Below are 72,089 nucleotides of genomic sequence, written 5' to 3'. Positions count from 1 at the left end.
CGACCCGAGACGGGTTCTTTTTGCGCAGCGTCAAGAGTCAGCGCGGAAGGACGTCGAAAGAGCCTTCGGGGTCCTTCAAGCTCGATTCAACATTGTGAAGGCCCCGGCTCGGCTGTGGTACGTGAATAATATCGCCGACATCATGTTCACGTGTATTATATTACACAACATGATTATAGTCGACGAAGGGCCGAGGGCGGCTAGCTTCTACGACGAGGACGAAGCCGGAAGCTCAACAGCGAGGTCTCCCCCACGCCGAGGCGAGCATACGACGGTTGGCCAGAGGATCGAGACAAGACACACAATGCGCGATACTCGAATCCACAATCAACTACAAGAAGACCTAATCAACCACATGTGGGCGAAATTCGGCAACGAGTAGTGGTTTTTTTAATTTTTAGTATTTTAATTATGTAATTTTTAATTTTTAGGATTTTAATTATGTAATTTTTCATTTTTAGGATTTTAATTATGTAATGTTTAATTTTATTTGTCATTTGTAATATTTATTGTGGTTTTTAAATGAATTTTAATATTATGGAAATGTTATTGTTTAATTGAATTTTAAATTAATTGTGCTCGTCCTTGCGGAAGAGCACAGTTGTGGGTGTTGTGCTCTTGCCAGAGAGCAGGCATGAATAGTACCGCTCGGGCCCACAACCGTGCCGCTGGCAAGAGCACGGTTGTGGATGCTCTAATGGAGAAATTTTTTTTTCCTAAAATAGAAATTTTCCAATTTTAAGGGTCAGACCAAAATGGAAATATTTTCTATTTTTAAAGGATAAAGAGAGTACAATTGTATAAATATTCTCTCTCGTCCGATCCTTATTTTTCCCTCTTTCTACAAATATGATTGGATAAACAAATCACGTGGCAATATGTCTGAACCACTGAAATTTCACTTAAAAAATTGGGCAACGGAATGAAGAATGGCATTCCACTCTTTAAGAAAGTTTAGAAATAAATGAAAACAATAAAACTTCTTCATTCCGCACAGCAAATAAATGATATTTTGAGTGTGTTTTTTGTTTAAAAGAGATTGAAGAAATATGTTCTTCGGCCGAGTTGCAAAATGTTATGGTTAGATTTTCACTTTTAATCCTTTAAGTTCAGAAATTAGTAAATTGAATGAGTTCGCTAGTAAGAACACAAACTTTGAAACTACCACTAACACTAAAAGATCAGTGTCCCAGGTTAAGTTAGTATACTATTTAATTATATATGTCGGAATATCAAAAGGATGATATATAAATATATAATATATACTCTCTAATCACTCCAAGAATGGAGCATATAATTAAGGGAGTTGTTGTGGAGAATTTTGTCCCTAAATATTATACTGCTACTATGCAAATTTCAGCCCCACTCGTGCGACTATTTGGGGACTAAAAACGAAAAACTAATACTCCATCACATAAGGGTCCTAGACTCTAGTTGGTTATTGATGAAGATTAAAATAACCTAGTTATATAAATTTCAATATACAAATTAAATCTAACTCACCTCAGACAAATTAAAGAACTGAAAATGTTTTGGTTAGAATGCGAAAATAAAAGTTTTAATTTGGACTTAATGAAGAAGGAAGTGAAACAAGGTTACTTGATTTGGTAAGTATGTATGTTAGGTTAGGTGTCGTTGAGTAATGGAAGTAATCTACACTTTTCCACCTGAAAATGATTTGTCAAAAAAGGTGTGGCGTCTGTCGTCCTTTGTTGTTAAGGGAAGCCCATATATCAAAATCGCTAATTTTATTTAATCGTCACTGCTCATCGACATCATTTCACAAAGTTGCACTTATTCATCATGGAAATCTCATCTTGCGCTACTAATTTCCCACAATTGCGTCTTACCCTTCAAATGTTTTTCAAAAAAAAATTAAATCACTGTTTTGCTAAAATGTCCAATTAAGATGGGAGTGTATATATTGGAATTTTAATGAGGATATATTAAAATATATGCGTGCAGTGTTTTTATACATGCCCCATATATATACCAATTAACAAGTTTAATTTGGTTTAAAAGAAATATATAGTACTATTATATAATTTGTTTTTGTGAGTTTTAAGTGAGCATGTAATTTGTAACAAAGAAGATTATTTGTCTTATTTGCTTTGAAACGCAGTTTTCTAGCTTTGATTATATAATAGACTTAGCATGGTTCTCCGACAAGAAACGAAACAATGGGCTTTGTTGCTTTTTCTTTGTCTTTCCCATGCATATATATTTGCTTTTAACCTTAATTAAATACACATTTCTCTAAATACAAGTATATGTGATTACAATTTACAATGGAAGCGTCTAGGAAATATTCTATATACTCACAGAAAATATTAACGTGCTTTACTTGACAATTAGAGCCGTGACTTCATCATATTTCGTATAGCTAAGTTTCCACTCCATTATTTATATTAAAATCTAAATTTGATTCCCTCAATAAATTGACATTTCAAACTTTCCTCTTTTTCCTGGACCAAAAACGAATCTAATTTATATGTATATATGATCAGTCCTATCCTATCCAATTACAACGTCACCACTTGCACAAAGCAGATAGAAATGCAAAAGGAAAAAGGGAGAAATCAATGTTTTCCTAATAGCTCGCCTCCCTTTCAAAACATAATAATAAAAATAAATTAGATTTCTAAATACAATAAAAATTGCTCGTTTCTATTTAAGAGATCAGAAAAAAGAGAGGTATAACAGCTGTGGCCTGTGGTGGAGCACTACCGTTAAATTCAGTGACGAAGCCAAAAATTTTATATTGGGGGGCCCAAAATTTAGGTATTTTTTAATGTCGGCATCGTTAAAAATTTTTGTAGCATGAGCAATGAGAACTTGCAAAAGAGATAGTAGATGAACAACGAGAGAAAGAAAAAATAGAAAATGTATAAAAGAAACTAGAATATATATATATATTTATGTAAACTATTGGACATAAAAGTGTAATAAAAAAAATCTTTTTTGATTTATAGGCCGAAGGATTTGAACTTGGAAACATAGAAATATAAGAAAATACTAGCATAAAACAAATTCTTAGAAGTAAAAGTGTAAGAAAAAAAGTTATTTGTAGGTTGAATGAATTGAACTGTGGAAAAATAACATAAACTCTTGGACATAAAAGAGTAAGAAAATAAAGCAAAAAAAAATTAGATTTTTAGGCTCAAAGGGAGATAAACTTGGGATTTGGGAACATAAAAATATAAGAAAATTAAACAAAAGAGTAAGAGAATTAAGCAAGAAAAAAAAATGATTTTTAGGCTCAAGGGGAGTGGAACTTGGGATTTGGGAGCATAAAAATGTAAGAAAAATAAACAAAGGATGAAAAATGGGATTTGGGAGCATAAAAATGTAAGAAAAATAAACAAAGGATGGAATAAAAATAAACAAAGGATGGAATAAAAATAAACAAAGGATGAAAAATGGGATTTGGGAGCATAAAAATGTAAGAAAAATAAACAAAGGAAGGGAAAAAAAGGGATTGGGGGCTGTTGGATTCGAACTCGAGTAAGCAAGGCACTAACCTAGGCTGAAACCAACTGAGCTACTCACAAAGTTTGTCTTAGTATTATCATATATATGCTAATAATTTCAATAGCTGGGGGGCCCAGTGGCCCCCCAGGCCCCATAGTGGCTTCGTCCCTGGTTAAATTGATAACATACCTAATTGAAAGTGTGCTAAATTAAATATTCAATCATCGACTACAATCTCAACATAGATCATCTCTCAAGGAAAACCGTGTGTAAAAAGTGACTTCATCCTCTTTTTTCTTACAATAACAAAAATTGATAAATAATTGAGGCATAAATTAACCCACCAATCAAATCAACATAAAATCAAAAATAGGGTTGAAATACTACACATCCTAAGGCAATGACCTAAGACCCCAACCAAAATAAAGGGATATGTATAACTGCCTTTTTTGGTAGATTAACAAATTTATATCGGAATTTAGTAATATATATATATAAATAAAAAAAATCCCATAATGCTCTAGCAAGAGTCATATTGTAAGAAAAATTAAAGATGGTATCAATAATTTTTAAGAAGTGAAGTGACAATTATCCGAATTAAAATATGGATAATTGTGATGTATTCCAGAAAAAGAAACGAAAGTGGTTGTTCACGCAATGGTGCATGCATGCATGGTGATTGAGGATGACCACCAAATCAAATCCAACCACTAACCAATAAGTGGTCTATACATTATCACTCGTTTCTTGTGATATAAAAATGAGCACCAATTACATTATGTATACCCCCAATCAATTTTCTATTTTTTTTTTGTTTTTGATGGACAAAACGACAACCCACTACGAAAGGCAAATGTCTCAAATTATTTATTAAATTAATTTTGTAAAACATTATAGATATTAAATACACTACATGTGTGGAAAACAATATACTATTTGGGTTGGTGTATGCATACGTTTCTTTCTATCTATTTTTTTCGTTTCTTTCTATCTTTTTTTTATATAATCTTGGTTGTTCTCTTTATAAATATGGATAAATTTGAAGGCATATATATTTATTAAAAAGTAAAAACTAATTTTTTGATTTTATCTACGGCCAGTTGGTCTAACTATGCAGAGATTAGGCTAGAGGTATAAATTATAAATACTACCACCGTTCCAGAAACATAGACAAAACGGGTTTTAATGTGCAATTGGTAAAATAAAAGAGAGATGCAAAAAGTAAGAAAGAGAAAGGAAAAAAGGTAGAGGAAGTAGTGTTAGTGGATTTTTGGGTACATATTATTAGTGGTGTGTAATTAATTGGTTAAAAACTTTTCATATTTAGACTTTGTCTAATTTTGGGGGACGGCCCGAATGGTAAAGCTAGTCTATTTTTTTTTAGTGCGGAGTAAGTACTTAATTTTAAATTTTGCTCACTAATAGGAAAAAAATTATGAGAAGGTTGAACATAGGATTCTTCAAACATAGGGTGCCTTTCAACAAAGTCTATGTAGCTTTTGCCTTTGATTAAATACCATCAACACAGAAAATCAACCCAAAAAAGATTATGATAGAGATAGAGAGAATGAAAGGAGGAAAAGACAGAATATGGTGAGTGAATTTAGAAGATGAGCGTGTGTTGTGTGTATTTCTAGCTAGTGGAATTGTCCATTGTTTCTGCGCCAAACAGTACTCGTCCACTCCCCCCAACTTCGGATTCAAGTAATCATTCTTTAGAAAATATAAAAATCTGAAATATACTTATAAATTAATCTACACGTATAAACCACACAAATTGAATATGAGGAATACGGCGGCACATCAACAATGAAAAATGAAGAGGAAAAAACTATGGTTACCCAAATAAGGTTATTTGATCATGTGTGTTTTGGGACAAAAAAAGCAGATAAATAAAAATACTATAGTTAATCACCTTTATTAAGCTTTGGTATCAATTAAAAAAGAAAATACATGGGGTTGAATATATAACTGGATTTGTAATTTATTGGGGTTATCATCAGAATCTTTTCAGTTTTAACATTTAAAAGCAGTCGCGCGAGACGATTCACAATAATTAAAACTAAATGGGCGTTCAATTTGTATGTTTGAATCGCCAAACCCTAAAATGTGGAGTTTGTATATTATATCATCAATCCACAACAGTACTACAAAATGGAATTAGTGTATATAATATGTACATGGGAATCTAAGATTGTGAAAAATAGATTCGATGGCAAGAAGAAATGCAGCTTTTATGTATATTTATAATAATTAAACGCAGATTTTGACGAGTAAATATATATACATAATTGAAGGAGAAAGAATAGAGGCAAATTTTGGTGGGAACGAAGACGGAATCAGATTCCGGAGACACATGTTATAGTAATATAATTCGATCAATTTCTTCCACTTTAATGCAATTATATATACACTGTATCCCTTTTTCTATATTTTTTATAAGAAGAAACGTTGTAAAAGTTATAAAGCTCCAAATCTTCAATCTACACAAAATCAGTGCAAGGATATTCTGGGATTCAATCTCCAGCTGGAAGAGATGAATACCCCAATTTTAATAATACTATAACTAATTACTCTTGCATTAATTTAATTAGTCGATCGGGATTTGATACAATTACTTATTAACGACATATATCATTATTACTTAATTAATCTCTCCATCAATCTACATATTACTACGCGAGAAAAAGAGAGAGAGAGAGAGAGCAATATTATATCTACTATATTTGATTAATATAGAGGTTGAGGTGAGTGGGGTTGAGAGATAGTATGAGATTAGTAACTTTATTCGAAAATGGTATAGGCAGCAGCGGGCTTGCCTTGATTCTTACAAAAGTGAAATACTACCAAAGATTCCTTGCCTCCAACTCCTTGTACTACAACCCTCACTCATCACTTTACCTACACCTATTCAATTTCAACACTCATAAGTTTAAACTTTAATATATCTCTAGCTTAATTACTATATGTATAATATCAACAATCAAACTATATTTTATAATTTAACTTAGTAGTATTTCCTTAAGAACTGCTTTAGTACTCTAAACTACACAACGTTGCATGATTGTATATCTCTCAAAATTTATCAGTCAATAAAGGATAGTGGAGAGTAAGAAATAGTTAAGACATTGGGAATTATCCCCTAGCTTTCCAGCTACACAAACAATTTCATTTCAATTTAGCCGCCAAATTTTTAAGATACTAGTATAAAAGTATATAATTGTGCCTCATTTCACTTTCTGAAAAGCTGAGATTGGTTGTGAATCTGTGGCAATTACACTGCGAAAATATTTTGAAACTTAAATTTGTGACTATTCTTAAGTAGACAAAAGGATGTTAACAAAAAGTTTAGAAATACACTTTTCTACCAAAATATAGAAATTATAGTCACTCTCTTATCACATTTGAAAGATGTCATCTCATGATTATCTTATTATATAAAATTTATATATTGTCAGCTTAAATTTTGTGATAAATGTGTAAGTTTTGATGTCATATGCAAATTTCTTTATTAAAGTAAAACAATTTATGTCGAGGCCTATTTGTTAAGTTGTCATATGGAGTACAATTTTGACATTGAACTTGTTAATCATATGTTGTCTCTAATCAATAATTATCTGCCATGTGTTGTAATGAAGTTTGTATGTATTTGATGCCATGCTAAAAGACAGAATGTCCAATTTGCTGAATATATTCAGCAAATTGTATATCCAATAGTTATTGCTTCTTTATTTGAAATATATGGCTAATGCAAAAGTAAGTTTGATTAATTTTTCCTTATCAAGAATTAATAAATGACACTATGGAGTATTATGTACCCGTGTAAAGCCTAAAATATGTGACATAATTTATGTATCTATTAACTTCTTAGGAGTATTTAATAATCTATCCATATATATTACTCCCTCCGCCCCACAATAAAAGTCATATTTTGTCATCTCGGTATGTTCCACAATAAGAGTTCTAATTTCACTTTTACCATAAATGGTAAGTAGACCCCACATTCCACCAACTTATTTTGCTCACATTTTATTATAAAACTAATACGAATATATATAAGTGAGACTCATATTCCACTAACTTATTCAACCCACTTTTCTTTATATTTCTTAGAACTCGTGCTATAGTCAAATATGACTCATATTGCGGGACGAAGAAAGTATTTCTTAATGTATTAATTACACAATGAAATAGTACTACTTATCCATATACACATTATTAAATTATTATGTTTGTTTTATGAAACACTTTATTCACTAAAGTTCATTTAATCTGTTTTACATCCCTTGAGAAACAGCAAAAGAAACGTCATTAATAAAGAAAAACCTAGGTAAGAGAGATATTGTTTTGGTATAAAAGGAAACTAATTGGAATAGGTGCTAATATTATGATATGGCGTGCATGAAAATTGTTCGAGTTGTTGTGTTCATCTTTGGCTCCCGCTAATGGTGTGCAGTCTTTACGTGATTCTTGGGGACCGACTTTCGAGATTTCTTTACTCTCTCTCTCTCTTATTAGAAACTTTGATTTCTGCAATTGTTGAACGCTTTTTTGGGGTTTGGGAATTGGAAGGAATGATGACGATATCCTGTATCAAATTACTACTACTTCAAATTTGGTCATGTCTTTTGAGACTTGTGCCCAATCTCTTCACTCCACTACCTTAATCATCTTACATAGTAATTCAAACTCATGAAATAGTATTAGTACAGTAATAAAAAGCATTCCCCTATATCACCATTATTGAGAAATCATTGTGTAAACTCGAGGGATTTTTATCCATCTATATATGCAATGCGTGTGTAAGTAAATAAGTAATAATATATGTTTCCCATTCAAGAAAAGGAATGCAAGTACAATAATAACCATGTTCCATTAGTGTTGGCACATTATTTTTTCTGCACTCGTTTTGAAAAAGAAATATGATACAGTAATAAATAGTTAAAGTGGAGAAATAGTATAATAAGAGAATAATGTAGTAAAATAAGGAGTATTTTTTTCAAAAACGAATGCGAAAAAGAAATGTGTGAACACTAATGGAACGAAGGGAGTACTACTTAGTACTTACATTTTGAGCTATGAGAATTTTCTTGGTGACATGAAGAACTAACCTCTAGGTAGATATACTGATACTCTTTAGGAATCAATCAAAAGCCAATAGTTGGGAATATTATAGAGGTGACCACTAGGATATACAGCATCGGAGATTGAGATTTCTTACCAAACTTATACTATTATTTTGTTTATTTAGTTATTTAGTAGTAGGAGAAATGGGGCCTGTAAATATTGAACTTTTGATTGTATTCTTAATACACAAGTCTCACTATTTAGATATCTCAATAAAGATATTTTTGAATCTTAACCTGTACTCAATTTTGATGCAAGTGTGAGGTCTCTTGTGATGAAGATCAAGACTTACAATAAGAGCTTATCTTTTGGTTGTATTCTAATTTTGGATTTAATATCAGTAATTTTGTTTGTGCCGAATTCTATCCTTTCAAGGGATTAAATTTATTTGCAGCCGTTTTCAATTAGGGTTAGAAGTTGAGTTTGGATATAATTGTATTCCCTTAAGAATTCCAATTAGTAATAGAATTTTTGTTCCTATTATATAGACTTTACAAACTTTACGAGAGTTAGAAACTTAAGTTTCTGCATTTAGTTGGCTTCGTTTCCCTCAAAGCAACTCAACATCAAATTATATACTGTAATTCATATGTATGTAGCCTAAACTCCTTTTATAATTTTTAATTATAAATTAATTAATTGGTGAGAAAAAAATAAGAAACCTATATTAGTGTGATCAATTTATCTCTTGTAACAATTATTCATAAAGTATTAATATTCTTAATTAATTAGGTATTCCATATTCTAATTTACCACGTGCAGTATATATACTATTTATTCACTCACATAAAAAGTGTGATGTCTAGTTTTCTTAAAACTAATAAAAATGAAATTTACCACGATTGAAATGAATATTTTCCTTGGCCACCTTCAAGCAATTCTCAAAGATCTTATTACACAAAACGAAACCCTTCTTAAAACATTATTAACAGACCATTTATTACTAACTCTTATTAACTTTTAAGAACGTCAAATGAAGCAAAGTAAAAACCAACGGAATTAAATTGTTGAAAGAACATACTGCATATAAGAAGATAAGAAAATCCTTGTTTCAGAAACATTAGATCTAGCTAGCTAGGGATACAAATCACAATTTACAATACACATACGCGCTTGATAAAGGCACCAATAAATAGGGAGGCTGGCAAATTAATATACTAGTGTTTATGCATTAATCAAGATATTAGAAAGAGATCATAAAATATTTTATAATTCCCATGTGAACAATATATATAAAAAATTTGCATGGGTAAAATAAGGTCACCTAACAAATCTGGTGGAAATGTGAAACATGTCATATATTAATTACATCAACCCGAAATTAGATCAGATTTCACATCCTGAAAAACATTACATCTCCAAATGTAACACAAGCTACAATAAATCTCACATATTAATTCTCCATCAGTTTGTCTAAACCATTCTCAGGCAGCACACACTTATAGAGAAAAGAGAAAGTAGATACACATATAGATATATTTTAGGCTGGAAATTGAGTTGAAGAGAACAAACAAACCTACCAATTCTAGGGTTTTCATCATTGTCATCATCATCGGCTCCCATATAATTTGCAGATGTGTCTTTCTACAAGGGATTTCTTGTAGAAGAAGAGCTGAAGTTGGAAAGGTCCGTCCAATTAGCCGCCGCTGGCGCCGCATTCCACTGCTCATTTCCGCCCAATATTTGCCTATTTAGGTTATGCTCTGAGCTGTCCTCCATTTTCACCGGCGGCTGCCGCTGACTTAGCATTGGGCTAGACAGTTTCGGCCGCTCCTCGCCGCCTCCAAGAAACCCCGGTTCGCCACCGTGGAACTGGTAGAACCCTTGGGATGACGCATCCAGACCCCCCAAAAAGGGAAATTGCTGCATCCGCCACGGCTCAATGCCACCGCCGCCGCCTTCACCTGATAAAATCGAGGCTGCTCCACCGCCGCCGCCGTGGAAATTCATCTCACTTGTTCCGGCTGTGGAAGCTGCTATTCCGCTGTAATTGTTTATCCCCATATCGGCGGTGAAGTTGTCTGTGAACTGGCCCAGAGGGGACATGAAGCGGAGCGGCGGCGTTAGGCCTAACATGTTAGAGGTGGCGCTGTTGGTGGAGGCGGTGCTTGTGGTGCTGGGGTTGTTGGCCTGCCTCTCACTGCTGGCTGGGGATTTGGAGCTGGAGGACTTGCTGCGTTTGTTTCTCCGGCAGCCGCCGCCGACGGGGACGTTGCGAAGAGCGCCGCCACGGGTCCAGTAGCGGCGGCAGGTCTTGCAGAAGTGGCGCGGCTGAGAGAGGCTGTAGTTGTTGAAGTAGCAGAACTTTGTATTTGTGGATTCGCACCGAGGGCATTTCAGGGATGTTTCCGGCATCGGTATGTTCGCCATTCGAGCTCGCTCCGCCATCGAGCCCGGCCGGATCGAGCCGCCTCCCCCATGCGGCTGAGGCGGAGGAGGAGGCGGTGGTGGGACCAGAGGGTTGCCGCTGCTGCTGCTTCCAATTATTTGATGATTGTGTTGCTGCAAAAAATTGTATGGAAATTACTAAATGAAAAGAGAAAGAGGGAGAGAGAAAGCAAAATGAAAAAAAAACACAGTGGTAGTATATTCAAAATAAAATTAAAGAGGAAGGAAAAAAGGGGGATGGGAATATGTCTTTTGATTTGTTGCTTTTTGAGCAAATTAAAGAAGCTCAACCATGGAAGCATATGATATCAAAGAGGGAAGAAATTAAAAAAAAACACCTTACCTGATTCCAGTGGGAAGGATCAAGATAAGCAGGAATTGAAGAAAAAACCATGGTTCTTGATCTTTCTTTCTCTTTTGTAAAGGTTGTTTGGTTTTGGAGGTGTAGTGGAGAATCACATCAACTGGAGGGTTAGGCCAAAGGGGGAGAGAGAGAGGAAAGGGAAAGAGAGAAAGAAAGAATAATAAAGGAAGAATGAGAATATAGATGCTAAAATAAAGCCAGGGGCTTTATGCATGTATATATATATATATGTATATATATACACACAGACACACACACAGAGAGGAGGGAGAGAGGTACTAATTTGTTTTCACTCTGTCTAGTTTTGTTTTATTGCTTTTTAGGGTTTCAGTTTCTTAATTACTTAGCCTTTAAGCTTCTTTTGTGTGGAGACATTGCTGTGATTGCATGGAAAAAAGTGGACATTTCTTTTATGCTAAATAATTAAATAATTTAGGGAGGGGGGGGGGGGGGGGGGGAGAATGTATTGATTGAGAGTGTGGGTTCCCAGCATTAACACACTAATTAAGACTATATTTAGTTTGACACAAGCATTAAGCAAACCATTCTTTGTGGCTTAATTCTAGTGTTACTTTCTCTCGGAATTTATTTAACATATCTCTAGGTAAAAGTAATGCATATAAAAATTTGAAAATAGAATTAAAAAGGAGAAAAGGTCAGTCTTGGGGGTTTGAAATAAACAGTGTTATTTCCGACCAAGATAAACTTTTTTCAAGGCTGGGGTTTCTGTTATGCTTCCCCAATCCCACTCTATTTCCCATCTCTACCCCCTTTCTTTTCTTGCATGAGACTACTAATCACATGATACACATACAATGTAAGTTGTAATGTATCTATATAGTAATGTGTGTGAGCACAAATTCTCACATTAATTCTTGTTGGAAAAAGAGAGCTAGATTCAATTTCAAGTTTGTACTAGTGCAAATGTTGAAATTATGTTCTCACTTCTCCACACGAATTTTATACTCCATCCGTCCCAAGATAAGTGATGCACTTCTTTTGGGCACATGATTTAAGAAATTGATATTTAAATAGTTAAAGTGGAGAGAGTAAAGTATGAGAGAGAGAAAAGTAAATGAGTGAAGAGAAAATAAAGTAGGTGGGGAATAAAGTAAGAGAGATAATTTTTTGCTAAAAAGAGAAATGGCTCACTTATAGTGGGGCATCCCAAAAAGGAATAATAGTCGCTTATCTTGGGACGGAGGGAGTACATATATTCCTGCAGATTTAGCTTTATTTTTCCTGGTTAGCGGTTAGAGCATCTCCAATGGCGGACGTCCGGTCGGACATCCGATCGGACGTCGCGACGGGCGACCGGGACGTCCGCCATTGTGGCGTTTAGGACGGATACGGACGTCCCGTGAGGACGTCGAGTGTCCTCGGACGTCCCGGCGACGGGCGGGCGGACGTCCGCCACTGTGGCAAGGGTCGGACGTCCCGGTCGGAAGTCCGGAATTTTTTTTTTTTTTTTTAAAAAAACTCTATATATACGGCTCGTTGAACTTCATTTCAACGCGGAGTGAGCCGGGGATGTTGGATTATGTATTTTTCTTTTTTCGAATGACTATGTATTTTGCTTTTTTCTAACTATGTTTTTTTTATGTTTTATGAATATGTATTTTTGCCCGTATTTTGCTTTCCCGTATTCCGTGTCAAAATTATATTTCCGTTTTTTTTATTGCCTGATGTCCTAGTGGGAAGGGCGGATTGTGCAGGGGATGTCCTAGTGACGTGGCAGTGGGATGGGAAGTCCTAGTGACGTGGCAGGAGGTGTTTTTGAGATGTCCTAGTGGATGTCCTAGTGGGATATCCGCCCACTGGAGATGCTCTTAGGTTGGACAAATTAAAACACATAATTTTACAAATAAATAAAAGAATTTAGCGGACAGTGGATGGATTTTAAAAAGTGAATTCCGTTAAACAGTGGATTATAAGCTTTTATAGGAGAGAATCGGATTCATTCTCGAAATTTGAAAAAGATTTTAACTAGAAAAGGCTCGCTTTCCGAGAATGAGAATGTTTTTACAATATTATATTTCCCTAAACGATCATCATGATTATGTTGAAACCGTGTTTGGTCAAACGACTTTGACTAATAATAAATGTTACAAGACATTTAATTTTGTGAAATTAAATGCAATAGCGTCGATCTACGTTCCGAGTAGATGACCGTAGTATATTCATTTTCTCAGATCCGATTCCCTGTGAGTGAGAAATAATATATTAAATGTGGTCACAATAAAGCTAGAAATGAGTTATGGGAAAAACTAAGGGATTAATTAACTAAGGGTTAATTATCCCACATCGGGGATGATAAACTTCTTTGATGAAGTATTTAATAAGATGAATTATTATGTGTAATAATTATCGTGTAATAAGACGGGTGACAGAGCCCACATGCGCGCACGCGCGTGCCGCCACCGCCCGCCCGCGAGCCGTGCACCGCGACCCGGGCGCTGAGTGCCGTGTGCCTTGGATCTTGGCAATTGGTCTTTGGGTGGTCTTTGGAGCTGGTCGTTGAGCGTGGTTCAAGCCCACTTGTTCTTTTTAGACCACCCCAAACTCCACGCTATCCCCGACGGGTCCTGGTCCACGTCATGTTCCTGCTGGACCCCGACGCATAACGGGAGACAAAAGGTCCCCGATGGACCCCGACGGTCCATGGTGTATCCCGTCGTGTAGCATGTCCAGGTGCGTCGTGTCTCTTCAGCTCCCAATGGCTAGTGCACCAGTCAATAACCCCTGGCGGTTACATTCAAGTCATCATGGCACACATAATGGCTGTTGACTCCATCAATGCACCTACGGGTGGACTTGGCCTATAAATAGGCATGCATCCATTGCATTCTACACAAAACATACACAAGCATTCTTGCATACACGGTCTCTCCCTCTCTGCATAATCTTCCCATCGAAGCTCTGCCCCCGCCTTACTCCCGTTCGCCGGAGCTCTGCTGCTAGCGGTGCTGCTACTTCAGAGACGAAGCCATTTTATCTTTGGGGATGACATGCCAAACCGAGAGCACTACCGGGGCGTATCTCGTCTTGCGAAAAGAGGACTACTCGACTCGGCTTACAAATTATATCCACGGTTTATAGTTTCTAATTTGTTATTTCAATTCAGTTTATTTCCGTTTAGTTTCTCCATTCTTCATTGGATTGTATTATGCCCGGTTAGTGTATCTTTGTATCATAGTCAATTTTTTGAACCAACAGTTTATCATTCTTCTATTTATTTTCACAAGCAACGAATTTATCCCTTTCACATATAGTCCCAAAAATGTAAATTAAGTTAAGACTTAAGCGACACATCACCATTGTTGTATTTGGATGGAAAATATTTATTCGGTCCAGTTTATTTCTATATCTATCTATTAAGATTACTAATAGTAAGATGATAAGAAGGGCGTGGTGTTGGAATATTTTACCCTAATTGTAGTATCACTCTTAGAAAGGGAAAATATATACCACTACGGTTTGGTAAATTTGAGTAGACAAAAAGTAGAAAAGAGTGCATTCGTAAAAAAATAATAATAAATAAAAGGACAATGAATTGCGAAACTTCATTCTTGGTTTCAATTATAGTTCCATTATTGGTATTCGCAAGTACTACAAAATATAATGCAAAACTTTTTTACAAGAAAAATGATGATACGCATGTCATTTTCTTTCCTTCTTTTTTTGTTTTTTTAGGTGTCAAAAATAATTTCAGTAAGCGTCAAGATATAAAGTGAATTCTATAAGTTGCCACCCTACCTCGAAATATATCGAAAGGAGATTGTATGTTGCCAAATATATTCAACTTTGAAAATAATTACTAGTAATGCATATGATATGATTAAAAGCAGCATTTTAATTAGTGTAACTATGCAATATAGCATTTTTGTCGAACTAGTTAAACGATTGCTGATTCATTCTGAAAAAATTTCAAATTAATGCAACAATCTAATCAGCTTGATCAATTTTGTCCAAATTTTACTTATTTCGCAAGACTGAAGAATTGAGGATGACGTCCTGCTAAAGGGGAGTAATTTTAGTGGTATACTCGTAATAATATTCTTTTTAACACCAACGCTTGGATTAAATTGATTATCAGTTTTCCAATTTTACTATACAAGAACTTTCCGTCATAAAATATATAATCTCCTCAAACCCAAAATTTTAAATGTTGCACCCCCCCCCCCCCCAACAATATAAAAAAAAGTGCGAATCGTGTGTGTGAGTTGAGACAGTAGAGTAGTAATGTCCGGGGCCAAATTAAGGTCTTAGATTTGAGTTCACCGTAACGTGACCTATAAATTTATATGCATTGACGACCCATAAAAAAAGTATGAACCAAAGTAGATAATGTTGTACTCCCTCCGTCCCCAAAGAATATGCACTTTGGGATCGGCACAGGTTTTAATGTAAAATTGAAGTAAGAGAGATGGTGAGAGAAAAAGTAAATAAAGTATTCTTAGTGGAGAATGAGTCTCACCTCATTAGAGAGAAAAGACTTTCCAAAATTAGAAAGTGTATATTCTTGAGGGACGGAGGGAGTATATTTTTCTTGGGTTATCATTGTGTAGAGTACTCCCATAAAGCAAATATAGCAACGGCAACATTTCTTTGCAAAGGCATTCTATTGGAGTAAAAGTTTAGTTGTCCGAGTAAGATTGGTTTATCACTTGATTGAATTGGTGCTCTTGCACTACAAATGATTGAATTGGTGCTCTTGCACTACAAAATAAACATTGTTTACCGAGCACCAAAGTGCTCTGTATAAGGCCAAAAATGCTCGGAATATTGGGAAATACCGAGCACTTTCCGAGCAATTCAAGTGCTCGGTATTTGCTTCGTCGGAATTTTTATCCGAGCAACGATAGTGCCCGCCAAACTGGTCAACACACAATCATTCCAAGCACCTTGTTGTGCTCGGAATACCGGAATACAGGGCTGAATAATGCGAGCACCTACTTGTGTCCGGATGTTGCTAGCACTTTGCGTGTGCTCGGAAATTCGGGGTACCTCCATGTGCTCAGAAATTTGCAAGTACATGCATATGCTCGGAATTTTCGAGCTGATAGTTCTGAAATATTTCCAAGCGCATATAAGTGCTCAACAGGACATTTTTGTTTTTTCTGAATATATTATTTATTTATTTTTTATTTTAAAATTAATAAAAAAATCAAAATTATTTAATGAATAGATAAAGAAAACAAAATTCAAATAACATTAAATTAAATAAAATAGTTTTACAATTGCTTTATTATACTATTCCTCCTACACCATTACAATTTGTTTACCCGAATCCATCTACACTTATGTTAAGCTAATTTGAGTCCGCTCGCACTTCTCCAATCTGCAAGTTGTATGAGTTTGGGGCCCCCGTTCACCCCCCGTAGGTACATCTTCAGTTGCCTCACTCTTCAATGTTATTCGTTGTTGTCTCTCGTCCAACATCTCTAAAATACCATGTATTCGAGAATCATCGGAGGGTGGAGTAGAGCGTCCCATTGATGCTCCTTAAGAAATCTACACAATAGACAAAACATTAACATAGGTATGAAAAAAGGTATATATTCTTGTTGGAATTGAATGCAAACACAGATGGCATACTAAACAGATGAAGGCAACAGTCACCTATTATCTCCATGCATCATCAACTTGGAGAAACATATGATTTGACACAAACTTATCATCAAAATCAAGAAATTTCCACTAGAAGATAGAAAAAGGAAAAGAAATTAAACTGAAAATCAGTTTAGACTATACCTGACAACATAAAAGCCAGAAGAACTAGCTCGGCCAACCAGATTTCAACACACTTGGCAACCTAAACAAGCAAGGGAAGAGGGATCAGGCACAATGGTTTGAGAAATGGAAAGGGAAAGCTAGCTTCTAGAAGAGATCTTGGCATATGCAAAAATGCTGGTTCAAGAGCTTCTTGGTTAGTTCGAGACATGAAACGGGGACTAGCTCCATATCTAGGACCTAAAGGTGCATTAGCTCTGTAAGAAATGAGAAAAACACATTTGGAATAGGAGGAAGTGAATACCCGAATGAGTTTTGTTTGATAGTCAGCAACTCAACGTCCAGCTGCATAAAATTCATAAGTAATAAAGATACAGAACACCTCACCTCAACTCAATGGTTGTTGCATTGGGAGGAATTTCCATGTGCTACCTCAAGAGGTACAATCAGCAGTCTCTGCATACAACACAAGCTAGCATTGAGTAATCAAATTTAAAGCATTTGGAAGATTATTGATCTGAGTCTCACCTGGCCCCAGCACGCATGCCATCAACTCCAAGTCTAATTCTCTAAGAACTGCTCCTCTCTGAAATTAACCAACATCAAATCCACACAGCTACAACGCAACATTAATACTATATCCTCATTCACACACATGCACCAACTCCACTCAACAAAATGATCGGATAGATCCCGAAACTATGTTCAAATCATAGAAATTTCATTCTACATGTCTTCTAAAAGTAGAGATACTTGCATTTCAGTTAATGGAATTATATTGTGATCTACTAAATATTTTCTCAAATGAGATGCAATCAAATCAATCTCCTTATGAATACTTGCAAGCTCGCCATCTATCTTTACGATTCTGTCATCTTGGAGGGAAAAAACTTGCAGTCTTCTGCAACGATTTTGCAGCAGCAAATATATGAGTAATTGATATTGATATAGGCATGGTGAATATTAGAATATATTAACAGACATCATAAACTATTATCTGATAAGCTTCTGAGTTTACATCCGCCGTTAGACTTTACAAGCACTTAAATCTTTTGAAATGTATTATCAGGGTAATAATAGCTAACTTTACTCCAATGGAGTCTGTAAAAAAATACATTAAATTCAGTGATAATTGACTCTGTAAACATTGAGTTTAAGCATGTTATATACATCACCATAGACCATACTTCCATCTGTGCATAGCCAAAAGTAGGAAAGATGATAAATCATTGAGTGCACATTTATGCTTCTCTTTAGTAGTAGAGTACATAGGAAAATAACTCCAAGAATAAGCTTATGGACAGCCTCATGTGAATAAAGTATACACTCGAATGAATACTACTACTACTACATACATAAGTGTTACCAACAAGAAGAGGATATATCACAACTGTAGCTGCAACTTTTGCCAAAGCTCCTACCAAAAATATTTAGCTTAATACTTTTTAAGAACCAATAGCACAATACTGTATGAAAATCTGGAGAAACGACTTGGATGTGCAAGAGAAGCTACATATTTATACAATAAACAGCTAAAATCATACACAAAACAGTAGGACAACAAAATAGAAAAAAAATTGCATCAATTGTACAAATTATGTATGAATTGCATCAATTGTACATATTTGTTAGTAATGTTTACGTACTATACCCTAGCCCCTAAGCTTATTAAACCCTTAGGGGAAACAAGAAACGTGTGTCAAACATCATAACATGGTACATCTTATTCGTATGCATTGCAGTTCACATATTGTGCATTATATAGTTAATAACATCCATTACTCGTGACAATTTGGTGAATTATTCGTATCGTTTTATAATTTGTTATTAATGTGTACGTACTATACCCTAGCCCCTAAGCTTATTAAAGCCTTATGGGAAACAAGAAACGTGTGTCAAACATCATAACACAGCACATCTTGTTCGTATGCATTGCAGTTCACAAATTGTGCATTATATAGTCAATTATATCCATTACTCGTTACCATGCGAAGATTACATACATGTCTAAGTACTATACCCTAGCCCCTAAGCTTATTAAACCCTTAGGGGAAACAAGAAACGTGTGTCAAACATCATAACACAACACATCTTGTTCGTATGCATTGCAGTTCACATATTGTGCATTATATAGGCAATTATATGCATTACTCGTGACCATGTGGTGCATTATTCGTAGCGGTTTCCAGCCATTATTAGATTACTATTGTACCCTCATAATGCACAAAATAGGACAAATAATGCAACACGAGATTAATTACCCAATGTTGATCTTGACCGTCCATTTCTCTAATCTAATGGCTGATATTAAGAAGGAAAAAAGAGGAAATATAGGAAAAGGAAATGAATACATCCCTATGTACATATATATTTCGCGGTTTTAACTGGCATTCCAAGCACCCTAATGATGCTCGGGAAATTAACTAATTGCAATATGCATCGAATTTCTATTTCAAGATCAATTTTAAACGACCACTTATTCGGTACTCGGAATTTTCCAAGCATACATCAGGTGCTCGGAACTATTGTTTAAAAATATTGATATTTTATGTATTAATAAAAAATATTATTGATATATTTTAAATTATTGTTATTATTGAATAATTATTAATTATATTTTTTATAATTTCCAAGCACTTATACTGTGCTCGGCATTTTCCTAGCACTTATATGGTGCTCGGAACTATTGCTTAAAAATATTTATATATGTTCAAAATAAATTTTAATATTTTCATACACATTCATAGTGAAGGGTTCCATATGCAAATTTTACAAGATATTGTATTGTTTCAAAATATTGATATGTAATATTTATAATGTTTTAAATTGTTGTTGTTGTTGAATAATTATAATTATTTTTTTTATATTTTCCGAGCACGTATAAGGTGGTCGGCGTTTTTCAAGCACATTTATGGTGCTCGGCATCCTTAAGAAATATTGATATTATATGTTCGAATTTTAATATTTCCGAACACATTTACGGTGCTAAAAATGATGAATGATCCGTAAATTTTTATTTATGAAGATTTTCTAAGATATTGCTTCAAAATATTGACATGTTTTAAATTCTTCTTGTTGTTGACTAATTCTAATAATTTTTTTATATTTTCCGAGCACGTATAAGGTGGTCGGCGTTTTTCAAGCACATTTATGGTGCTCGGCATCCTTAAGAAATATTGATATTATATGTTCGAAATGAATTTTAATATTTTTGAACACATTTACGGTGCTAAAAATGATGAATGATCGCAATTTTTTTTATTTATGAAGATTTTCTAAGATATTGCTTCAAAATATTGGCATGTTTTAAATTCTTCTTGTTGTTAACTAATTATAATAGTTTTTTTATATTGTCCGAGCACGTTTACGGTGGTCGGCATTTTCCAAGCACATTTATGGTGCTCGGTATTCCTTAAGAAATATTGATATTATATGTTCAAAATGAATTTAATATTTCTTGCTAGTTTTATGTAATTTATAATTTTCTAGCCTAGCTATATGGTAGATTATTGGAAATTAATTTATTTAATACTCTATTTTTTATCCCGAACACATACATCGTTATTGGTTATATCAGCGAAACACGTATATATTACATGAATAATTTCATAAGTCTTTATTTTAATATATGCCGAGCACTTGTTTGGTGCTTGCCATTCTCCGATCATATAAATGATGCTTGCCATTGTTGATAGGATTGTCGGGCCGAGCACGATGACCTGCTCGAAATTGCTCGCAATAAACACTCCCGTTTCTGATATTGGCTAGCACCTTCAGTTTTGCTCTGTATGTTGCCGAGCACAGTTGAAGGTGCTCGCTATTTTCCGAGCACATTTACGTGTGCTTGGCATTGGTGCTTGGTAAAATAGCTTTTTTTGTAGTGTTGCAAGTATAGAATGAATTTACTAAAAGTGTTGAGTACAAACCATCTCAAGTTAGAGTCGGGCCCGTAATGTCTCAATGCGTCGATTGTGTCTGTGTTCACGATATGATCTGGTTGGGGGGGGGGGGAGGAGGGGTTGTTGAGTGCAAACTCATCCCACATCGGGAGTCTGAAGGAAGTTAGAAGGTGTATATAATCCTATCCAACTCCAATTAGTTTGAGACCTTTTGGGAGTGAATCAAAAATAAATCTGTGCGGGTTTGATCCAAAGATGACAATATCGAACTATGAAAAAAGACGAGAGATGATTAATTGAATAATAATTTGTTTACATTCAATGAAAAGTCAAACCCTCTTCACTAATGTTTCTAATTAAAGCATTTGAAAAGTTTTCAAGATACAAATACTCATCGAAATCAGATGTCGCGATCAAAAGAGAGTTGCTACTTCAATTGAAATTATACTACTAGTAGTATTCTTTATTTTATTGCCAAAAAATATATTGAAATATTTCATTTATATTTTTATAAATGAGCATGTGAATTGACGGCGAAAGGGAAAATTAAATTGCTTGGAGCCTGGATAGAATATGACGTTCTCTATTTGTACATTTACAATTGACACGATGAAAATAGACCTGTATTTCGTAATTATTCACCATTAATCAGTTTTGCCGCAGCGTTCACTTCTCTATCTAGATTTTGAGAGATCCCTCGTATTGAATAAATTTAACTTCATATTAAAGTCTCAACTGGAAATTTCCTCTCATATAATGTGTAGGTTAGTATACATGATAATGTGCAATTTAATCTCACTTTTTTACTAATTGATAGCTTTGTTTCTCGTAAGATGCACACTAATACTTCTAATGTTAAGTAAAACGGAGTGGTATTGTAAAAAGTACTATTGATTATATACTTATAAATTAAGTAGGGAAGATTTGTCTCTATAGAATTGTAAAATATGGAATTAATAATAAACATCAACATATTTTAATCCAATGACTAGTATTAGGTAGTTTGAATTTCTACAAAATTATCAAAGTATTTATATTCGATATTTCTAAATACTTTGGGCTTCTTCCATTTTTTATTCACATTCCCAACAACTTGGTCTTTCATCAAAACATATTTTATTGTATCAGATTTTCAATCATTTTAATTTATGAAATTGCCCCCAAAACGAAAATTTGGCGTTATTTTTAATATTAAAAATACTTCTGCAACTAAATAATTTGTATATTAAATATTAAAAATTAAGTGAAAATATATAAACTCATGCTTAATTTATAATGGTGTTAGTAAATAGGTTGATACTTTAGCCAAAAAAATTGATGATTTAATCCTTTTTAATGCTAGTATAAACTACTAATACTAGTAGGCCCAAAGCATACATATCCCAGTATTTCCTTTTAAATCCAGCCCAATAAAACCCTTCTTACTTTCAGCCCAATCTTTTCTCAATTAAATAAAAATAGACGCTCTTCAATACCAACGTGATTGGACTGGGCCGTTCATTTTTCACACGCTTTATGGAATATTAAATGAATTCCATACATTTCTAGTACAAGTAGAAAAGAGAAAATATGTATCACAGTTAGAGAAAAGAAAAAAACAAAGCAAGAACCTGACATGCACTTGCTCAAAAAATGCACTCTACAAGCTACCAAATCCCGACACTCTATCAATCGCGGGCGGCAAACTTGCACTAGGAAGCGGTGGATGAACCGCAGTGGCTCGACACAACGGGCAATTTGCATGGTGCTCGAGCCATATATTAATGCACGCCATGTGAAATATATGGGTGCATTCAGCCAGCACGCGGATACATTCATCCTGTCTGAATTCACCTAAACAAATAGAGCACGAATCTTGTATGTGCTCTGCGGAATATTTGGATTCCACAATCACCTGGACCGTCGGATGATCGGACATAATACTATTAGCCATCGATGTAGAATTAGTATTAAACCTTTGCGGTTGAGCGTCGTTACAAAACACTATTATACAATGGCAAAGAGCGACGATTATGCTTCCCGCCAATACACCCATCAAGCCTACTAATATAGGGCTCATATCTATCCTGTGGTGACTATCCATTGAAGCTGAGCTTTGAGCATCTAATGTGATTGCATATATATTTATAAATGCTTCTTAATAGTATTAAATTTGCTTGCAATCTCAATATTGTGTAACGTTGCTGGCACGATTAGTCATGGCGTGATTTAATGGTAAATGCGACAGAATAGGTGATTACTATTTTGGAGTTGATCGGCCTTAATTTTGTATTTTTGTGTGATTATTAATGTTACCCTAAAATTATTCGTTTTGGTATTGTATTAGGAGGGATTAGTTGTAAAAAAATTCATTTAACTTAAATAAAATCACTCTTAAAAAATTGGGCTATTGAAAATGAAGTGAGGAGGTGTAGCTTTTGCATACTACACTAAGTTTATTCCTTCGCGGTCCCCTATAGCTGTGATGCAGAATCTTGCCACAGAATTTTCTAGATTATAAAATTTTGGACATATTACTTTGCTCCAGATCAGAAAACAAGACCATGATTAAAATATTTTGTGAATCGTATTAAAACTAGATTCAATGTTTTGGCAATGATATAGAGTAGTAAAAGGCCAAATTAAAAGCAGGAGGTCGGGAAAATGGAAACCTATATACGTTGCTCGAATTTTCACATATTTTTATAGAAAAGTATTTTTAAACTATACTACTCCGTCCGTCCCATTCAAAAGTGCTACGTTTTTCTTTCATGAATGCCTTGTTCAAAGTGACATCTTTTTAGAAATAAAAAAACTTCATACTCTCTACTTTATTTAGTACTCCATATCTATAAGGTTATACGAGTCTAATAAAACCCCTAAAATTATACTCTCTCCGTCTCACGCTCCTTGAGTCACTTCTTTTTGGCAATCGTTTTGAAAAAATTATACTCCATAATGGCAGTTTAATAAACTAATCTATATTTAATCATTCCTAAGACACATTAGACTCTATAATGGCAGCTTAATCAATGACGTTATAAAAGAATATGTGTCTCTAATGACCATAATTATTATTAGTATAAAGAGAATTATTACGAAGCTTTGGGTGTTAATCCTAATAAGACTGCACTTTTATTTACTAGTTTACTGTTGGGTCCCCGGTGATGCATACCCGAACTCCACATTATTATGATATTGTCCGCTTTGGGCAAAGCCCTCACGGTTTTGCTCTTGGGGTACTCCTCAAAAGGCCTCATACTAATAGAGTTGGGGTAGCCCATTTATATGCTTGCAACTCTTGTCCATTCTCCGATGTGGGATATGGTTTGCTTCACCACAATCCTCCCCTCAAACCAAGACCACCAGACCAAGACCAGGATCTCACACAGGTCACACAGGTCACCCCAGGTCTTGGTCGAGCTCACACACCACATCGGAGAACTTGCTAGCGCAACCCACCGAACCCCGAGCCACACAGGCCCAGCCCCTGAACCAGGGCTCTGATACCACTGTTGGGTTCCCGGTGGTGCACACCCGAACTCCACATTAGTATGATATTGTCCGCTTTGGGCAAAGCCCTCACGGTTTTACTCTTGGGGTACTCCCCAAAAGGCCTCATACTAATGGAGTTGGGGTAGCCCATTTATATGCTTGCAACTCTTGTCCATTCTCCGATGTGGGATATGGTTTGCTTCACCACAATTCACCACAATCCTCCCCTCAAACCAAGACCACCAGACCAAGACCACATGTCTGTGCCCCATGTTACAGGTCACCACAGGTCTTGGTCGAGCTCACGCAGAGACATCGGAGAACTTGCAAGCGCAACCCACCGAACCCCGAGCCACACAGGCCCAGCCCCTGAACCAGGGCTCTGATACCACTGTTGGGTTCCCGGTGGTGCACACCCGAACTCCACATTAGTATGATATTGTCCTCTTTGGGCAAAGCCCTCACGGTTTTACTCTTGGGGTACTCCCCAAAAGGCCTCATACTAATGGAGTTGGGGTAGCCCATTTATATGCTTGCAACTCTTGTCCATTCTTCGATGTGGGATATGGTTTGCTTCACCACAATTCACCACAATCCTCCCCTCAAACCAAGACCACCAGACCAAGACCACATATCTGTGCCCCATGTTACAGGTCACCACAGGTCTTGGTCGAGCTCACGCAGAGACATCGGAGAACTTGCAAGCGCAACCCAACGAACCCCGAGCCACACAGGCCCAGCCCATGAACCAGGGCTCTGATACAACTGTTGGATCCTCGGTGGTGCACACCCGAACTCCACGTTAGTATGATATTGTCGCTTTGGGCAAAGCCCTCACGGTTTTGCTCTTGGGGTACTCCCCGAAAGGCCTCATAGCTTTGCCCAAAGCGGACAATATCATACTAATGTGGAGTTCGGGTGTGCACCACCGATACCCAATAGTGGTATCAGAGCCCTGGTTCAGGGCTGGGCCTGTGTGGCTCAGTGTTCGGTGGTTGCGCTTGCAAGTTCTCCGATGTCTCTACGTGAGCTCGACTAAGACCTGTGGTGACCTGTGGACATGTAACATGGGGTAGGCATGTGGTCTTGGTCTGGTGGTCTTGGTTTGAGGGGAGGATTGTGGTAGAGCAAACCATATCCCACATCGGATAATAGACAAGAGTTGCAAGCATATAAATGGGTTTCACCAACTCCATTAGTATAAGGCCTTTTGGGGAGTTCCCCAAGAGTAAAACCGTGAGGACTTTGCCTAAAGCGGACAATATCATACTAATGTAGAGTTCGGGTGTGCACCATCGGGAATCCAACATTTACCATATTTATTAGCCTTTTGGCCTCTCTAGAGGGGGAAAGTGAGAAAGTGCTCTAAAGCACGCGTATTTTTATATCCTTTTTTTCAAGGGGGCTTATTTTTATATTTGTAATCAATATATATAGAGATCATAAAGAAATGAGTCTATGACTTTAATCTTTTAGGTGTATACTTGTGTTAGGTGAGACAATACTCTTAATGCAGCCATTACATATAAACTAGAGGATTACAAATTTTGCATAATACTCCTATACCCGCTGACATTCTATTTTGAACTAAAAGTAATTTTGAATTATTTTTTTTCTCGATCCCTACAAATTTAATTGAATAGACGATGCTTATGTAATCTTCATCCGAAACCCTTGCACCATATATACGATCAGGTAAGATCAGATGATTTTGTTTAGGTTTGGATCTCACGATATAAATCTCTAATCATCACATATAGTATCATTTTCTAAGTTGTTGAATTATGGTTGGTTGGTGACAGTCATTTTGTTTCAATCAAGAAATGGTCTAATAAGTAATATCCTTTTATTTTGCTAACATGATCCAGAAAGAGTCACCCAAGGGAGATGTGGATAGGGGTGGCACGGTACGGTATACCGCACCGAAAATGTCATATCGCATATCGTACCGCAAATTGCCGTATGAGAAAATGTCATACATATACCTTACCGAATTTTTCGGTATACCGAAAATTCGGTATGTCAATGTGTTAAGGATGAAGTTCCTTAACTCGTAGATTTTGCGTCGAACGTCGCGGGAGCTTTTGCCCGTCGATCAATCCGGCGTCAAAATTATTATTTTGTGCGTTTTGCACGTTTGAAAGGAAAGAGAGTAAGAAAAAATAAAATAGAAGGATAATTGATATTTATTGAATGATCGAACTAAAGAACAATGTCCACTATTTATAATAGTGGATACTAACTTAATGAGCAAGACAAAAGATATGAAAAAGATATGCAAATCCATAATTAACTAACTAAATAATAATAATAATAATCGTATCAACTCCCCCACGGTTGAAATCCACCTTGTCCTCAAGGTGGGCACCATGAAGCAACGATGAGTGTCGAGGAATCCTCCTGGGTCAAACATATACCGAATAGTTGAGCGTCTCCCTGCATCAATGCGTCCATGAATACTCAAGCAAAGAGTGTCATTATGCGGAGGAATCAACCGGGCATCGGCGTCGAGCGATGTTGATCGATGATTCATACTTACATGAGATGAATCACTCAATAATTTCAGCGATGCGTTGTCCATAATGGAACCACCCAAACCAATCTGAACTTGGGGAATCTCGATGCAACCGTGAACCGGTTTCTCTTTACGTGCGGAATCTGGACTGGACTTCTCTATCTTCTCAACCTTTTCAAGTCTACCAAAACCAACAGAAGAAACAGGAATCATCTTGGCAGAATCAGCAAAGTCTTCCTCAACTCGATCACAATCAGAAATCAACGCCGACGGTGGCGGCGGCTGATCGCGAGCGGTATCGGGAATTAGCGCAAAGGGTGGTGGTGTTGTACTCGACTGCTGCGGCGGAGCCAATGAGTCATAGGGGACTAAACCCGACTGCCCCGGTGAAGCCTTGCTATTTCCTGATGGAGGAAGGTGCTGAACGAGGTCCCCAAACCCGAAAATTTGGGAGTCGTAGGGCTGCGCAGGTTCAGGCAGCTCGGGAGGAAGCATGTTGTCAATGCGTCGGTCGGCTGCAACAAGGTGAGACTCCATCCTATAGCAAGCTTCCAACAATTGTTGAAGTTGTGCGAGAGTCGGATGTGCCGTGGTGGTGGCTGGACAAGGTGGATGCGGCGCGGGCTGATTCCATCTTGAGTTATGGTTGGGGGGCAGCGGATGATCGTATGCCGAGACCTCGTGGAAGGGGCGTTGTCCCGGTGTCTCCCAGTAGGCAGGTGGATCCCAGCTAGTGGGTTGTCTGAGCGCGGTGTGGTGTGGCTGCTTAGGCGGTTGATAAGGCTGAGAGTATCTCTGCTGCGTGCACAACCTTGGCGGGTCCCAACAAGAGGGCGGTGGTGGCGAGTACAAATCTGGCTCGTAGGACGGTGGTTGCCGATACGCAGTTTCCTGACGCAGCCATGGCGGGTCCCAGGAAGTGGGTTGACGGGCTTGGTAGGGATGGTGTTGTGGGTGGAGTCTCCCATCATGTGGATATGGATATGATGGTTGTTGATCTAACGCTCTGATCGGATGGAGCAGAGGTTGAGATACGGGCTGCCATGGGTGGTAATCCGTCTGCCGGAGTTGATATCCGGTGTAGCTGTACGACATGTAGACAGCGATTCGGAGGAAGAGATCACGATGAAAGCACCAATTGTTAAGGATGAAGTTCCTTAACTCGTAGATTTTGCGTCGAACGTCGCGGGAGCTTTTGCCCGTCGATCAATCCGGCGTCAAAATTATTATTTTGTGCGTTTTGCACGTTTGAAAGGAAAGAGAGTAAGAGAAAATAAAATAGAAGGATAATTGATATTTATTGAATGATCGAACTAAAGAACAATGTCCACTATTTATAATAGTGGATACTAACTTAATGAGCAAGACAAAAGATATGAAAAAGATATGCAAATCCATAATTAACTAACTAAATAATAATAATAATAATAATCGTATCACAATGTTTGAAAACCTTTACCTTACCGACATTGCGGTATACCGTAACCTGTTGCGGTATACCGCGGTATACCGCAAAGCATACTTGTTTGATTTATAAATAATAAATATGTTAAATATTATAATTTTATAAATAATAAATATATTAAATATATATAATTATTAACGATATATACCGCAAAATTATGGTATATTTATTAAATATATATAATTATTAACGGTATATACCGCAAAATTACGGTATATACCGTAATTGCGGTATGATGCGGTATACCGCGGTATATGCAAAATTCATACCTTTGCCGTACCTTAATCTAACGGTAAGGTATCATACCATACCGAAAAATGCGGTATACCGAAAATGCGGTATTTTTGGTATTTTTTCGGTACGGTAAGTGCGGTATATCGATATTTCGGTATATTTTGCCAGCCCTAGATGTGGATATTAAGGATGATACTGGAAGCAAATGGAGTGAAACTTGGCCCGACCATATATTCTAACATATGTCATCCACAAATTAGACTAATTTATATAAATGAGAAGAATGTATAAAAGGATTACTCATATTTCATTAACTTTTTCATCTAAATTTTTTTTTTGTATTTTTTAAAACTCGCATAAAGTCAAAGTGGGACATTTAATCATAGACGGAGGGTTAGTAAGTTATTGTGATCATAAGTGACTAGGTGAGATTTATTAGAAAAATCACTTTTGTCATGGTTGAGGATTACTCATATTTCATTAACTTTTTCATCTAATTTTTTTTTTGTATTTTTTAAAACTCGTATAAAGTCAAAGTGGGACATTTAATCATGGATGGAGGGTTAGTAAGTTATTGTGATAATAAGTGACTAGGTGAGATTTATTAGAAAAATCACTTTTGTCATGGTTGAGGGTTTCCTCGATGACAGGTTAAATAATTAAGACAAACACCCATCAACACGCGACCCATATTATTATTAATTATGAACTATTATAATTACCTTTTGCAAAAAATTAATTATATTAAAGAATAATGGTTATTGTTTTCATTTAAAAAATTAAAAATAAAAAATTGAATTAGTTTGGGTCGGAACTACCCTGAATAACTAATGGTGGTACGTAATTGTTGTTTTCTTTCAAAGCAGGATCGCACTTAATCGAAAAGCGTATATAAGTTGATACTTAATCAAAAAGCATATGTTGATAAGCCAATAAATAAGCAGCACAACATGTAAAGCTCCAATTAACTTTTGATTTGATAAAGAAATGGGATTATCTGTTTCAGTTTCAATTTCAATTTCAATTTCAATTTCAATTTCAATTTCAATGGTCGGTGGAAAGACAATTGCTAGAGGCCAAAAATTAACCAGTGATATATGAGAGAGGCGTACACTACTTGGCTACCAATTATTATTGGTAGTGAAATTTTGCAGTTCGTTTTTACTTCAGCGTCGTCACAATGATGAGAAAATATCGAATGATTGATGGTTTTTATTTGTTTTGTCATTTCTGTGATATTTTAGTCAAGATAGTAATAAAATAAATATTGGTTTCCTTTATTTAGATTAGATTTGTGTAATTGATCTGTTTGTAGATATACGTATGTTTATTCGTTTAATTTATCAAATTACTTTCTTTGGGTTTCGACCATTCAGTTGTTTAATTACTTAATTATTTATTTGTGTTGAAGGAGGACATATATTCAATTATTCAAACACAAGGATTACTCTTTTATTTTTATACTCTTCATATCTCACTTGTATTGTTCTATATTAAATAAAAATTAGACTATTTAATTAATGTATTAAATATATTAAGAATTTTTTTATTGAGTAATTTCTCATTACATTTAAAATACTAATTCTATTATATTAAAAAATCAATCCTAAATTTACAATCTAAAATGAATAGTACAAAAAATATGGGACATAGTGAATACCATACAACAATTTAATTTTAATGTTAAATTAATAGATTATGATTGTAATTTAATGGGAATTATTGACAAGTAATAAATGTTATAATAATATTATTGAATACTATTCAATTTGATTTCGATTATGTGCACAGTGTGAACAATTGCAAATTAGTTTCTTCGTTCAAATATTGCGATGAGTTTCCTTCCAGGTGGGCCAATCGTAGGTGAACACACGGCAAGAATTTCAATCCCCAAATAATTTTTTGATTGAATTATAGATGATGATGATGATGATGATGATGATGATGATGATGATGATTTCAACCTATCAAATCAAATGAGTATTTACAATAAGTTTTTCCTCCTCACCCAAACATCATCTTTTTCAGATACAAATATTTCAATCACATTTAATATAGTATTTTGTTTTCTCGAGCATTATTGCAAATCATGTGTCATGCTTTTATGGAATTGTATCAATATAAGTACATAAGCCGGTATATTGACAAAATTAAATATTAAAAATATACTGAGGTTTATGGCTATTATATTCTCACCTCTCCAATGAAAATTCCTTGAACACTTCTTTCATTCCTTAAACTAATTCCACTAATTATATTGACCAAACATATTGTCAATACTAAATATTAATCAAATTTAGATGCATTACTACTTTTATAAACAAACTAACCTATCTAATATTCGTATTAGGTAGTTCCTCTCATAATTATCAGCCCCATCATGAAGATTGTATGAATGTGTAATAAAATAATAACCAACTTAATGATGATTATGATAACTCGTCGACTCAATATATAAAAAATATTAACATAATAAAATGAATGGTGGTGTGATCAATTGCTAATTCAACCATTAATTACTAACTACAATTAATTTAAAACCATAATATTAATAGAGATCTAGTGGTCTACAAATTGTCACGTGTAATTTCGTTTTATTATTACTTAAATTTAAAAATATAAAAAAAAACTACCAAAATTAGGGTTTTGATCAAAATGTCAATGTAGTATATTAAACATATTAATACATTTCATTGAATATGTCAACCCAATTTAGCATTGACATTTTATATGTATTATATTGACATATTATGATAGTTATATTGACATTGAACTGCTACCCAAAAAATACGAAAATTCAAATTTTTTTTTTCAAATTTCGACATCGGAACATATGCAAGTGAGATCTCGTTAGAATCCTTATAAAATTATCTTTAATTTGATATAAGTTGTGTAAAAAAATAATTTAAATTGAGATAGTTATAATCATTTAAAGTTTTTTAATATTTTTTTTAAGTTGGTTATAACTAACTTTTGGTTAATTGACATTTTATGTGAATTATATTGATATTCATGGATGGATGATGTTGTGCATTGATTTCATAATCTAATGTATATAATTTAGTTGGAGTTAGCAATTTAGGGGTAAGTTAGCAATATAACACACCCCATAACATGAATATATTAATTATTTCATTGTATTAATATTTATATATTTATATTTATAGGGTTGTGATCAATTGAGATTTTTTAGCCTAATTGAGAATTGAGATGCATTAAGCCACTCATTTTTATTAAATGAGTGGTCCAGAATTTGCCACATGGAAAATATTTTTAGATTAATTAATTATGAAAGGGCAGAATGGTAATTTCATGGTACATTTTATTCAATAAATACTTTTTTTATTTTCATTTTTAAAATTTTTTTGACTCCCTCCGTCCCAAGATAAGCGAGTCATATTCATTTTTGGGATGTCCCACTATAAGTGAGTCATTTCGTAAAAAAATTCTCTCACTTACTTTATTTTTCACCTACTTTATTCTCTCTTCACTACTCTACTTTTCTCTCTCATACTTTGCTCTCTTCACTTTAACTATTTAAATATCAGTTCCTTAAATCTCGTGCCCAAAAGAAGCGTTTCGCTTATCTTGGGACGAAGACAGTATTTTTTTTAAATTTTTTAAAAAAAATTTTTGTCATCTACATATACAATTCATGTCAACTACACACATATAATATCAACTACATATACAATTCATGTCAACTACACACATATAATGTCAACTACATATACAATTCATGTCAACTATACACATATACTGTCAACTATAAGTTATTGACATTTGATGTGCCGACTATTGACGATAATACCCCCAAGTTGACATAATCTACTTACAGTTAACATTTCGAAAATGCTATGGATGAGTGGCTAAAAATGCATCTCAATTCTCAATTAAGCCAAAAAATCTCAACCTAACATAACCCTATATTTATATATAAATATCACTACAAAGACATTATTTTTATCTTCTCAAACGTTACTTTTATGTTCGTAGTGGATTTGGAATTATTAAATATATTTTGTCTTTTTTGTTTTATTAGTTGGACAAATAAAATGCCTACCCAATAACTTCTTGAGCAAAAAATGACCATTGATTGAGTTCAAGATCAATGTTAGTAGAAACTTGCACGTACGAAAAAATGGATGGTGTGACTAAAAACATTTTCGATATAAATTAAGTAAAAAATGTCACAAAAAAATCTCAGCTATAAAAAACAATTTTTTTAATCCAGCTCATGCCTGTGATGACAGACATTGATAATTTACATTTTTCTTCATTTGCTCCCGTCCAAAATCTAATTACACGCTGACATTGATATATAAAAAACTAATCGTCCAATCGTTGTATAAAAAAAGGAAGAAGAAGTAAGTCTCCAAATCATACTGGGGTAAATGTGAATTAATTGACCTTCGCTCAAGTCTAAACACCAATTCAAAATAGTACTAGTACTTAACTAAATACGGGCTACATCTTTTATTTAAATTAGTATTTTTAATATGATGTAATCGCAACTAACTGCTGAAAAAAAAACAAAAAATTCATTGATTATTTTTCAATGCAGAAAGTATTTGAGAAATTATCCAAAGAGTATTGAAAATTGAAAGTGTATTATTCAGCTTTCTGATACGAGGGTACTCGTATCGGTTCCGGCAGCGCGAAGTCACCGGAGAAGGGTTAGGTTCGTTCGCGGGATCCTCCCGTCGAGCAGCCTAGGGTTCTCGGCTCCTCCCGTCGAGCAGCCTAGGGTTCTCGGTCAATTAGGGTTTGACGAGATGAACTTGCGGAAAATAAAGTACAATAAAAGATAAAGTAACGATAAAGGATAAACTGGATTGATATTTCTTGAATGAATAATATGAAGGTCTCCTACACATATTTATAATGTGTGGGGATACTATAATATACTACCAAAATCTAGTAAATCAAATATAATAATATCCTAAGCAAAAGATATGGAGAATCAATAACTAACTAAGGAAAAGATAAGATAAATCAATGATAAATGAATAATAAGATATGGAGATAATTTAGGAATATGCTCGTATCAACTCTCCCACGGTTAAAATTCACCTTGTCCTCAAGGTGGAAACCACGACAAAATGAAGAGTGTCGCGACCAGAAGCTTTGGCGAGGTATTCCCACCTGGATCAAATGTATACATACGCTCACGAACTCTCTCATTCCTCGGCACATCAAGCAAAGCATCAACAAAAAACTCCAAAAACTCATCAATATCTAGTAACTCCCCTAACTCTCCCACTCATCTTAAGCTCGACAATTCCAATCAGCTTTAGAGTGACTGATTTGGCAGCTAATTGCTTAGCCATTTCCTCTAGAATGCAAGATTTTGCATTGGCAGCACCTATGATGGTCACTCCAAAAAACTCCTTCCAGACCTTGAGCAAAGTAGCATTCTCCCCTTCCTTCCCCTCATGAGAACATACTATATAAATTCGTTGGTGAGCAACATTTGTAAGAAGGGATACAAGTACTCTTGCCATCTTCAATATTATTCCCATGCTTCTTTTACCGCCGAGATATGAGAAGTCATCCATTAGCTGACTAGATTTATGCCTCGCCCGAAGATAGTGCGTGTAACTATTTACCGTTAATATAGGGAGCTTGTCAACGCATCCATGCATGCCCAAACATTGCACGTCATTGCACGGAGGAATCAACTGTGCATCAGAGTCGAGGAAAGTTGATCGATGATTAATACTTGTAACATCACCAACATGCCAAACCACATATACACAGGCAATTACCTTCTTCATATCCTCAATGGAACCATCTCCATCCTCTTTCAACAAAAAAGAATCAATCTTGTTGCTCAACATTGTAATATCCAACCTGTTATGCTCCACCACATGTATAGGTTCTCGGCAAGTAAAAACAACATTACATGGATCATCTATGCCATCTTTACTACCATAAATTGGTCCACTAACATCAACACTATAATGAATAGCATCTTTTTCCTCTTCATCATTATCAACGATAATTAATTCCATCGAGTCATACCCGAAATTGGAGTCACACGACAGAGATATTGTGGCTGGTGGAGGCGGGATAGCAATGACAACAGGCAGTGAGCTTCTAGATGGATCATGATGGAGATCAGCTGGGGCAGCGGCGGTCATCTGTGGTAGGGGACACGGTACCGGCTCCGTGTACATGACACTGGTTGTAGGGTCTGGTGGAGGTCGTGTCCCGGCGTGTGGATCGCCTAGGCAGCGTTTGTTTGCATCCATCAGAGACGTCAATTGCTTGACAGTAGCAGTCAAACGCTCGAGCTGTGAAGCCAAGGCAGCCACCGTTAGGTTCAGTTCAGACTCTGGCGTCACTGGATCACGTGGCATGTTGAGAGGCTCCATATGGCCGACATCGTTGGTCGTTGGGAGACATTGCCAATTCGGTTGATCGGGAGGTTGCGGATATAACAACGGCGGCTGGTAGTAGTGGATTTGTTGTGGGTGGGTCTGGCATGGCGGCAGCCACTGTACATGGTCGGGCGGCTGCCCCTGTACATGGCGGTACAGATCCTGACTAGCGAACGTGGATTGCGGCGGTGCGGTGGTCTTTGCTGTGTATGGTGGCTGCTTGTCTCGAGAGCCAAACCATGACAGCCCGTAGGATGGGTCTGGTCTGTCGGAGAAGGGCGGTGGTTCTGGCTGTCCATATTCAGTAGTTGAGGCAGCGTACAGTGATGGCCACTGATATGGGTCTATTTCGGGGCGCGGATGAGGTTGGCCGAATTGGTGATGGTGGTAGGCGGTGTAGGTGTATGACATGATGGCAGAAATACGGAGGATGAGCTCTCAATGAAAGCACCAAATGATACAAGGGTACTCGTATCGGTTCCGGCAGCGCGAAGTCACCGGAGAAGGGTTAGGTTCGTTCACGGGGTCCTCCCATCGAGCAGCCTAGGGTTCTCGGTCAATTAGGGTTTGACAAGATGAACTTGCAGAAAATAAAGTACAATAAAAGATAAAGTAACGATAAAGGATAAACTGGATTGATATTTCTTGAATGAATAATATGGAGGTCTCCTACACATATTTATAATATGTGGGGATACAATAATATACTACCAAAATCTAGTAAATCAAATATAATAATATCCTAAGCAAAAGATATGGAGAATCAATAACTAACTATGGAAAAGATAAGATAAATCAATGCTTAATGAATAATAAGATATGGAGATAATTTAGGAATATGCTCGTATCACTTTCACTCAACGCCTCTCTCTCTATAAATATCGAACTCATTTTCCAAGTTTCCTAGTTCATTCCATCTCTCTATAAACAAACATCAACACGCGTTTTCCTTCTCTCACTCATCATGCCTCACTATTCCCACACACAACACCCCAAACAAATGCATTTACCACTCTTACTACTCCATATGTGCTGACAATTTCTACAGCGTTACAAACTTGAGGGCTCTGTTAAAGATTGTGCCTTTTCTGATGGGTTTTCATAGATTGTGTATAAGAAACTAGAACAGCGATATGAGGATCCTCAAGTCTATAGATTGTTCAAAGTGCCCATTTTTCTGTGGATTCTTGGTTGTGGAAGCTTATCCCAAAAGGTATTCTTCCAAGATCCCCTCTAATTTGGTACTTTTTTTAGGCCTCGGCTTCATAGATTGGTAATACTCATCTCATCTTCAACCAATAATTGTGTTAATCATACATTTGTATATGAAAAGGGGGAGTGGGGTGTGCTTTTATTTTCATATTTAACAAATTACAAGACGCAGGATCAGATTTCGTGTATCTTTTCTTTTTTGGTTGTTTCCAATTGGTAGAATCTTGGACTTGATTTGTGTGCTGCAATGTATCATTGGAGGGTTCAAGGAGATTCATGGTTTGAGATTGGATATGGTCTTTTTTCATATAGCTTAGTTTTGCTTCTTGTAATCTAGTTTATGATCAAGATCTTGTTTGCTTTTGAGGGTTTGTTAATCTTCTTTCACTTTTTTCTTCTTGTTAATCTTTTGGGGGGATTTGGGTTTTGGGTATAGTTTCATGAGATTAGGTTTTGGGGAAGCTGTGTTTCAAATGTGTAATTTAAGGGTTTGGATGGAGATGGGTGATGGTGGTTCGTAGCTGGGACAAAGTAGTTTTAGGGTTGAATCATTACTTGAAATATTCCCTCAGCAGAAGAGAGGTTCTGCAATGGGAGATGCTCTTCTCACAACTATGTCAATGGAGAATCATCATCCTTCCACCCTTGTGTCCATGGATTCAAGTGCCTTGTCAACTCACGGCGAGTTAAACCTTGAGATGAGCCTCCAGATCATCTTAACCCGCCCACCCGACATCAATCTACCTCTTGCTGAGAGAAGCCCGCCTCCGCTGCATTGGAACCCCGAACAACAGTATAACATTCCTGATGTTGGACTTGGTAGTCAGATGTATGAGACGGAGACTTTCTTGAACGTTGCCAAAGTAGGGAGGAAGATTGCGAAAAGGGTTGATAGCATCTGGGGCGCGTGGTTCTTCTTCAGCTTTTACTTCAAGCCTGTCCTGAATGAGAAATTAAAGGCCAATGTTGTCACGACCGCCCTTTAGGGTTAATAAATACGGGCGATCGTGATTAAAAGAACTTAATAAACAAACGTAGAAAACTAGGGTTTCAATAAAGAGTTTGACCAATAATTAATATTTTTTAAAAATGACCAAGGGTTTGACATTATCCAAAAGATATCAAGTTTTCAAATATCCAAATAATTATGTTCAAAGCTAAATAAATGCTGAGAAAAAAAAAACAATGTCTCAGCGGAAGCGTTCAAGAGAAAGAGTGATGTCATGTGTGGAGACACAACGACACTCGTAGTTCAAAGATAAAACACATGCAGGGCTGAGTACTATAATAATACTTCAATTTTAATTGCTCAACACCACCAATTGCTCGTCGCCACTCAACCTGCACATAAGAAAAACACATGTAGGGCTGAGTACTATAAAAATAGTCAGTGGACTTATGCCGAAAACATGTTATCAAAATAAGTTTTATCATGTCATCCATAAGTAACTATCGGGGTTTAGCTTTAGAAAGGCCCAAGGCAATCAAAATCATTCACATTGTAAAAATTCGACTGACGTTAACCATATCTGCACATACATGACATGGAATGTGGACACAAACCAAGTCACTAGACCGGCCAACTCATACGCTAGCACACGGTCTACCATAGGTGTACACTAATCCAAGTAGGGTTTGCGGCCCTACGAGGACCCGAATTCGATTTAAATAATAATGGCAAAAGCCACATCAGATAGGCACGTTAAAATCAAATCACGACATGATAAACATAGTTTCATTCCCATCGATAAAATATTTAGGACATTGTCCTTATTTAAAAGAAAGTCCACCTCGAGTGCTTAATCCACAAATATATTCCTTCCCTTGCTATCACGATTCACTTGCGAATAAATAAATAAAATACATGCATCCTATGTCTCGAATGATTTTTCTCGATCAAGATTTCAAATTTCTCAAAAAGTACTAGACTCACAATGATTTAATCAATTCCACTCCAACCTACAAGAAATAAAGAATATAGGCCTCCTAGCCCAACCAACAAATTCATTCAGCCAATTTTAATTTAAAACAAGAGCCCAATAGTTAAATAAAAAGTGAAGCTCCTGACTTCAATGAAAGACAAGAAAAAGAGTACACTTCCATTTTTATTATTTTTAAAAAAAACACACATACACATACTCCCTTCCCAAAGTAATACAGTCACTTTCCACCTCCTCTTTGAACTAGTAACACAATTCAAGTAAAAACAATTTAATAAGAATTCAAAAACTCTCATTTGTTTACACGTACCCTCACATCTCGTTTTCTTTTAAAGAAACTACGAACTAAAAATACTTATAAAGAAATCAGTACAAATAAACAATGAAGAACAAAACTCCCCATTCCATATTGTCGGCTTTCTCTCAAATTCACAACAAAAATTGAACAGCAAATTAGAGCTTTGACGCCCTCACCCACAGCCGTCGCTCGGCGCCGCAGCAGCCGCTGCGTCGCCACTTCGACGGCCCCGAAGATAAGTTATTAATTTGGTTTCACGAATTAAAGTTCGGTTCCTTGTTTTATATTGTTCGAATTATTGATTTGCTTCGGTTACTGGTTTCATGAGATGCACAAGTATGGAATTGGATTTGGATGGGGAAAGTGTATACCTTCAATTTGCAGACAGATTGTGAAAGAATAGATGATGACACTTTCCCTAATTTTAGTTCTCGGTTCCTGCCAGAGAAGGGGATTTGTACGTCATTGTGTGAAAAATATTTGTGAGGAAGGAGATGGTAGATTTCTGAAATTACCAAGCGAAAGGATTGAATCGTGTGTGGCTTGAACAAAAGCATGTCTAACTCTCTGCTTCCTCTCTGTTAAAAGATATTCCATGAGTTTGATTTGAATAGGGTGGCATTAGTGAGATAGAACAAAGATGGATGGTTACCTCGGTGGAATTAGGATTGAGAGGGGGAGAATGATGAACTCTCTCTTCTCTGCCGCCTTGAGAAATTTTTGTGATTCAAAAGTGAATTGAGGGTGACTGCAGAATTGGTGTTAGGCGGAGAGATGGGGTATGGAGATTTATACTGCATAACGTGGGAGTATAATTGGGAGGTAGTTGTGGTTTAGATTTGGAAGAGATTTACGGAGTGGGATACGTTTTTTTGTAACGTGGGAAAGGGGGTGGAATATGGGTAATTAATTTCACAAAAATTAATTAGGATTGACTAATTTTATTTCTTTGGAATTTTATTTGCAGATCACGGAGGAGGAGAGGAAAATCGCGTAAGAGGAGGAGAGGAAAAAATCTCTGCAGAATATTTATTTAAAATTTGAACTAAGGAAAGTCTTGGTGACCAAGTCAAGGAGGAAAAGATTTAATTAAATTAGTTTGATTCACGGTCCTTTGTATTTTATTTAAATTGTGCCGACCACAATTTATTTTCCATAAGACTGGATTTTTGTATTATTTATTCAATTTATCGGATCCAACACGAAATTGAGTCCAATAAATATTCCTCATGCAAAGGAATTATTAAATTCGCATTGTGATTTACTTCACAAATTTCTAGCTCTCATAACAAATTATCAATTATTCAAAAACAATTAAATTCACCTCACATCAATTATTCAAAGCAGCCACGTCACATATTCAACAAAGTTGACCCGGTCAAAATTCCACTCAAAATTAGGTCACGGAAACTATCCAACAGCAATTCCACTCGACAATTAACCCACGGACTTCGCAACATTAAAAGCATTAAATGTAAGTACTTTAAGGTTCGAAAATTAGGGTTCAAAAAGTGGGGCGTTACAAAAGTAGTACTCGATGGTAATGGTATTTCTGGATTCGATAAATCTGATCTACAGCTCGATACTTTCATGGTTCAGCATGATATGGAGAATATGTACATGTGGGTTTTCAAGGAAAGGCCCGAGAATGCTCTGGGTAAAATGCAGCTCCGGAGTTACATGAATGGCTATTCTCGCCAAGGAGAGCGCCCCTTTCCATTTTGCGTTGATAGAGGATTTGTCCGCTCTCATAGAATGCAGCGGAAACACTATAGGGGGCTCTCAAATCCACAGTGTGTCCATGGTGTTGAGGTTGTGTCCCGTCCCCCACACTCAAGATTCTTGATGAAAATGATCGGAAGAGATGGAAATATCTAACTGGAAGGGAACTGAACTTCACCATTCCCCTCGAGGCCAGTGACTATGGTACGTGGAGAAACCTCCCAAACACTGAATTCGAACTTGACAGAACGCTTGCTCCGGTCAAGGCTAATCCACACTCTCAGTCGAAGAAGCTGCTAAATGGCTCTGTTCTAAACCTATCCGCTCAGCTGTCTAGCCACGTCAATGGGGAGACCATGGATGCTTCACCTGTCTGTAACAAAAGAAAGAGGGATTTCTTCCCCCACACGAACAATGATGACTGTTATGTTGCAGTGAACTCTCCCAGTAAAATTCCTGACTTGGAAGTTCACGGCTGAGGAATGTTTACGGCCCTGTCACGGCTGCCAAGACGACATACGAGGACGAAGGAGGCTATCTTATTTTAATCAGCTTGCCATTTGTAGATCTCCAGAGGGTGAAAGTTTCTTGGAGGAACACTCTCACTCATGGGATCATCAAGGTGTCTTGTACAAGTACATCTCCTACTCCATTTATTACGAGACACAACAGGACCTTCAAGCTTACAGATATTTCCTCGGAGCACTGCCCACCAGGTGAATTTGTTCGAGACTTTCCACTCTCCACCCGTATTCCTGAAGATGCTAAGATAGAAGCATATTACGATGGACCAGGTACAGTGCTCGAGATACTGGTGCCTAAACTCCGGGAGTGGCCAGAGGAACATGAAGTTCATGTATGTCTCCGACCTCTCCATGACTATTATAATGTATGAAACATAAAAATCTTTCTGAGTTGTGTTTGCGGCCTCATTGGTCACATCTTCTCAAAGGCAACACCTGCTTTTGTCTTGTAAGTTGTATTTGTACTATTAGAGATTTGCACTTTTCATTGGGTCTTGTTATCTAATTATCTCTACTTGAATAATACTGTAATTTCTTAGTTTCAATTTGTGTGTTTCATATTCCATTGGATACAATTTGCAACAGTTTGTCAACTATGTTAATATTTTATCTTGATCGTTTGTTTGTGATTTGAAGCATGATAGGTCATGAGATTTATCTTGAATGGTTTAGTTTGACCATAAAAGATTTTTTTAGATAAGATAGCGTAGCTCGCTTTGTATTTGGCTTATGGTTTCATTAACGGACAACTTAATATAGAGGCCATTTTAATTAGATGTGTGAGCTTTGAAAATAATAATAATAATAATAATAATAATAATAATAATAATAATAATAATAATAATAATAATAATAATAATAATGATTTTAATTAAGTTGACGTTATCTTTTCGATCCATCCTAGGGAAGGCGAGGCGATGATAAGAAAATATACTTTTCAGGGAGGCGGCAACTGGAAGAAAATATAGAAATACAATTAATAGCTGAAAATGTCAACTTTAAGTCTTAACATTATGCCATTGAAATTTGACATGGATGGTGGATACTGGATAGATATTGTATTGCTCGTATTGCTGATGGCCCACCTATATAAACAGTTGGAGAACCATCCACTTATCAACAATAATTGCCACTTTCTTGTATATTATTCAAGTTTGTGGACTAACTGTTGGATGTAATAACACCCTTCCCACTTCCCAGTTTGTGGAGTAGTCAGTCTCCCAGAATTATAATATTTCATGTGACCAACAGTAGATCTTCATTCAAAAATCAATAATTGGAGCTCAGCATCAGTAGTGCTACTTACTACTTAGGAAGAAATTTCAGGCAAAAACATAGTTGTGCATAATAAGCAATAGAAGGAAATATTAATGGAGTAGTACCATAGAAGTACTAGAAAATGAAAATATTGTATCATTATGAACCCCAATGCATCATAATAAGGAGTTTAGTCGACCTCCTCGATCTTGGGACCAGCTCCATTTTCTCCACTGGGAGCAGGAGGAGCATCCTCATCCATGGCAGCCTCACCACCTGCTCCCTGGTACATCTTTGCAATGATTGGGTTGCAGATGCTCTCCAGTTCCTTCATCTTGTCTTCGAATTCATCTGAATCGGCAAGCTGGTTACCATCTAGCCACTGGATGCTCGACTCAATAGCATCCTCAATTTTCTTCTTGTCTGCTGCAGACAGCTTCGAGGCAATCTTCTCATCCTTGACAGTGTTTCTCATGTTGTATGCATAGTTCTCCAATGCATTCTTCGACTCCACCTTCTTCTTGTGCTCTTCATCCTCAGACTTGTACTTCTCTGCCTCCTGGACCATTTTCTCGATTTCCTCCTTTGACAGCCTGCCCTTGTCATTGGTAATTGTGATCTTGTTCTTCTGCCCTGTAGTCTTGTCTTCAGCAGACACGTTCAGTATTCCGTTGGCGTCTATGTCAAAGCACACTGTGATCTGTGGAACACCTCTTGGAGCAGGAGGAATTCCTGAGAGCTCAAATTTCCCGAGCAAGTTGTTATCTCTGGTCCTCGTTCTCTCCCCTTCATATACCTGGATCAGGACACCAGGCTGGTTGTCCGAGTAAGTAGAGAAAACCTGCTCCTTCTTGGTGGGAATCGTGGTGTTCCTTTGAATCAACACAGTCATGACACCACCAGCTGTTTCCAAACCAAGAGATAGAGGAGTGACATCAAGAAGCAGAAGATCCTGGACCTTCTCATTACCCTCACCACTCAAAATAGCTGCTTGGACAGCAGCGCCATATGCTACAGCCTCATCAGGGTTTATACTCTTGCAGAGTTCTTTCCCGTTGAAGAAATCTTGCAAAAGTTGCTGAACCTTGGGAATTCTAGTGGAGCCGCCAACAAGAACAGCATCATGAACAGTGCTCTTGTCCATTTTGGCATCCCTCAAACACTTCTCCACTGGTTCCATGCACTTCCTGAACAGGTCCATGTTTAGCTCCTCAAATCTGGCCCGGGTGATGGTGGAGTAAAAATCAACACCCTCATAGAGAGAGTCGATCTCGATGGTGGTCTGAGCAGTGGATGAGAGAGTCCTCTTTGCTCTCTCACAAGCAGTTCTCAATCGCCTCAAAGCCCTTGGGTTACCATTGATGTCTTTCTTGTGCTTCCTCTTAAATTCCTGAACAAAATGGTTAACCATTCTGTTGTCGAAATCTTCACCTCCAAGGTGAGTGTCACCAGCAGTGGCCTTCACCTCAAAAATACCTTCCTCGATGGTCAGAAGAGAAACATCAAAAGTTCCACCACCAAGATCGAAAATCAAGACATTTTTTTCTCCAACACTTGTCGCCTTCTTGTCAAGACCATAGGCAATTGCTGCTGCAGTAGGCTCATTGATAATACGCATCACATTAAGGCCAGAGATTACACCAGCATCCTTGGTAGCTTGACGCTGAGAATCATTGAAGTAAGCTGGGACAGTGACCACAGCATTCTTCACTGTAGATCCAAGATATGCCTCAGCAATCTCCTTCATCTTCATCAAAACCATGGAAGAGATCTCTTCAGCAGAAAATTGCTTGTCCTCACCCTTGTAGCTAACTATAATCATAGGTTTCTCAGCAGGTCCGGGAATAACCCTGAAAGGCCACAGCTTAATATCACTCTGCACGGAGGCATCACTGAATCTCCTTCCGATCAACCTCTTAGCATCTAAATGAAGTAAACACAATATTATGATTAATTTTCCAAAAATTGGAAGACAAACACCATACATACAATTGTTGTTTTCCGTAATTGGAAAATATATGTAGGCAAAAGCTAGCCACATTACAAGCACATATAGCTATGTCGAAAGGGCAATAAATAGTTAGACTATTGATCAAATTGCTGCACATCCTTCACCCTTTTACCTTTCTACATGAAAAAAAAACTCAGAACCTAATAAAAAGATAGTAAGAAAATGGAAAGGACCACATAACACAACAAACACTAGCACATAGAAACTATGTCACTATTATGACACTTACAACAACAATGAAGCAAAACAATGATATATTACGTTGAAATCTGAATTTGCAATAAAGTGAACATATATTGAATTTTATTAAAGGAGTTACAGAAATAATAATGCTAAGACATCTACTAACAATAATAAGATACACCTATTGCCTCGGACTCAAACAAAAGAAAAATAACTAATCAAATTGATCTCCTAAACCTAAAATTGGAATGAAAGTAGTTTCTATATCAGATTAAGATTCAAATACTTCTTCACAAACTCAAATAAATCTCACATACAAAAATACAGATCTTTGGCTTCAAATTCGACATAACGCTACACCACATCTGGAATATTTAAGCGTAATAATACAACCAGATCAGCAATATACGATCCAGTGCTGTTACAAAAGAAACGCGTCATTTTACCATAAAGAGATTTCTAGAATACTCACAAATATCACGTCAAAGCTAGATGTTAAAACATTCTTACCGAAAACGGTGTTAGTAGGGTTCATGGCGACCTGATTCTTAGCTGCATCACCAATTAGCCGCTCGGTGTCAGTGAAACCGACGTAAGACGGCGTGGTCCTGTTGCCCTGGTCATTGGCGATGATCTCTACGCGGTCGTGCTGCCAGACGCCGACGCACGAGTACGTGGTGCCGAGATCGATCCCGATAGCTGGACCCTCTCCTTTTCCGGCCATGGCGTTCTAACGGAAAAATACAGTGTACAGAGAGGCGAAGAACAAAATTGGGGTTTTACGATTAAGATGGTACAAGTTGGGAGAATATATAGTGCATGGCAGTCCCCAAGCTTGGCGTTCCAGAATGTTCGAATTACTTGGTAGCCGTTGGATTTGCTACGGAGAAGTTATCAACCGTGATGGAATCATTCAACTTTTCCAGCGGGTAAAGGGTTTTTTGACGGACCACACCACACTTTTTCCTTTTTACCGCACGCATTTTTTGTGGTGACTATTGCTGTTTGGTAAAATACTCTATTTAAATTATTTTATGCGACTTTTTCCATATGGACTACAAATATAACTAAATACTCCAACCAAAAGATATATATCTAAAATAATACTAGTACTTATATCCTTTATTAATATTCTTATTATTGGACATCACAATTAATTAAAAAATTGGTTGTAGCATTGTTAGAGTATGTGCATGGCGTGCTTTAAACGGTTGCCCAAACCATGTATAGCTTAGTGGTGTGTATTTTTAGAGCTTTAAAGTCAATGGAAATTGGACACTCAAGTTTAACATAATAACTTTAAAACTATAACTTAACTGCAAGAATATAACTGAAGTTGTAATACTTAGGGTGTCGAACCACAAGGAGACGTACGGTTATCTAATTCGCAGCAAGTAAATTTTGGAATTTTTGAATTGAGAAACTAAATTGAAACAAAAATAAGTGAAGAAATAAAATAACTACATGCACAAAATATAACCAAGGGATTAAGAACATTGCTCCTAATATGCTCCAGATGTGAATTAACTTAATGAACCAATTAACCTATGGATTAAATATTAATCTAATGAAAGTTGTAATAATCTCGTTCATTCTACTTACACTGAACATGTTCATAGATGCTTGAATTTAACCTTGTTGAACACTAAGATCAAATTTGTACTCATCGAATTATCACTCCTACAGACGCATAGTAAGCTCTAACCCAACTTATAATTTCCAACGTACATGATTCATTTACAAAATCAATTGAACATTCCTACGGAAGCGTTGTAAATATCCAACAATCATTGTAACGATGTGTAAATTAACTTATCCAAGATTCATATGCTGAACACGATACAAATCTCAAACTCTTTATCTACGTTTCCACCTTTTAACCAAGTTAAAGAGAGATTGGCTAAAAGGCATGATTGAATAATAACTCAGGTCGGAATTATAATTCAATGTAAAAATCACCGTAGAAAAAGATCATAAAATAATATTAATCCATAGAATCCAAAAGTAATTCACATCTTTCACAAATTAAGAGCAACGTAAGAGTTAAGTTACACATCCACAAACAATAAAGAAGAACCATAGAACTCATAAAATGATGTGTAGATGGTAGCAAATCTCCTCGGGATGATGGAAGTTGAGTGATTGGACCTCAAATCTTCTTCCCCACTTCCTCCTCTTTCTCCGATAATTTTTGTGTATGAGAATCTCTGAATATCTTCCCCAAAGCTGCTCCGGAAACCTATTTGAAAACTGAAATTCTGCAGCTTCAGAGAGAATGCCCGACCCGGGCGAAATGGTTGTCAATCCGGGCGTTTCTACTGAACCCGGGCGTTTTGTTGATCAAAAACGCTTGACCCGGGCGTTTTCGCCTGGTTCGCACTGCTTCGTGCAGCCTTCATCAAATAGCTATAACTTCTTCATCCGAGCTCCGATTGAGGCGTACAAGGTACCCACGCGAAGCTATTTCAAAGAAGAAAATAATGATGGTAAGATAAAAGAATTTGGACATAGTCTTGATAGGCAAAGAACAGTTTGAATCAGACCCCAGATCCGGCTTGGCTATGCCTTCCCTCCATATGTACATCTATCAACTAATATATAATAATCAAACTTTAATGATTAATTGATAGATAATTTTAACATAAAACCTTGGAGTAGAATTAGCATTATTTGATTTACATCACTTAGCCCTTAAGTACGGCGGTGTGGTTGCCCTAAGCAGGCTCTTTTCTATGCATATGCATGCAGAAACGTGTGAAATTTTCAACTAATGAGTGACGGCAATCCATTAATATTTATTTATTTTGCATTCAGAAATTAATTTTGATTTTTTATTTTATTTCTAAATTCATGGATTCTTGCTCAATAAAATATTTTGTTTGTCATGTTTGTTAATTTTGAGATTTAGATTATGAAAGCATTTTAATGGATTTAGTCAATTCAGATTATTCTCGCTATGTCGAGGATCAATGTCCCTTGTTTTCGTTGAAAATCTAACTATTTTTTTTTTAATTACTAAGGTATTCACCGGCGGACCCAGTGACTATTCCCTGCGCTAATTTGTAGTCACCTCAAAGAGTGGAACAGCTGGCCCAAGGATTTAAAGATGCTCCATAGTTGAAAATGTAACTATTGATTTATAAATAATTAGTGTAACACTTGTGCTATGCACGGGATCTTTAATTTATTTTTTTATTCATTTATGTTTATAAGGATCTTTAATTTATTTTTTTATTCATTTATGTTTATAAAAATTAATTAACATCTACATTGCATGCATGTTGTCTGATGCCCGTTTATTGAAAAAATACATTTTCATTTAATCAATGTAACGATGGAAAAAAGTTATTTGTGGTTGTTGTGCTGTTTTAATATAAGAACTGTACTGTTTTGACTGATATTTTTTTTTGCATTTTTTTACATGATAAAATCACAGGTCCTTCATTATTTTCGAAAATCTCAAGTTGTGAGATTCAATTTTTTTTTTCTCTTCTTTAAGAGAAGTTTTGTCTTGTTTCTAGTCTAGTTCTTTCTTATTTATAAGTTTGGCCACACAAAATGTCAAACTTTGAGTTTGGGAAACAGTTAAAATATCCATGGTTGAGTATCTAAAGATCATCAGGTGGAGAAGTCGCAATCAATCTTCGATTCTTTGACAAACCAGTTCGATATATTCTAAACCTTGGAATTCAAGATTTAGGATTTAATTTCTTGTGCATGAATTGTTTGCTTTCTAATATGTAATTATTTGTTTAGCATGAGAATTCGATTAATCTCATAATCCGTCAAATGGATCCATTGTCTGATTGATTTATTTATGCAAGTCTTCCGTGGTGCATAGTTCACCAAAACCCCAATAATTTCATTGGCATATAAAGAAACAACGTTATTTTTGTACTTAGAAATCACCCTATTCAGTTCATAGAACAAACATCACATGGACAATATATTTTCTTTATTATTCCTTGTGTGGAATTACAGAATGTGTATGTCAAAAACCTAAGAAAATCCAGGTTGACAAGACGTCAAGATTGGTTGCCTTGTCCATGGCAACACCTAAGGACTCCAGAACTCTTCAAACCACCTACTCATCCAATCTGAAGAAACGTCGAAAATGGCTGACCATCGCTGCAGTCTCCAACCTCGTTGATGCTGGAGTACACCATGCCCAAAACTTGGCTGTTCAAATCTTCAACCAACCAGTAAAAATTATCTATAAAGGAACTGACTAATCAAGCATAAATATAAACATTTGAAACGGCACCGAGTTTTAATGCACAATTGGTAAAATAAGTGAGAAAAATTGGTAAAGTAAGAGAGAGGAAAAGAAAAATGAGTAAAGTAAGAAAGATGAAGAGAAAAAGTAGTGAAAGTAGAGTTAGTGGATTGTGGAGTCCATGTCTTAAAATAGAAAGATTCTAAAGTTTTTATTTTTAAGAAACGGCCCAAAATGAAAATAGTTGCTATTTTAAAAAAAACGGAGGGAGTATAACTCAAGCCCTGAATGACTCAATCTTTTTGTACTCCCTCTGTTTCATTTTAATAGTCATGTGTAGGGATGTCAATCGGGCCAGCCCTATTCGGGTTGCGGGTCAATCGGGTAAATTTTAATGTTTGATGTGTGATGATGATGTTCCTGATGAGTGCTGTTTTGGAATTGAGTTGCGGTCCTGCAGATTTGAGAGAATGTGCATCTTCAAAATGAAGCAAATAAAACGAATAAATCACATTTTGATTCGGGGTGTACCTTTGTGTATGAATGTGCTTCAATTGTATCAGGGCATGTTCTGTTGATCAGATGGAAATGTAAATCACAATATAGCTTGTTTACTGGAATATAGCGCTTTTGGCTTCACATTTAATGCACACGTCTTGTAGGGGGCTTGATTACATTGGGATAGAGTAGATTAGCATTTCTCAGATTTGAGTGAAGCAAAAAAATGTAAACTCTGATTTGAATGCATTACCAAATATGTGTTCAAGTGTAGTATGAGAGGTTAATTAAATGAGCACGAAAGAGCTATGAGGTGTGACTAACTTTGCATTTAAAACATAACTGTTCCTGCTTGACAGATAGATCCATCACTGTTATATTGAATGTCTGGTGTATAGGGTGATGTAATGTTTCCTGCCGATGCAGCGACCTACTGCAGATGTTCTTTCACACTCAAAGAGGACCTCACCATGCACTTCCTGACGAACTATTGACTGTCCCATGAGCAGCAGATTAAACAAATAAATACTTCAACAGAAGTTCCTGGGGACAATATGTTGAAGGATTGTGCCCATTTTTTGTTCACCAACTATGTAGTCTATATTTTTTTATGGACTGCAAGTATTGGCCGCCATCAGAGCATCAATAAATATCAAATTACTACAGAGTTCCCAAAAATCATATGATAAAACTCATCTAAATATGAGGTATTATTGAAGCTGGAAAGTGAAATAAACTGGACCTTTATAAGCCTCATTTGAATTAAAGAAATAATTACTTCTTCTTCCAAGCTGATAACAGTATATATTACTTGTACTAATGATTCCTCTTCGCCACAGCTCTTTCAGTTTTTAAATAAGTTGTATGATGAACTGGCTTTGTTAAAGCCCAATAGAAAAGGTAAATATACCGTTTTAAAATTAAAAGGTATAATATATTAATACCTTCTCAAATATTATTTCTATTGGAAATGAATTCTCATTATAAAAAGATAAATATATTACTCTTGACTTTCTCATTTACCTCTTCTTTTAGAGATGTTCTTATACGTGTTTAGAGAACACCTAAGGAAATACTCTTTGTCTATGAGTAAACGTCTTACTTTTTAGTATTTCGGGTGTTAAGAAATTTGAAGTATGGTGGAAAAAGTTCATACAAGTGGATGAAACAAATCAATGGAATACAAGATTTATTTACTATATATTGTACAAGTGAAATGTGATCTGTAGTAGTAACAAATAGGGTGTGGATCCTCTCCTGTGCAAAAATGCACAGCCTCCCGTGCTGTTCCTCATAAATTAATAAAATAATATTTTAATTTTATTTTATTTTACTCCCTTCCCATTTAAGATGACTCATTTTCCTTTTTTGTTTGTCTCAATCAAGATGACTCATTACTAAAATTAAAAGCACATTTATCTCTACTTTATTCTCTCTCCCTTACTTTCCTCTCTCCACTTAACACACAAAATAAAGATGCATAAAATCTCGTGCCGCCCAAGGAATGGGTCATCTTCCTTGGGACAGAGGGAGTACTATTTTACTCTTTTGTGGGGAACAGCAAGGGCTGTTGTGCATTTTTGCACAGCAGAGGATCCCAATCCGTAGCAAATATTATGAAATGCAAAATCAAAAATATTTAACGAAAGATAGAATATTAATTAAAGGTTAATTGTCTATAAAATCAAAAGCTGCGATCGAATTGTGGTTATATTACTTTAAACTTTTGAATGATAAATCATGAAATTTCAAAATTTTCTTAATTGTCCTATAATAACTTGTTCTAAATTGATACACATATATAAAATTCGCATGTAAAATATATTCGCATGTAAAATTTTGGTATTTTCCATGAATAGTGACGTAAATATGTATTGATAAGATGACGTGGATGGCTAAATGAGATCGTTCGAACTTAATAAACAATATAAAAAATTAAAATTTTGGTTAAATGGAAAACTAGGGAAATATTAAAATTTCATAACCTGTCTATTATATTTTGGAAGGTTTGAGATAACTCGAAATTCGATCAAATGTCGAAATTTTATTGGCAATTAAATAATAGTATTGGATTAACTATCATCAAATTAGTTATAACTACACTATCTAAATAATCATAAACAATCTTAAATAAACACTAACGAAAATCAAAAAGTTAAAAAAATTTAAAAGTCTACTCACGACATCAACAACACAAACTATAGTTATTCTTTTTTATCGAGATTGAGCCGAAGCATTGTCACGAACACAACTCCCTAGTACTAGTGAGTGTAGCTATTTTGCAACTATAATTACATCTTTAATCATAACTCATCGCAAAAGGAATAGTTAACTCGAGGGAATAGTCTCGAAGGCGAATGGTTACAAATCAAGTCATAATCAGAGTATTGAAATCAGATTACATAATTTTTCCTAGAACAACATTTAAATGCAGCGGAAGATTCCAAGACAAAATAGCATGTATGGAGACATACTATTTTAGCTACCTAACTACTTATTATCGATTTCTTCCCAACACCTTCATCACCTCGATCCCGTTCAACCTGCACGTTAGAAAAATAAACAATGCAGGGCTGAGTATTTGATATACCCAGTGGACTTAGTGCCAAAAACAATTCTATTTAATTGTCAGCCATCGTTGAGTGATCGCGGGGTTTTTATTTTAAAGGGTGCCCCGAGTCACTAAATTCTTTTCATTTCATAAATTTGATTGCGTAATCACATAAACATAATACCATATCTAAACTTATGTGAACCGGGAATGTGGCCACATTCCATGACGGTCACTGGACCGGCCAACTCGAAAGCTAGCACACAGTCCCCATATGTGTACACTAGTCCGAGTAGGGTTTGCTGCCCTACTGGGACCTGAATTTGATTTAACATGTTTGGCATAGCCAAGCAGATAGGTAATTGTAAAACAAAACGTGGCATGGCAACATATTTAAAATATATTCATATTTTCACACAAAGTCACATTTCGAAAGGAAAGCCCACCGTGTTCGCTCAATTCCTTAATGGCAGTCCCTTGATTTGGCCTCACTTGACGTGCGACGACGCCCCTTTATAAACAATAAGTATACTTGAATTAGACTTACGTAACTATTTATTTAGCGTGCATGCATTCCCCAAGCGTGTGATTATTTTAATTTTCTTTTTCCTAAATCCATGAAATCCTTAAGTATTGATTAAATCAAGCGATTTAATCTATTTGGGAATTTGCCGAATTATTCGAGCATTAGTGAAATTCTGGAAATTTTATCTTTATTGCCGTGAAATTAAATAACGACTACCCATCATTTACTTTGGCAAAATATTAGGAGAGTCTATAATTTAATTCGATGTTCTTGTCATACTAGTATTTTAATTAGTGGCCCATTCTATGATTTAATTTATCATTAGTCCATCCTCAATTTATTTCTCCCGGATTAAATACATAATTGGTTTAGATCGACGAGGCCCAATCTAATTTACTGTTGGTCCATGTCCTAAAATGGCCACATGTATCATAGCCCAAAATTTAAAATCCAGTGGCCCAAACTAAAATTAACTGGCCCCAATTTCAAAAAGCTGGCCCAAATTAAAATGATTTACCTAGCAGGCCCAATTTAATTAGAAACAAACAGTGGCCCAATTCATTATTTTTTTTAAAGGAAGGGTGGCCTAAGAGCAACCATAATGGTTAGGCGCGGCTAGCTCGGGGCGGTCTATAGTGGCGGAGGTGTCCGCCCACGGGGCGGACGACGAATTTCGGGGCGGTGGGCGGCGGACGACGGATAGGCGACGGGGGGCGAGGACGCGGCTGCTCCCATGTGCGCCGCGGCTATAGCGGCCGGCGATCGGCGCGGCGGTTGATTTTTTTTATTTGTCGATTTTTTTTTATTTACCTCTATAAATACCACTCATCATCCCTTATTTTTTCACAATTTTCACACAATCCCTACATTCACTATCTACACTTTCACTCTCTAAAAATGCACGGTCGAGACGACGAATCACCCGGCTCACAGGAATCGGGTTATGGAAGCAATCCTTCACAGCCGTCGACGGGCTATCCTTCCCAGCCTTGGATTTGGAATCAATCTCCCCCGCCGTGGGCATCGAGTCCAAACCTTCCTCCATCTCAGTCGTGGAGGTTTTCTCCAACGCCCCCACCTATACAGCGGAATCTGAGTCGCTCCGCATTTGGAGATTACAAACCCAACCTCGACGCGCTTAACCAGCCGCGTCCGGAGTTCCCATTCCAATCCAGCCAATCTCCGTTCACTGACGCATATCAATACGCACTGGATACTATGATGGGTCTGCTCACTTCCAACACACCAGATACGCCGGCGGCACGGGTGGAAACGCCCATTCCGACCCGAGGCTCTGGCGACAGTCGGGGCGCGGGTGGCGGTAGGGGCGGAGGCGGCTGTCGTGGAGCGGGCAGCGTCAGTGGCGGATCGGGCAGCGGCGGTAGAGACGGCTCTGGCTCCAACCGGGGCAAGCCCTACACCAAACATGAGAGCATTGTCGTGGCGAGGGTGTGGGATGCCATCACATCGGACCCCGAGGTGGGCACCGATCAGCCCGAGGGGAGCTTTTGGAGGGGCGTCATGATGGCATACGAGGAGTTAAAACCCGACGGCGCCGAGAAGCGCGACCCAGAACAGCTCCGAAAAAAATGGGGTAGGATTCTGCGGGCAACCAAGCGGTTTGCTTCCATATACCAGAACAACATTCTCCACGCTGAGAGTGGCCGAAGCGAAACAGACGTGAATGCCCTGTCGATGGGCCAATACAACACGGAGGGTTGGCCGAAGTTCACACTGTGGGAGGAGTATCTGGTCCTCGCTGATTGTCCGAAATTCAAGTCTATCGTGGCGCAAGAGGTCAACAAAGGTCCTGGGCCGAAGCATACAAGGCACAACCTTGCCAGGGACTACAGCAGCGGAAGCGGATCGCACGAGTTCGAGCAGCCCGAAGAGCAAGTCGAAGAGCCAGCCGCTACTCACACTAGGCGACGACGGCCCCCGGGACAACAAGCCTCTATCCGCAGCGCCAGAGGGGCTAGAAGTGCCTCCCGCCTATCGGCGGCCGCGTCCGGATCTCACATCCCCCCGCCCGCCCCATTCCCACAGCACATGGTGCAACCCCACGAGGTCTTGAGAGATACCATAGATGTACAGTTGATGCAACAACTGCAAGACGTATGCAGCAAATACGCAGCGGAATCTGACCCGTACGTCAGGAACGTCTACAAGAGGCTCATCACTCGAATTGAGAATCGGCTGGGGTTGGTAGATGATGCTCCTGGGGAAACCGCGGCCGGCAGCAGCGAGGGAGGAGGAGGAGGAGGAGGAGCAGAAGAAGAAGACACCGAGTAGACGGTGGCGGAGTTTTTAGTTGTATTTTAGTTTAATTATTCGTTGTATAATTTTACTCGTTTGCAATACAACGAATATTCGACCCCAATTACCTCGTTTTCTAATTATTTACATTGCGATAATTTTAATTATACATGATTGAAACTAAAAACATTTTAAAATGAAAATTGATTATAAAATTTGGGGGCTATTAGAAGTGTCCACCATAGTGGGCGGAAACAAAAATTTGGAGCTATGGATAAAAAAACTGGGGCTATGGACAAAAACTGGGGCGGGGCTATTGGGGTGTCCGCCAGATTGTGGACACCCTAAGAGTATCTGGACCGCCCCGGCGGTCCCGGGGCGGTTTAGAGTGTAGAAGTTGTCCGCCCCGGGGCGGCGGATGCGGAAATGGGGCGGTAGGACATCACAGGCCGGGACGGCTCCGTCGCCTCGGCAACCTCCACCGTTCGCCGGCTCGCCTTCACGACGCTAGGGACACTCCGGCAACAGCAGCGCCGCGCGCTCCGTCCCCACCTCCAGATCGTACCCAGCTTCGCTCAATATCGCAATCGCCTCTCTGGCCTCGCTCCGGGACCGTCATTGTTCAGCCGACACCTCCTCGGCGTCGCCGGTTTGTCGCTGGCAGCCCCGTCGCGCCATGGCCGTCGCCGGTGGCTCCCGCGTCGTCTCTCTCTCGGTTAATGCACGACGGCGCAGCGCCACCGCCCTCATCGCCGTCTCCGCATTGTTGCTGCCATGCACGGCTCGTCGACGTCTCCGTGACGGCACAGCACCATCTCCGTCATTTAGCCGGTGCTAAGCCAGCTACGGCGTCAATATCCTCAGCGAGCCGGAGTCGCCGAATTCTGCCTCTTCGTCGGCGCCCCGCTGCCGGACATTAACTCATTAAGCTAAGCCCCTCTATCTAGTTACTACATAAATCATTCGAAAAAAGGGCAGTAGCTAAATTAAACTTCCAAGTTAGAAGTCTTGTATGGTAGCTTGCCGGGGTGAATTCTTGATCAACTTAAGCTCTTACTGTTTTTGTTCATGAGGCTACCTAGTATTTCCCGTTGTTACAACAGTTCTCTAGGTGTAAATTTCTCGGGTTCTAAACAAGGAGGTTTTAAGCTTGTTACCGTTGTTGATGAGGGATTGTTAAACTTCTTCTAAAGTAAAGAGAAAGGCTTATGCAGATTGTGATTTACGTTTTCTTTTTATTAACTTCTACATTATGCCATGTGAAAGACTGAAAAAGAAGTGGAGGTGAAGATACCTCTTTAAGTAGTCACTGCCTCGGGTTCTTGTTCCTAAGACAACCAGCTTTCTAACTCTCTAAATTTGCTGAATTCTTGTGGTGTGTGGGACGGGGAAGTTTGATGCATAAGCAGGGGATTTTATAGCCAAGAATCGCGTACTTGTGCAGCATTTATTTGAGCTGCTGTATGCTTTGTTTCTTCCTGCAGAAGGTCTCTCTTTTTGGTTATTTGCAGCCACTTTTTCTGATGATCCGGATGGTGTACTAGGAAAAGGACCGTTGCATTGATGTTGTTTGTTAGTCTGATGGGTGGGTACAAAAACAGGGGTCGGTTGGGCAGGGATGGCCACTCTAGTTTAAGTCTCGGTCCATCCTTTGAAAAGGCAGGTGCTCTCTTGTACCAAATATGCAGGCTGCCATTTGACTCATTTCAGGAGGTAATTAAAGGCCTTGTCTTTTCCTCATGTAGTCCTCGGTTGAGGGGCTGGAATGCAGGGTGTACCTGCCATATTGGGCAAGGTTCCAAGTTCACTTTTTTATATGAATTTGTCCCCTTAGCCTCCCTTAGCTTGTTGCTAGCTTTGAACATTTCACATGATTTACTTAGCCTTGTTTGCATTTGTTGCATTTTCGCAGGGAAAAGAACCGATCATGTCCGGCTGCCACCTTGATGTTCCGGGCCGAACGGGCCGTCGAAGGTCAGGCTGAAATCCGGGCCTAAGGAAGAGGCCCGAAGTTGGCGTTTCTAACGTTGTAATAGGGTAGTGCTTTTCCAAGCTTTCTTTTATTTCAAACATGTATGAAACATCTTATAAAAGTTAGAATGTATTATTTTTCCTTCAATTTCATTATCATACCTTTTGTAAGCTTATACATAGTTCGGAAAGTAACACGTCGTATTTTATTTACTTAAGGAATAAACGGACACATTTCCATTTTTATTCGATCCTTGCTCGTTTCTTTAAATTTCCAGATAAATTTCCAGATTTACGTTAGTCTTTAATCGTGCAAAACAAACATAGGGATTGTATAACTATCGTACTTGAGATATTTAGGAAAAGGCATTCGCTTCACATTTCTTTAATTTCTTCATAACATTTCTTTAATTACTTCATAAGGTTAAGGTATTTAGGAAAAGGCATTCGCTTCACATTTCTTTAATTTCTTCATAACATTTCTTTAATTACTTCATAAGGTTAAAGTGATTAAATCGTGGCCATTACAAGCATTGTTCTTTAAAGTTAGTTATCTATAGCCTGAAATTGATCTGTACACTTCAACCGAGCCTCACGCCATATGCATTCTCGGTTACTTGAATAGAACCCACAAATCGAAACTGTAGAACCCCAATCGCAAATAATAGCTGAACTGGATCTCTCAACCTCAATTACACAACGTTAACTTTAACAAATTAAATGATACTAAAAAAAATTTGAAAAAAAGAGAGGCTTAATTGAGTATAAATTTTGAAATGTGACAATTTAGTTTTGAAGAATAGATGAGAAGAGAATGTATGAAATGGGACAATTTGATTTTGATTTGAAGCACAGAAGTTTGTTATGAAACGTCGGAAAATCCAAATTCCACAACACTGCCAATTTAACAAAATAATTCAACCCACGACAATAAATTACTAGCATTGACTAGAAGTAAATCCAATACTTTCCCATAGGCCATAGGGAACAATCCAGCTATTCAGTAATTTCAAATGAGAAGGAAGAAAATCATTCGAAACAAATCATAGATAAATTGAAAGATTCATTTAAATTTCAACTCAGCAAAGCATAAGATCTAAGAGGAACTGTAACAATCATACTGAGCCTAACAAATTTCAGAAAACCTGAAATCCCTAAATTCTAACAAATTGGCCATTTACAACCATTTCTAAGATCTCAGCCGCCAAAGCCGTAGAGAGTACGGCCCTGCCTTTTCAGAGCATACACAACATCCATAGCGGTGACAGTTTTCCGGCGAGCGTGCTCGGTGTAGGTGACGGCGTCGCGGATGACATTCTCCAAAAAGATCTTAAGAACGCCGCGAGTCTCTTCGTATATGAGGCCGCTGATGCGCTTCACACCACCACGGCGAGCCAGACGGCGGATGGCCGGCTTCGTGATCCCCTGAATGTTATCTCTCAGCACCTTGCGGTGGCGCTTTGCTCCGCCCTTTCCCAAACCCTTGCCTCCTTTGCCGCGCCCAGACATTTTGTTGAAGGTGAAAAATGGATGAGTTTTGTTTTTTATTTCAATTTGGTTTTGGGGTGAAAAATGGATGCGTTTTTATAAGAGACGGCAGGAATCGGAGATTACTGATGACCGTTGGATTTGAGATTTTGGGAACGGCTAGAGATGGTTATCCGTGGTAAGATTGTTTAGCTTTTTGGGACCGTAGATAAGGGATGAATCAGCGGTGGAGGATTGACAGATGAATGCTTGGTGCGGATTGTGGTTTTTTTTATGATAGGGAAAATAGAAGTTATGTGATTCCGGGTTGGAATTGCCCTTTTTCCGACCTGGGTCCGACCCATCAATTTAAAGTCATTAATCGGATAAATAAGTTACAGCATCTCCAATAGAAATAACTCATCATAGTCTAACCACAAACTCCTCATGCCACATTAGTAGCACTAAAAACTCTCCCTACCACATCATCAGAACAAGCAACTGGACAAGCAATAGCCTAGCCATAGCCTAGCCACAATAAATAAAATTATAAAAATAAATAATTAACAATCACACAAAATACGGAATTAAATTTACGACACATATACTAGAAAACTCAATAATAATATTGAAATTTAAAAAAGTACATTAATTAAAAAAAGTACATTAATTAAAAAAAACTCCTCCGCCACACACGAGCCCCCCGCCTCCGTCCTCACTCCTCGCCGTCGTCGTCGCCGTCGCCGCCGCCGTTGTCGCCGCTATCCGGGACCCCCAAATCTGCGGCATCTGAGCCTGCGTCTGAGCCCCCCACCTGTGCCACGGCGGGATTCAAATCGGCCCGCATACTCACGAGCATTGAGTAAAGAAAACTCTTCTCCTCGGGGTCAGTTGCCGCCCTCCATTCAGCTTAGATCTTGTACATCTGAGCTCGCGTTTGTTGACGGGCGAAGAAGAGGAGCTCGGTTGTCGACCCGCCAACAGGGGGGATGCCGACTGGACCTCCTGGGAGGCCTGGCGAGCCCGTTGCGCCCGCCTTTGACCAACCGGGCCAGTGCGGCGAGCAAACGCGGGAGGGGATGGGAACTCCTGTACATCCTCGGGGAGGTCGTGGGAACCGCCGCTGCTGTCGCCGCTGTAATCACCGGTATAGTTCAGGCGCTGCTTCCTCGGCCAGCCAGCATCGACACCTGCCCGAAACTTCTCGGAGTCCATCAGCACCTCATAGCAGTTCCAGTAGGTGAACTCCTTATAAAGCCTGGGCATGGGGAAGGCTTTCTCCGCTATCCTTCTGTAGTCGTCCTCAATTTGGCCACAGGTCTGCATGCAGAGGGCGTTGGTGTACAAGCCCAAAAATCGGGAGACCCCAGCCCTGATTCGGTCCCACCCCTTCCGGCACTCTTCCCCGCTGCGTGGCCTCCCCTCCGGACAAAATGCCTTGTAGGCTGCTGCTATTTTAGCCCACAAGTTGACGATCCTCTGATTGTTCGAGGTGAGGGGATCATCGCAAACACTCACCCACGCCTTGGACAGCGCGACGTTCTCCGCGTCCGTCCACTTCCTCCGTGCCGGGCTGTCGTCATCAGCCGGCTGCGACGACTCGCCGACCACCCTCTTGCCCTTCCCCTTCTTCTTCTTTGGCGCGCCCCGACCCCGCCCTACTCCCCCCGTTTGAACGGGGGTGTCCGCATCCCCGAGATCTATCCCCAACTCCTCTAAGCAGAAAGTATCACACCCAGTGAACTGCGTCTCCGATGGGGTCAATGTGTGCGAAGAAGCAGTTACAAAATCAAAACTGGGGCGATAGATGTTGTCCCCCCCCCGGCGTCCCCTACATCCCCGGGTACCCCGGCATCATCTGCGTCCCGAGTGCCCACCTCGGCATCATCTGCATCCCGGGTTGCATCCCCGGTACCCCCTTCCCGCCCGGCATCGCCGGCCCGCCCTGCATCACCGCTCCCCTGGCATCCCCTGCCATCCCAGCATACCACCCTCGGATGCCATCCCGGGCATCATCTGCTGCTAAGGGTACATGTTGCAGTACCCGGCCATCGGATCTCATCCACCTCCCACGGGTACCGTGGGAGTTTGAGACCCGCTCGTCCCTGGAGTAGGCTCGTTGTTGTGCTTCATTCGCGTTGTTGCTCTTGTACAGAAATTAAGATAGAGAGAATACTCGTTAAAATAAGTGGTGCAAATGAAAATGACGTGCAAATCGCGTATGTATAGTGTTTCGAAAATTAAATTAATAATAAAATAAAATCCGTTGGCCGATCGCTCGCCGATCGGGAGCCTGCAATGGCGGCCAGTCGATCGGCGAGCGCATCGGCCAGCGCTCGGGAATCGGCGTGTGCTCGCCGTTTTTCTAGCTGATTTGGCGCTCGCCCGCTGCAATGGTTCGGCGAACGGACCGGCGAGCGTCAGGGATCAGCTAGCCGGTCCGCTCGCCGCCATTGTGGATACTCTTATCAAAAAGGCAATTCCAATATTTCTGCCTGGTATTCGTATTTATTTTAGTTTTCTAAGTATTTCTATTACTGATGTGGATTACTTCATTATTGGTTTTCAGTTGTCTAATATTTCTGTTATTCAAGTATCCACGACTGCTTATTTTTTCTCCTTTTTTTCACTAATTTTTGAAGAATGTGCATTCATTGATAAGTGTAAATTGATTGATGATCAACAGTTGCAGAACATATTTTTTCTCAAACTACACAATTGATTGATGAATAACAGTTGCAGAACATATTAACAAACCAACGCCATATTCTTGAAGCAAAATTACAGATCACACTTCATCAATAAAAGAGAAAACAAAATGGCTAAAAAAGGGAATGAATCTGCAACCACGTGCTCGTTTATCTGTAGACAAAGGGCAAGCAGAGACGTAATATTTCACCAGCATGTTGGGTTGGAATTATCGTTTCGCAGTCGGTCAAGGAGCACGCCCTGCAACCGCTTTCTCCACGTTCAGTGTGAGAAAAAGAAACCCACCCATCGAGAGGCACAGAGCCACAACCATGATAACAAGCATTGCCTGAAACGATATAGATGTGCTTATGAAAAACACCACAGCAATTGAAGCACTCTGCCACAGCTTCAGCTGCGCAAAAGCTCCTTCCTGCAACAACAACGAGGTATTAGGATATCACAGGAGTCTTGCAGCACGTATGCAAAGATATGGTAATCATACTCATTCAACTCTTCATTGTCCAAACTAGCTAAACGCATAAGCTAGTGTAAATCTGGTTAACCATAGATACAATAATCGACGTCAAGGAATGCTATTCATTTAACAAGGGATGGAAGCTGTATATTTTGTTAATCACTAAAATCATATCGAGAAATGTTACTGAGAAAATTAGTACCAGATCATGTTTGAACAGAATTCCTAGCAACGCACTCAGCTGTGTATTTAGCACTCCATTGCCAATTCCCCATAAGGCCCCTATCAGAAGCGGGAGGATCGTACCGAGTATGCCACTCACCACACTACAAAACAAAAGATAGAAGCAAGAAAATGTTCAGCAATAAAGTTTTATAATGTCAGAAATGATTTAATGAACTTTGTTGAGAGAATCAACCTGTAGCTCAGCAGAAGCCAAAGCAGTACAATGAGCTGGATCAACATTCCACCTGACACTATTATTGTGATCGATGAAAGACCGGATGTAAATCGACCAGCTGCAAGCGAACTCTGATAAAGGTTCCAGCAGGAGAAACAATCAAACCACCATCATATTAGAAAAGAAGATACTCCAATGTAAATGTGCCCGATAAAATGAATTCCAAATAGACCATGCTAGAATTGGATATGAACCAACAATCATTGTAATACTTACAATTGCATCAAAAACTCCATATATAGCCATAGCACCACCAACACCTTGTTCCCCGAGAACCGGGTTCACAATTTCTTTCGTGTATTCAGCCCTGAAAAAAACCATTAAATTAACTGAAGAAGGGAAAAACAACAGTGAGATGTATGTTTATAAAACAAAATGAATGCTTAAATGATACTTTGCATCTCATTACCAGACAAATGCTAGCTGTAGTCCTGAATATGCGATAAGTGGGATAACCAAGAGGATCCGTTTGTCGAATAATAGATTCAACATGGAAGATAACAAAGACCCCACTGAAGATGAAACGGTGTTCACAGAGCCTTCCAGTCTTTCTTCTTTACTGTTTCTCTTACTCAAAAAGCACATCAGAATTGTACCTAAAGTCATGCTAATAAGAAATACGATTAGAAGCAGAGTTGTGCCACTGGTTGTTCCTCCCTGCAATATGTAGCGCTCAATAATTAATACTACTCTGTATGGGAATGATACAAAAAGCTAGCACAATTTTGACTGATGCTTTATTTTCTTCACATAAATTCCACGAATAATATATTAAAGCAACTAGAGGTTCATGTCAATAGGAAATTTTCATCAACTCATTATTCGTAGGGTATCAAGGAGACACATAGTGAGGCAAACAAAATTTGAATTTTATCAGGATTCCTCCTTATCACAAGGACTTTCATTTTGTAATTTGAGATTGATTGACTTGCATAACAAGTAAATTGAGTGACAGTATCTTGCTTTAAACCATGAAGTGTCAAAACTCGAAAATAATGAGTCTACTGCATACCTCTCCGTCTCTTAATAAAGCAAGAGTGACAAGGTTCCCAACGAGCTGCAGATCAAAAGGAAAAGAAAAGAAAAGTTCTCATAAAAGTTTTTGCTAAGAAAAACTAGCTGCTAATGATTCAAAAGAGCATAAATACTGCACCTGATGACATGCAAACATCCCCCAAAACTCTCCATTGAATTTCCCAATTACCGTACCTTCATGCAATTTGTGATCGTTTGCATGACTTGTAGCAGTAGAAGTGAGATATGTCCCCTGATAGAATAGAAAGTTAGCGCATAACATGCAGATTGAATTCAAAGCATCAAGAGATAGACAAAGCATCAAACCTGTCCAACCCATATTATAGAGGCAGCAAATCCCATGTATAGGGAAGCTGGCACCATAGTATACCTAGAAGGTGATCAGAAATATTCTAGATCAGCGACGAACATAAATACATACACCTTGGAAGCTCTGTATTTAGCTTTGTCCGTTTCATCATTGCCAATATCATAAAATACAGAAACTACTAGGGGAAAATAATACTCAGATATAAACACATGACATTCACTAAGCATTAAAGAAAGAATGTGGAGCATAAAAGAAGCTAGGTATGTGAATCTGAATTAGCATAATCCAGAACAGAAATGAGAACTTGATAGAGAAAATCTTTCATTTTCGTTCTCTTGCTATAACTGTACATATATCACAGAAAGAATACTGTCGAACGAAAAAATTAAAGCAATTTCCCTCACAACAGAACTTTGTACCATGAAAGTGATCAAATAGCAAGTGAGAACTCAAATTTTCATTAGCCACTTAATCCTAAATCGAACTTGTACAGGCTTGGCATAAAGCACAAAACTAGTTCATTGCCATTATCCAAATCAAAGAGCAAAAAGTCAACCAAAACACTATTAATCAATCAGCACTGAATCAGAGATATATACCAAGAGGGCTTCAAATTTGCTGCTATAAACAGCCAATATCCAGTTGTACCAAGAATCAAAGCATTCTTTGATCCCATCTTCTTCACCACCATCGAAGCCACCAGCGAAAATATCGCAAACGAAACATACAATATCCCCAACGATATGGTGCCCATATCTCCTTCCTAAAAGAGGAAATGAAATGCATTTTCATCACAGAAACCTAAAATACCAGTAAAGAGAAACAAATTATAGAGGGAAATTACAGTGTTCATGGTGGATTCCAAATTCTGCACAGCGCCATAAGCCAAGAAGATGAGGAGGAAAGCCCAGCAGAGTAAGTAAACATCTCTCCTGTGGTTGGGCGGTTGCGGTGGGGCTTGTTCAGCAACCAGCGGACTCTCCTCGTCGGTAGCCATTCAAGCTAGTTCAGTGCAATTTCAGTGGGAAATCACTAGCACATAAATACACAGTTTAATTTAACAAAAGGGGCTGAAATTGGGTTAGCCGGCGCCAATCAATAGAAGAAAAGGACACAAAATGTTGACGATGTCGAAGATTCTGAATCTGAAAATAATTAACACCAAATGAGACGGCTATATATGTATGGACGATCGAGACAGACGTGAGTGTAGTTTATTCTTGAATTCGGCAATATTATATGTGAATTGGTGTCTCTTTGTTGCCTAGTGTTTGTCTGGTGTGCAGTCAGGCAATTATATAATTCTGCATTCGCAACTGGACAAGAAACCACTTTTCAATAATCAATTCTGCAATTCGACTGACCATCAACTAAGATTAACTAACATACTAAAAAATCCTCCTTCTTTACTTCATGTGGTTTGACCTTTTATGTAAATATTGAATCTTAACATCTTTTTGAGTTTAATATGGATTATTAACATCTTTTTGAGTTTAATATGGATTATTAACATCTTTTTGAGTCCTGGGTTTGGGATTCTTTAAATTATTTCAAACTTTTTCGAATCAATTTTAGGTTGTTATTCCCTTGGAGAAGTGCAACAGTCCATTCTAATAATAGTTCTTTGATATTTTCGTTGCTTTTTTACTTGTAATTATTTGTCTATATAATTAGTTTTAATATATTTTTGGGTCTAGAGTCTAAATACACAATTTTACTATTTTCTGATTTTTCCAGAAAATGACAAAAGTGAAAGGTGGCAAATTTTTAGGGACAATTGAAAATGGAAATAAGAGACAAATTTTCAGTTGGGGGAATATTAGATACACCAAAGAAGACGACAAATGAGTGCTTTATCGAAGGCCGTTTTGCTGAATTTCTTGAAAATTTTGATTGATTAAGTGTTCGAGATTTGAAATCTGATGATAACTGATACAACAATTGAGATTATGAGAAGAAGTCCATAGGGTGGCATTTGAGACAAGAAGAGAAAGCCACTTCGGGAGTTGGGTGTGTAGGAGAGAAATATAGTCTGGTAAACTTAAGTACAGTCTGCGGGTAAGAAGCATGAAATTCGCGGTTGCATAAATATCTCAACGGCTGCAAAAGAGGCACTCATAAGATTCGCATTTGTTGTATGTATATGATTTATACGAGGTGAGGATGAATATTAAAATCAGATTCATCATACGGTCATGAGGTCTGTCGCGCCACAATTATATATTCATGCACCACGTGGCGTCATGGTCATTGATCTAGCCTTTTTCCCCAATCACGGAGTCGTCCATCGCCATGCAATGGGATGAAGTAGGAATTAGTCCTATATATAGTTGATGTGGTAACATAAAATAATTAGAGCATTCATAATGGGTGGAGATAGTCCGGATGATCCCTCGTCTGGTCGATACGTCCGCACTCATCCTCCCACTTCACGGCGAAGGACGAGCGGCTCAACCAAAAGTTCATCCGCAGACGACACGAACCTCGCGCGTTGTTTGGCCCCTCGTCCGACCACTGCAGGCCGACGGACGAGTTACGCGTTTTCCCCTTTTTTTACACTTATCAATGCATAACAAATACACGTCATTTTCACTCATTTCTCATTTTAAAAAAGATAGTCTGACCACTAGTCTGCACCACTGCAGGAGGAAGGGTCGGACTAAGAAATATTGATGTGGCGGCCACTAGTCCGGACCATTGTTGATGCACTTAAATCAATCACAATGTAGTCTTTAGAGTTCATATTCCTTTATTTTCTGCATTAGTCTTTTATTTTATGCATTTTACTTTTCTACATACAAAATATCGAACTAAATGCCTACAAATCACAGTTTTCATCTAAGGTTCACTTCAAAGTTTTGAAAAATTGCTTGTCATTGCCTCAGGAGAAGTTCAAGAAGATTATCGACCATAGTTGCATTATCAAAACCAAGTTTGACTGCCAATTGAACTCAAAGCATGTCAAAAATTAGGTAGGTTGTTGTTTCAAGCAAAGGACGCCCATCAAAAAAGTTTGGTGCGAGTCTCAAAATAGAATAACGCTCCATACACCAAGAGAGTAGTAGAAGGCAGAAAACATGTGATAAGAGACGTCTTCCATTGAGGGAGGAGGTCAAACACCCTGCGTGACCTCGTAAGCGTTGAGCTCAGCCATGTCGGCGTCTTCCACCACTACTGTCCTCTACAATTCTTTCCTTAACGTTTATGATTGAGCTTTAGACACATATGCAGATCCATATTTGCAGCGTCGTAAAGATAGACATGATCGGCCCCTAATTCATGTTGATAACGTATTGATCGCTGTAGAGACGGGCACGACCCTCCTCTAGAGAATCATTATACTTATATTTACATAGATTCGCATATAGAATGATGTGATCCTGGCTTATACCCTTGCCCAAGGAGGTGTGATCCTTACACGGAAGAGTTCCATATTTTGAGTCTCGTGATCCGTGGAAATAGGCCCTAGACGTTTATGGTTTAGTGAACAATTCAAAAAAACTAACACGTAGTAAATTAATTGAATTTTTTATAACTATTATGCTATGAGGAAGTAATATATACTATACTTTCTTTTCTTTACATTATGATGTTATTTACAGATTTGTCTATTTTTTTTAAATAACATATGATCACTAATCTCGAAAATTCTCAACCTTATTATTCTGCCGAGAGGTGTTACCCAAATGTGGGATTAGAAGTATTTATTTTGTTATGCCCTTTCCAGAATTTTCTCTCATCTTTTATTATTTTTTTCTATGTCACTTAGGGAAGGTTCTAGTCCTATCTAGTCCTCCAACAAATCAAAACAAATCGGCCATTTTTTTTTGTCTAAAATGAAATGTTTTATTTTTATAGCAATATTTTCAATTTATTCTTTTACTAATTCATTAATTTCAAAATTGAAACAATCCTCATTTTATATAATCTTTTGCTAAATTCAGTATCCTAATAATAATATTTCATAACACTAACTATTACTCATATTTAAAGATTAAATCGTCGAAACTTTAAACATATAACACAAAAATCTTAATGTAGTTTCTTTTTATTATAATTAATACCCCATATTACTTGCTCATAGCATATTAGCCTTATAAAAATTTCGAACTAATTTACTATTACATGTATTACATTTTCTCTCTCTTTTTTTAATTGTTCACTAGCCCAAAATTTCCGGTTCTCTAAGACCAAGTTTATCGGCGTGAGAGGTCGACCTCCACGTCAGAATTTCAATTTAAAAAAAAAAAATAATTGACACAAGAGTCTCTCTCTCTTGGACCTAGGTCCGTTTCTCTCTTCCAACCAACCGAGAGGTCTGTCCACATCTTTCACCACTCAGCCAATGAGATTGTGCCAAATGGCACAATTTCATTGGCTGATATTATTATTTTTAATAATTAATATATCTTTAATATATTATATTAAAAAATTATAAAATTTATACCAAAATTCATAATATTTCTTCCTCTATAAATAGAGACCACATTTGCTATAGTTTTGCACACAAAAAAATATCATCTTTTCTCCTCCTATAATTCTTATTGTTTAGTAGAATTTTGATGTCTTGCAAGCTCGTTTTGCTTTTATCAAATGTCCATGTCTTATTTGGGATCGTGATATTATGGGGAAAATAATGATTGCTTGCATAATCTTGCACAATATGATAGTGGAAGACGAAAGAAGCACGTATTCGAACTATTGTGATCCAGCAGAATTTATTCAAGATCGACTTGGACAAAGTAGTCGTGAGAATGAAGATAATGATTTCATATATTCTACGAATAGGATTGCGAGTCTAGCTTCTTACATGAAAAATAAAGCTCAGCTTCAAAACAGAGAATCTCACAAAACTCTGCTAAACGATTTGGTAGAGCATATATGGGCAAAATTCGGCAATTGCAATTGAATGTCTAGTTTTCATCTTATGTATGAGCACCAATGATGTATTTTCAATTTCGTATTTCCATGATTGTAATTTATGTTTTTTATTTGTGTTTTTATAATTTTTAGTTTGTCCTTTATTACGTTTTTCGATAAATTTACAATAATAATTATTTCATGTAATAATAATAGTATTAAAAAATAATATAAAAATAAATATATAATAGTGTGGTTGGGTGGTCATTGATAAACCATGAAAATATGTGTGGTTGGGTTGGGTGAATATTAATGATGTGGAAGATGATGTGGAGGTGATAGAAATGAATAATTATTGAAAAAGTGGATGGTTAGGTTGGGTTTGGGGGTTGCTGATAAACATGGTCTAAGGATAGCACCTTTTCGTCTAGGCTTATTTTGGGGAGATGGGCACCTTTTCGTCTAGGCTTATTTTGGGGAGATGGGCGTGATCCATACATAGAAACATGTGTTCCTCTTAGAGAACAACGAGCTCCATATATGGAGCACCATGTTCCACATGAAGGAAGATAGTGCACATATTGAGCTTTAGACCATCCACGATAGGAATAGCCCAGCAATAGCCCAGCCATAGCCTAGCCACTACCACATCATCAGCACTAAAAATCCTCCTGCCACATCATCAAAACAAGCAAATAGCCCAGCAATAGCCCAGCCATAGCCTAGCCACATAATATCCACATCACTATTAACAAATATATACAAAATGAAATAATTAACAATCACACAATATACGAAATTTAATTTACGAGACATATACGGGAAAAGTTTAATAATAATATTAAAATTTAAAAAAGTACAATAATTTTAAAAAAAATACATTATTTTTTTAAAAAAATAATATAATAAAAATGAGTGTCAATTCACTTCTCGTCTCCGTCGTCGCCGCCTCCGTCGCTGTCGCCACCACCGCCGCCGGTCTCCCTCCGTGCCGCCTCCAACTCGTCCTGCAGGCTCATGAGCAAGGTTTGAAGCACGCTCTTCTCCACGGGATCCGTCGCCACCCGCCATTCGGCCATCGTCTTGATCAACTGAGCGCGCGTTTGGGCGCGAGCGAAGAATTTGAGATCCTCGGTGGATTGGCCAAGAGGGGATGCCGACTGGACCTCCTGGGAAGCCCCGGCGTTCCCCCTCGCCTCCCGTTGAGCGCGCTTGCGCCCCATCGGGCGAGGTCGGCCACCGACCGAACGCGGCGTGGGGAACTCCTGCGTCGTCTCGGGGAGGTCGTGGGAACCACCGCTGCTGCCGCTGAAATCGCCGGTGTAGTTCAGTCATTGCTTCTTCGGCCAGCCAGAGTCGACACCTACTCGGAACTTCTCGGACTCGTTCAGCACAAGATAGCAGTTCCAGTAGGTGAAGTCCTTGTATACCCCCTTCAGTGGGAAGGCTTTCTCAGCTATTCTCCTGCAGTCCTCCTCCGTTTGGCCACTGCTCATCATGCGGAGTGCGTTGGTGTACAAACCCGAAAATCGGGAGACCGCACCCCTGATTCGGTTCCAGGCCTTCCGGCAATCCTCCCCGTTGCGTGGCCTCCCCTCCGGGCAAAATCTCTGGTAGGCTGCTGCTATCTTGCCCCACATGTTGACGATCCTCTGCTCGTTCGAAACGAGAGGATCGTCGCAAACACTCACCCACGCCTTGCAGAGCGCGACGTTCTTCTCGTCCGTCCACCTCCTCCGTACCTCCTCCTCACCCGGCTGCGACGACTCGCCGACCTTCTTCTTGCCCTTCTTCACGGGGGCGCCACGCCCCCGCTCTGCTCCCCCCTTCAACGAGAGTTTCCGGAGCTCCGGGAGTATCAAACACCAAGTCATCTAAGGAGAAACTATCAAACCCCAAGGGCGTTTGGGTCGATGTGTGCGATGAACCAGTCGAAAAATCTAAACTGGGGCGATAGACATCCCCCGCCGTCGCCGGGGACCCCCCAGAAGTCCACTGTGTAGCCGGTACGACCCCCGGAGTCCCCTGTGTCGGCGGTACCCCCCGGGCATCATCTGCATCTCGGGTGCCCATCCCGTTGGTGCCCACCCCGGTATCGCCGGATACCCCCCCCCCCCCGGCGGACTCCCCCCCGTTGGCGGCCCGGAATACATCTGCTGCCACTGGTACATGTTGTAGTACCCGGGCATCTGATCCCATCCACTTCCCACGGGGATCGACGGAGTTTGTGACCCGCTACTCCCGGAACTAGGCTCGTTGTTGAGATCAATTTCCCTTGTTGATCTTGTACAGAAATTAAGATAGAGAGAGTACTCGTTAAAACAAGTGGTGCGAATGAAAATGACGAGCAAAGCGCGTATATATAGTGTTTCGAAAAAAAAATTTAAATTTCGCGCTAGGCGGTGCGCTGGGCGATCCGGGCGCTGCAATAGCGCCGAGCGGACCGCCCAGCGCCACGCGACCGCCCAGCACTGCGCGGTTTCTCTCTCCATTCGCCCGCTGGGCGACTGCAATAGACCGCCCAGCGCCGGCGCTCGGCTGGGCGGTCGGCTGGGCGGCATTGTGGATGGTCTTACAACACTTACACAGGACAGGAGGCCTCCATTGTCAAATAACCATGATGCTTATGGAGATGATCGGAGGTCTCTTATATGCGGGATGAACTCTACTACAAGTCAAACACAAGGAATTGACAGGACATTGTTAGCTGTGACACTTATGTTTTAAATAGAGAGCGGCTATCCTATGCGACCCTGTATATCCTACAGGTTTGTACTATCTTTAGGTTTTCTTGATCTTTGTAATAAAAATTCTGTGCTGTGGGCTGTTTAATGATTTATTATCAAATTTTTATGGTAAACAAATGTGTAATTGAGGACTTGGAAGGAGTAGGTAGGGGTCATTTTGTAACAAATGAGGTCTACTTTTCAAATAGTAGGCAGGTTGGGGAACACTTAATAAATACAAGGGTTTAGAGGGGTACAGTGCTAGGGGTTTCACACTTACCCTCATTTACCTTCTCACCGACTTGGGATCTGCCGCCTTATTCTCCTTCCCTTTGCAACGACCTTCCACAATCGGGATACTTGAGATTATATATGAGGCAACCCGCAACGCGTCACGCGGGTGGCCCGTAATCCGTCGCGCCGGGAAGAGACGGCGGCATGACGCGTTGCAGCGCCCCGTCTCGTCCCCAGTCCGCCGAGCGTTCCGTCCCGCCGAGACGGATGGCGAGACGTCTCGCCACGTGCCAGCGCGACGTGGCGCGGGCATCGTCACGCTGACGCAATAAATCATTTTATAAAAAAAATCGAATTAAAAAAACATTTAAAAAATGAAAAACAGTAATATTACCGTTAATATTACCGTTTTTTTGTTTATTTTTTATTTTTTTACTCTATAAATACTCATAATTCATCCTCATTTCACACACAAATACACATCTATTCTTCCCAAATCATCTCCATTTCCTCTCCAATTTTCATCTAACCTCTCATCACAAAATGTCCGGCGACGGAAACTCTGACGGTGGCGGCTCCGGCGGGTTCGACATCAACGCGTTCGGCGACTGGTGGGCATGGACGATGTCCTGGGTGGTGGTTCCGGTTCGTCGACGCAGGGGGGTACCAATCACCCCATTTTGATGTGGATGCATACGCCCGTCCCTCCGCCCCGAGGTATTCGCAGGGATTATCCCATATTCGGGAGGATTATTCCGTTGAACCCACTCCGGAAGAAGGCCGAGGCGGTGGAAGCTCCAGGGCGGAGGCGGAGGAGGAAGAGGAGGATCTAGGCCGGCATCCGTACAACCCCAAAGAAATGTTGGCGGTGTACAACGCTTGGATCAGCGTCTTGTACGATCCCATCGTCGGGAGTCAACAATCCCGGAAGTGCTTCGGGGAAAAGGTCATCGAGGCCAACCACGAGATTAAGCCGAAGGGGTCCCGCCGCTGCAAATATAAGATGTTTCGTGCTCACTTTGACCGAGTCGACAAAGAAGTCAAAAAATTATGCGTCATCTACAAGAGTGAAGCGGCTCATTACCAAAGCGGAGCCACGGGAGCCGACACTCTGAGGTCGGCTTTGCGAGTCTACTTCGACGACACCGCCAAACAATTCAAACATGTCGATGTTTGGGAGGTCGTCAAAGATGAGGAAAGGTGGGCCGGCGGTGTCCGGTCCAGCTCGGGCTCGATCTCGAAGCGCACAAAGCACACAGCGGGTGGCCAATACTCGTCTAGTGAGGGCGGTTCGGGCAGCGCCGCACAAGAGTTTGCCTAGCAGGAGGTTGAGGGCACGATAGACGATGCCGAGGGGTCTTCCCGTGGGCGCCGTCGGCAGCAAGGGAGAAATGCGACGAAGGCGGCTAGAGGGAGGAGGGGCCGAGCCGAATCAAGCCAGGCGGGCTCAGGCTCGGGGGCACCCTCGAACTCCCTAATGTCCATGTACATGACCGACACTTCCCGCATGACGCCTCCCCAATACCAAGCCTATCTTGCCAGAAATGAGTTTATGGCAAGACAACTTGGTATTCCGCCTCCAGGTGGCTTCAGTGCACCTCCACCGCCTTCGG

At 38.4% G+C, this 72,089-nt stretch overlaps 4 protein-coding genes, 1 long non-coding RNA gene and 1 pseudogene across 5 annotated transcripts; 1 reads left to right on the top strand and 5 right to left on the bottom strand.

Annotated features, from left to right (window-relative positions):
* Positions 1–9,903: 9,903 nt before the first annotated feature.
* LOC121764791 (dof zinc finger protein DOF5.1-like) lies at positions 9,904–11,550 on the bottom strand. The gene is made up of 2 exons (XM_042160818.1): positions 11,330–11,550; positions 9,904–11,100 (listed from the first exon to the last, which is right to left on the bottom strand). The coding sequence occupies exons 1-2, from the start codon at positions 11,378–11,380 to the stop codon at positions 10,183–10,185; spliced, it is 969 nt and encodes a 322-aa protein (XP_042016752.1). The 5' UTR covers positions 11,381–11,550; the 3' UTR covers positions 9,904–10,182.
* Positions 11,551–36,855: 25,305 nt separating this feature from the next.
* LOC121778572 lies at positions 36,856–41,120 on the top strand (annotated as a pseudogene).
* Positions 41,121–41,990: 870 nt separating this feature from the next.
* Positions 41,991–44,991, bottom strand: LOC121792284 (heat shock cognate 70 kDa protein 2-like). The gene is made up of 2 exons (XM_042190164.1): positions 44,711–44,991; positions 41,991–43,929 (listed from the first exon to the last, which is right to left on the bottom strand). The coding sequence occupies exons 1-2, from the start codon at positions 44,922–44,924 to the stop codon at positions 42,197–42,199; spliced, it is 1,947 nt and encodes a 648-aa protein (XP_042046098.1). The 5' UTR covers positions 44,925–44,991; the 3' UTR covers positions 41,991–42,196.
* Positions 44,992–51,224: 6,233 nt separating this feature from the next.
* Positions 51,225–55,640, bottom strand: LOC121774661. Its single transcript, XR_006044975.1, has 3 exons — positions 55,542–55,640; positions 51,912–51,976; positions 51,225–51,457 (listed from the first exon to the last, which is right to left on the bottom strand). It is a non-coding gene; the product is annotated as an uncharacterized LOC121774661 (long non-coding RNA).
* Positions 55,641–57,264: 1,624 nt separating this feature from the next.
* LOC121792282 (histone H4) lies at positions 57,265–57,765 on the bottom strand. Its single transcript, XM_042190163.1, has one exon. The coding sequence runs from the start codon at positions 57,725–57,727 to the stop codon at positions 57,416–57,418; it is 312 nt and encodes a 103-aa protein (XP_042046097.1). The 5' UTR covers positions 57,728–57,765; the 3' UTR covers positions 57,265–57,415.
* Positions 57,766–60,360: 2,595 nt separating this feature from the next.
* On the bottom strand, positions 60,361–63,969 carry LOC121764781 (UNC93-like protein 3). Its single transcript, XM_042160808.1, has 10 exons — positions 63,501–63,969; positions 63,256–63,419; positions 62,653–62,716; positions 62,465–62,578; positions 62,324–62,368; positions 61,721–61,968; positions 61,528–61,618; positions 61,270–61,382; positions 61,054–61,177; positions 60,361–60,806 (listed from the first exon to the last, which is right to left on the bottom strand). Exons 1-10 carry the CDS (start codon positions 63,651–63,653, stop codon positions 60,621–60,623), a joined length of 1,302 nt encoding a protein of 433 aa, XP_042016742.1. The 5' UTR covers positions 63,654–63,969; the 3' UTR covers positions 60,361–60,620.
* Positions 63,970–72,089: the final 8,120 nt, after the last annotated feature.

Source organism: Salvia splendens, chromosome 2, assembly GCF_004379255.2.
Source record: "Salvia splendens isolate huo1 chromosome 2, SspV2, whole genome shotgun sequence".
Taxonomy (NCBI): domain Eukaryota; kingdom Viridiplantae; phylum Streptophyta; class Magnoliopsida; order Lamiales; family Lamiaceae; genus Salvia; species Salvia splendens.
The sequence above is the reverse complement of the archived record's forward strand: the minus strand, read 5'-3'. Positions and strand labels throughout refer to the sequence as shown.

Excerpts from the sequence above, each read along its gene's own strand:
- LOC121764791 (XM_042160818.1), bottom strand. The coding sequence starts at position 11,380 with ATGGTTTTTTCTTCAATTCCTGCTTATCTTGATCCTTCCCACTGGAAT. Across the intron at positions 11,101-11,329 it reads ATCCTTCCCACTGGAATCAG|CAACACAATCATCAAATAAT; the intron begins GTAAGGTGTTTT and ends AATTTTTTGCAG.
- LOC121792284 (XM_042190164.1), bottom strand. The coding sequence starts at position 44,924 with ATGGCCGGAAAAGGAGAGGGTCCAGCTATCGGGATCGATCTCGGCACC. Across the intron at positions 43,930-44,710 it reads CCCTACTAACACCGTTTTCG|ATGCTAAGAGGTTGATCGGA; the intron begins GTAAGAATGTTT and ends TACTTCATTTAG.
- LOC121792282 (XM_042190163.1), bottom strand. The coding sequence starts at position 57,727 with ATGTCTGGGCGCGGCAAAGGAGGCAAGGGTTTGGGAAAGGGCGGAGCA.
- LOC121764781 (XM_042160808.1), bottom strand. The coding sequence starts at position 63,653 with ATGGCTACCGACGAGGAGAGTCCGCTGGTTGCTGAACAAGCCCCACCG. Across the intron at positions 62,717-63,255 it reads GCAAATTTGAAGCCCTCTTG|GTATACTATGGTGCCAGCTT; the intron begins GTATATATCTCT and ends ATCACCTTCTAG. Across the intron at positions 61,178-61,269 it reads TGGCTTCTGCTGAGCTACAG|TGTGGTGAGTGGCATACTCG; the intron begins GTTGATTCTCTC and ends TTTGTTTTGTAG.